Source organism: Somniosus microcephalus, chromosome 1, assembly GCF_052327205.1.
Source record: "Somniosus microcephalus isolate GS21.2 chromosome 1, FLI_Smic_1.0, whole genome shotgun sequence".
NCBI classification, from domain to species: domain Eukaryota; kingdom Metazoa; phylum Chordata; class Chondrichthyes; order Squaliformes; family Somniosidae; genus Somniosus; species Somniosus microcephalus.
This window is the reverse complement of record NC_140987.1, coordinates 129,094,690-129,166,778: the sequence shown is the minus strand read 5'-3', so window position 1 is coordinate 129,166,778 and position 72,089 is coordinate 129,094,690.

The window sequence follows — 72,089 nt, the reverse complement described above, 5'->3', positions numbered from 1 at the left end:
CCCTAGGAAAAGGGACCATCTCTGGAGTCTCTGTGCTGTCATCACCGAAACACCCTTCTTAGGGTTAAAAATGGATACCAACGGCTGGTGGTCTGTCAGAAGCGTAAACTTTTGGCCCTGCAGGTAATGATTAAACTTCTTTACTCCCCACACAAGGCTGAGAGCCTCCCTATCTATCTGAGCATAGTTGCGCTCAGCGGAGGTCAATGATCTGGATGCGAACGCAACTGGCCTCTCCAGGCCATTTGGCAGCTTGTGTGAGAGTACTGCCCCAATACCATATGGAGAAGCATCACAAGCCAAACGAATAGGCAGCGTTGGGTTGAAGTGAGCCAACACTTCCTCTGAGGTGATCAATGCCTTGCTTTTGCGAAAGGCCCTCTTACAGTCCTCGCTCCACTTCCATGGTACTCCCTTCTGCAAAAGAGCGTTCAGCGGGTGCAGCACTGTGGATAAATTTGGCAGAAACTTATGGTAATAGTTAATCAACCCTAGGAACGACCTCAACTGGGATACATTATCCGGAGCGGGAGCCTTCACAACAGCTTTGATCTTGTCAGGAGACTTATGAAGCCCCTCCTGGTCAATGACATGACCACAGTACGAGATCCGCTTCTGAAAGAACTCACATTTCTGGCGATTAACTTGAAGTCCATATTCTTTCAATCTGGTGAGCACCAGTTCCAAATTTGCAAGGTGTTCCTCGTCACCATCTCCTGTAATCAGAATATCGTCCAGGTAACATTGTGTGCCTGGAATTCCCTGTAATACCTGCTCCATGGCCCTCTGCCAAATTGCTGGAGCCGATGCCACTCCAAAAACCAGTCTATTATACCGGTACAAGCCTCTATGCGTGTTGATCGTGAGATACTGGCGTGACTCTTCCTCAACTTCCATCTGTAAGTACGCCTGCGCCAGGTCCATCTTGGTGAAGTGTTTCCCACCAGACAACGAAGCAAAGATATCCTCAATCCGCGGAAGCGGATACTGCACCGTGTGAAGCACCGGATTAACAGTGATCTTGAAATCTCCACAGATGAGAACCTTCCCCGGTTCCCCCGGCTTGTTGCTCGATGAACGCTTCATGACGGGGACAATGGGCGTGGCCCACTCACTCCAGTCTACCTTAGACAGTACTCCTGAACGTTCTAGCCCTTCCAACTCAGCTTCCACAGCAGGGCGTATCGCATAAGGTACTGGCTTTGAAAAATTTCGGGTTTGCATTTTCTTCAACCTTGATGTTTGCCGTAATTCCTCTCAGTGTTCCCAGTCCCTGTTGGAACACCTCTTTAGCATCATCCAATATTCTGGACAATCGTTTAGGTTTGACATCTTTTTTACCGGAATCTACCGTTAGTGCTTTTGAGGAATGCCAGTCCATATTTATTTTCCTAATCCACTCCCGTCCCAGTAGTGGTGGACCTCCCTCAGGTAGCACATATAAGTCCATTCCTCGGCTTTCTTTGCCCTTGTGGACCACCTTTACCTCTATCTTCCCGATGGGGTATACTCTTTGCCCCGTGTATGTTTTCAATACAATCTCCGTATCCCGTAGGGGAATATGTGGGAATAACCTTTTGTAATCTTGCTTATTCATGACCGTCAATGCCGATCCAGTGTCCAATTCCATCTTCACTTGGACTCCTGCTATCTGAAGTGTGACCCAGATTGTTTGGAGGTCTGCTTCATTACCAACATTGTGTACTCTTAGACTACCCAGTTCATTACTGCTGGAGTCTGAATTTGACTTCTGTTCGTTCGAACTGTTCTCTGTCACCTTGTGTACCTTTCTGTACTTTTCCTGCGGCGACTTTTTGTTGCTGGTCTTCTTTCCTGACCGGCATACTTTAGCTATGTGACCAAGCCTGCCACATTTTCTGCATTCCTGATTTTTGAACCAGCACTGGTTCTGATCGTGCGTTGTCTTTCCACAACAATAACATTTTACTGTACCCAAGACCATTTGATTGGTGCTGAGTTCCGGTGACCGTAGCTGCATTTCCGCAGTGCCTCTCACTGCGGCTTCGTGCGATGCTGCAATAGTGACAGCTTTATCAAGCATAAGATCATTCTCCTCAAGCAGTCGCTTTTGTGTTCCTTCTTTTAACAATCCACACACAAATTTATCTCTCAGCGCATCTGCTAGTCCTGTTCCAAACTGGCAGTACTTTGATAGCTTACGCAGTTCAATTAAAAATTCAGCGTTGCTTTCGTCTTTCAGCTGCGTTCTTCTGTAAAATTTAAATCGTTCCACTATCATCAGCGGTGTGGGGTTTAAATGATTTTTCAGGACAGTAACAATATTCGCGAAAGTCTGATCCGCCGGTTTATCTGGTGACAGAAGGTGCTTCAATAGCCCGTATGTCTTCGCACCCATTGAGCTTAATAAGGTTAGTGCTTTCTCATCATCTGGTACCTTATTTGCTTTACAATAAACTTCCATGCGTTCTACATACATGGTCCAATCTTCGATATCGCTATCAAAGGTATTAATGTTCCCATGTTTAGGCATCCTTGCAAGTTTTTAAATTTTTCTTTTTCTCAAAATGGTGGCTTCCCGCGCTTGCCTTCTTCCCCCGCTGGCTGCAATGGCAATTGCCGTGCTGCTGCCATTCTCGCCTCCCCAGCGGTTCTCAATTCCCCGACGCTGCTTTTACTCCCTCGCGGTTCCCGTGGGCATTCACGCTTCCCCTGCTGTTGCGCCTCTCAGCCCCGCATGCAGCCGGTCCTTTACACCGCCTGCGTTTGAGTTCTCCGTGGCTCTCGTGCCTTAAGCTGCCCCAGTCGCTGCGCCTCTTGGCCTCGATTGCAGCCCGGCCCTTTTCACCGGCCGTGGTCGAGTTCTCCGCCCTTTTTTTTTCTCCGTTCCCCTCCCCCACTCCACAGTCAACGCAGCCGACTTTCTGCTCGTGTCGCTGATCGGCTTACCCACCACCATGGTAGAAGGGATGATCACTGCCTGTCGCTGATGGAGGGCTTCGTGGTCAGAATTTTTTCTTTTTAACCCGGGTTCTCGATGCCTCCCATGCGATGGTGCTCAGCAGGATGATGAGGGCGGATGCCTCTTCTCGATGCCCGTTCTGAGGACGAAGCTGCCTTGGATGTAAAACTGCCGTAGGGTAAGATCGGACTCGTCGCCACTGTTAAGTCTGTGTGTCCCAGTTATGCTTATTATAAATCACTGGACACAGACCACAAGAATAACTTTAACAGGTCTTTACTATTCGGAGGTCAGGGCTGAACTGCCCAGCAAATCCCTACACAACACTTATATACCGGTGTGGTCACCACCGGTATTACAGTATACAGCAGCCAAGAGAAAGTAGTACATCTCTTAAGGTAGTTCTCTTAAGGTGGAACAGGTTACATGCACCACAGGAAGGATGACAAAAAGTAAAAAAAAAGAGAGCAGTCAACACAGCAAAAATAAACAGCAACCAAACCAAACCAAACCAAAAGGCCTAAAATAAACCTCACTATCACTTGCAAAACTCTGGGATGTACAGCATTAATACCTTATGTTCTCAAAGGCAGGAATGAGATTGCAATGTAGCTGTTTCATGCAGTTGAACAACAATGAAGCTACAGTACAGGAAACTTTTTTTTATCCGGCACCGACGGGACTGACGTGGTGCCGGTTCATCAAAAATTCCGGATAACCGAAAGCTATAGTAAAAGATACGGAGAGCTGACAGCTCCGTATAAAGCAACAAACCCTGTTGCTTAGCAACAAGTGCAGAACAATGGCCACAAGTTCCAAGCATCTCTGTAGCTTAGCAACAGCTGCAGCCACACCCTTGCACAGCAACAGATCGAGGAAGGCAAGTACAATATGAAGTAAAACTTACCTGAACCTACTCCTGAATTTTGCCAGTTAACCGAGATTTCCAGTTATTTAGGTGCCAGTAAATCATAAGTTTCCTGTACAACCTTCAGAAAACATAGGGAAGGAAAGTCCCACCTCCATTTCCATACTTTTATGATCTTTAATTGGGATTGCCCACTTCAGCAGTTGAGCCTCCTGAGCCCCCACATTGCCTGGTCAGAAAAAAACAGGCAATGTGCTCCTGGCACACATTCAGTGCTTGCATTCTGGTCCCCCCATCACATGGTGCCACATACATCATTGGCCTTATATCAGAGCAGGAAATTGTCTCTAGTGTCACCAAAGGGAAGCACCAGGCTGGTGAGTTCTTGCCACACATACATATATCATTTTTAAGGAATATATATTTGTTTTTACTACAATTTAATGGTGTTCAGGCAGTGTACTTGATACAATGTAGGACAACAGTTGACAGGAATATAATTTTTGCATCTTTTGGGCTGGTTCCACAATCAGGATTAAAAATGGTCTCCATTCTCAGCGCTCCCAGACGCACCCATATTGATCGCATGGCCGCCTGATCTGGCTGGGTTCCACGTTTCAGCTCATTTAAATATTTTGAATGAGCTCCCTGCATGGTTTCTATGTCCGCCAGGAACACAAGTCACCTGGAGAGGGGACAAGAAACCAGAAGAGCAGCAGCTCTTAAAGAGCCCTTACACTTGAAGAGCAAGACATGATATTTTCATTTGGAGGAGACTGACTGCTGATGCTGAAGATGGCTGGAAGAGCTCCAAGAACTGTCCCTTCATTGGACAGAACCTGTAGGTCCCAAGTAACAGTGAGGAAATGAGGTCATTTTGGGGGCTGAGGGGAACCTCCAATTATAGCAAACATGTAGCGTAGGGAGCCCCGAGCATCAGTGATGATAAACAAGTGGAGGTGGTAGCAGACAAGAAGCAAGCAGTGGAGTGGCGAGGGCCAGAAGAAGTAAATCTGGAACACCAATTTTTATTCTAACACTCACCTTGTGCTCCTACTCTCCACTGCTTTCACGGCTTGGATATTTTTCTTGTGACTTGGTAACCACAACTGAATACAGAATTCAAGGTGTGACCTGACTAAGACACTAAACAGTTTCATCATGACAGCCGTAGACATACAAGGGGTGATTCTGTGCTTCCAGTGAGGAACGGCACTTCCATAGAGTCCATCTCGGGAAATTGTGCATGTGCAGCCTATGAATTTCCATCCATTAATTTTAATTAAGAAAAAAATCATGGGCTGTTATTCCTGCAATTTCCCAAGATGTACTTTCTGCGAGCAGCTCTTCCCACTGAGAGTGCCAGATCATACAGTTACCCCTACACTCAACTGATTTGCCAATACAGGTCAACTATCCCTTATCCGCAATTCCGAAATTCGAAAAGTTCTGAAAACTGAAAGTTTTTTCGTGGAGCGTCTCTCGGTATTTCCAGCGTAAAAGCTTGAGCAGCTTGCACGGGAGTTTGCAGATTACTGCGTGGCCGTGTGCAACTTTGAGGAAACATTGCTGTTAACTATTTCTTTATAGTAATCTGGTTACCTAGCCAGGTTTGCTTCCATCACTAGTGGTGTAGTTGTAGGGTAAACCCGACGGCTGCCTCTTGTCCATTTATAAGCATTATTATCCGTTCTGAAATCTGAAAAATTCCGAATTCCAAAACACATCTGGCCCCAAGGGTTTCGGATAAGGGATAGTGCACCTGTATAGGGAACATTTTCCAAGGTTGCAGTACAGTATGGACCCCAGCCTCAATCCCGGTGGCACTTTAGTCAGTACATCTCACCAAACTGATGTCACCTATAAACAGTACCTGCTACATCCTCTCTTTCATCCAATCCCCACTTTTCCCAGGACACTCAAGAACATAAGAAATAGGAGCAGGAGCAGGCCATTTGGCCCTTCGAGCTTGCTCCGCCATTCAATAAGATCATGGCTGATCTACTTCATCACCACTTTCCTGCACTATCCCTAAATCCCTTGATTTCCTTAATATTCAAAAATCTATCAATCTCTGTCTTGAATATACTCAACGACTGAGCCTCCACAGCCCTCTGGGGTAGAGAATTCCAAAGATTCACCACCCACTGAGTGAAGAAATTTCTACTCATCTCAGTCCTAAATGGCCAATCTCTTATTCTGAGACTGTGACCCCTGGTTCTAGACTCCCCAGCCAGGGGAAACATCCTCCCACCATCCACACTGTCAAGCCCTGTAAGAATTTTGTATGTTTCAACAAGATCACCTTTCATTCTTCTAAACTCTAGAGAACATAGGCCTAGTCTACTCAATCTCTCCTCATAGGACAATCCCCCATCCCAGGAACCAGTCTGGTGAACATTCATTGCACTCCCTCTATGGCAAGTATATCCTTCCTTAGGTAAGAAGACCAAAACTGTACACAATACTCCAGTTGTGGTCTCACCAGGGTCCTACATAATTGCAGTGAGACGTCTTTACTCTTATACTCAAATCCTCTTGTAATAAAGGCCAACATACCATTTGCTTTCCTAATTGCTTGCTGTACCTGCATGTTAATTTTCAGTGATTCATGTACAAGGACACCCAGGTCCCTCTGAACACCAACATTTCCCAATCTCTCACCATTTAAAAAATACTCTGCTTTTCTATTTTTCCTACCAAAGTGGATAACTTCACATTTCTCCACATTATATTCCATTTGCCATGTTCTTGCCCACTCACTTAGCCTGTCTGTATCCCCTTGAAGCCTCCTTGCATTCTCCTCACAACTTATATTTCCACCCAGCTTTGTATCATCAGCAAACTTGGATATATTACATTTAGTCCCCTAATCCAAATCATTGATGTAGATTGTGAATAGCTGAGGCCCAAGCACTGATCCTTACGGTACCCCACTAGTTACAGCCTGCCAACCCGAAAATGACCCGTTTATTCCTACTCTCTGTTTTCTGTCTGTTAACCAATCCTCAATACCCCCAATCCCATGAGCCCTAATTTTATTTAGTAACTTCTTGTGTGGCACCTTAGCGAATGCCTTCTGAAAATCCAAATACACCACATCCACTGGTTCCCCCTTATTGATTCTGTTACATACAACCTCAAAAAACTCTAACAGATTCGTCAAACATGATTTCCCTTTCACAAATCCATGTTGACTCTGCCTAATCCTATTACAAGAAACTTTTGTTTAACCGGAGGTTAAATGTCCGGAAAGCTCTATCTACCGGCAAAATTCAGGAGCCGTTTCCTATAAGTTTTTTTACTTCTCATTGCTTTTTTTTTCCAGTCAGGCTCTGCAAGGTCTAGCTGAAGCTGTTGCTTAGCTACAGAGATGCTTTTAAGCTGCGGCCGACTGTTTTGAAGCTGTTGGGTTTGTTGCTCAAAAGCTCCGTATGTTTTAACATTAGCGCTGGTTTCTACGGCAGTTTTGATGGTACGCACCAGCTCGGTCCCGTCAGTGCCGGATACCAGAAAGTTTCCTGTATTATTTTCTCAGTGCCCTGTAACCACGTCCTTAATAATAATAGATTCTAGCATTTTCCCTACTATTGATGTCAGGCTAACTGGTCTGTAGTTCCCAGATTTCTCTCTCCCTCCTTTCTTAAATAGTGGGGTTACATTTGCTACCTTCCAATCTGCGGAAACCATTCTAGAACCTGTGGAATTTTGGAAAATGACAACCAATGCATCTACTATCTCTATAACCAACTCTTTCAAAACCCTAGGATGTAGGCCATCAGGTCCAGGGGATTTATCGACTTTCAGTCCCATTAATTTCTCCAGTACTATTTTTTTACTAATACTAATTTCTTTCAGTTCCTCATTCTCGCTAGACCCTTGGTTCTCCATTATTTCCAGGAAGCTTTTTGCGTCTTCCTCCATGAAGATAGACACAAAAGGGGGAAAAATTGGGTTGCTTTGCGCCTCCAGCAAGCACCCCCGGGGGGGTGCTAACAGGGCGCAAAGTGCCTAGTGCCGGGGCGCGGCACCGCTAATGCCTCCCGCGAAATTCAGTGGGAGGTTAGCAGCGGCGGTAGCCGGTAGCACCCCGTGGTGCAGCGCCTCCGCCGATGTTGTCATCGCCGTACACAGCGCCCCACTTGCGCCCCAGCCGCAGCCGCAAACTTCAGTCACGCCCCCTGACCTACCACTGGACGATATATCTGACAGGGTCAGGGTGGCATTTTTGCAGGGGAGGGAGGACTATAATACATGACATGCCGACGCACGTGGCGCTGTTGTACATAACGGCGTGATGTTCAATGGTAGTGCCCCAGGATGGAGGGGAACGCTTCCAGTAGTGCCCTGCCTACCACTGAATTTATGGTGCAGGGGTGCTAACCTTTTCAGACTCTGGCGAAGTTACGCCCCAAAGGTGGCGCGACCGAATTTTTCCCCCTTGTAAAGTATTTGTTTAATTTCTCTGCCATTTCCTTATTTCCCATTATAATTTCTCCTGTCTCAGCCTGGAAGGGACCCACATTTACTTTTGCTAATCTTTTCCTTTTTACATACCTATAGAAGCTTTTAGTTTTTTTTATGCCTCTCGCTAGTTTACTCTCATATTCTATTGTCCCCATCATTATCAATTTCTTGGCCCTCCTTTGCTGAATTCTAAAATCCTCCCAATCACGAGGCTTACTACACTTTTTTGCAACATTATAAGCCTTTTCCTTTGATCGAATACTCTCTTTAACTTCTCTTCTTAGCCACGGTTGGACCACTTTTCCTGTGGGGTTTTTGTGCCTTAAAGGGATGTATATTTGTTGTAATTTATGTATTAATTCTTTAAATGTTAGTCATTGCTTCGCTACCATCACACCTTTTAATGTAGTTTCCCAATCTACCTTAGCCAACTCGCCCTTCAGACCTACGTAGTTTGCTTTGTTTAGATTTAAGATCCTAGTTTTGGATTTAACTATATCACTTTCAAACTCAATATTAAATTCTATCATATTATGGTCACCCTTCCCTAAAGGCCCCTTTACTACAAGGTTATTAATTAATCCTTTCTTGTTGCACAATACTAGATCTAAAATAGCCTGTTCCCTAGTTGGTTCTTTAACATACTGATCTAGAAAACTATCTTGCATACACACCATGAATTCGTCCTCCACACTATTACTTCAAATTTGGTTTGCCCAATCTATTTGTAGATTAAAGTCCCCCATGATTACTGTATTACTCTTGTTACATGCGCCTTTAATTTCCTGATTTATACTTTGCCCTACATTACAACTACTGTTTGGGGGCCTATAAACAACTCCCACCAATGTTTTCGGCCCCTTTCTGTTTCTTAGCTTCACCCAAACTGATTCTACTTCTTGATTTTCGGAGCTAAGATCCTTTGGGGGAGAAATTCAGTATTGCCCCATTTGGGGTGCAATTATCGGCCGGGAGCAAAGATTAGCACCTGGTGCTAATTATCGCCTCCGACTCCAAACTTGGCTTTTATCGCCCCCTGGAGGTGAATGGAGCGCTAAATCAGACGCTACACACCTGTCTTAAGGCGCAAAGGCCGAGGAGCGAGGTGTTACCTCAGAGCGCTGGCGAAGCTCATGTGATGTCAGTCAGCAATGGAACACAGACACACTGGCGCCGACCAGTTCTTAAAGGGGAGGGTTGATCTTGCTCTCCATCCACACCCTGCTCATTGCAGCCTTGAATCTTGGCCCGGAAAGACCTGTACATCAAATCTGTTGGAAAGAACAAAGGAGAGGCCCAGGGAAAGAGCTCAGAGTGCAGCCCCCATAGTCTCTTTTAAATCGATGCAAGGAAGATCAAATCAGAAAGACCCTGCAAAGTGTTGCCCAGTACCCAAAACTCCTCAACAGAGCTTTGAAAATCTTCTGCAATCTCTCTCTCTCACTCAGAATGCGTGGTGCAGAACTTTCGCCCCCAAAAAAAGGCAGGAAGCGGTCGCCTTTAAATAGTACTCCCCCAGTCCCTTCCTGACTGTAAAACGCTCCCCTCAACATGTCATTGCTAGCGGCAGGCGTTAAGACAGGGGGCACCACTCAATATCCGGTCCGGGGTGCTACCGGGGTGTTGCACACTCGACTGACGTCACGAACTGCTGGCGCAGGAGATTGTGGCGGTAGTGTTTTGCGCCGCCGCAAAATGTCTAGTTAATTTTGTGTGCGGAGCAAACATCGCCGCGCACAGGTGCAAGTTGCTTTGCACTCCATTAACGCCCTCTTAAGGCGCTAACGGGTGGCGCAAACCAACCGAATTTTTCCCCCTTTCTCTCTACTGTCTTTATCCCATCCTTTATTATCAGGGCTACCTCTCCTCCTTTTCCATTTTGCCTATCCCTTCTAAAAGTTAGGTATCCTGGAATATTTAGTTCCCAAACTTGGCCATAATGCAACCATGTCTCTTGAATCCTCCCAACCCCAATTCATTATTTTAAAGCCCTGTCTACTGCCTTAGTTATTTGGTATGCCAGGACACGGCTCCCAGCCTGGTTTAAGTGGAGCATGTCCCAACGGAAACATAGAAACATAGAAACATAGAAGATAGGAGCAGGAGGAGGCCATTCGGCCCCTCGAGCCTGCTCCGCCATTCAATGAGATCATGGCTGATCATCCAAATTCAGTACCCTGCCCCTGCTTTCTCCCCATATCCCTTAATCCCCTTAGCCTTAAGAAATATATCTAACTCCTTCTTGAATATATTTAATGAATTGGCCTCAACTGGCTTCTGTGGTAGAGAATTCCACAGGTTCACCACTCTCTGGGTGAAGAAATTCCTCCTCATCTCAGTCCTAAATGGCTTACCCCTTATCCTTAGACTGTGAGCCCTGGTTCTGGACTCCCCCGCCATCGGGAACAGCCTTCCTGCATCTAGTCTGTCTAGTCCTGTTAGAATGTTATAAGTTTCAATGAGATCCCCTCTCATTCTTCTAAACTCTAGATAATATAAGCCTAATCGACCCAATCTCACTTCATACGTCATTCCTGCCATCCCAGGAACAGCTCCCTCTTTCCCCAGTACTAGTGCCAGTGCCCCATGAACTGAAACCCCTTCCTCCCACAGCACTCTTTGAGCCAAGTTTTTAAACCTTTAGGCCTAGAAATTCAGTATCGCCACGTTTGGGGCGCTACAGCCGGGCGTTCGCTAAATTTAGCGCCCGCGCAACTTAGCGCCACCTTCGCCAAAATTGAGTTGCATCGCCCCAAGAGGTTGCTGTTGCGCTAAAGCAGGCAATGCACGACTATCATAAGGCGCTAAGCCGGCGAGCCGAGGCGCTAACACCGAGGGCGGGCGCAGCGCAGGTGCGGCGAGTTGCTGATTGAAGGCAGACACGCTGGCGCCGGTCAGCTCTTAAAGGGGGAGGGTCGATTTGTTTGGCTGCCATGCCCTGCACACTGCAGCCCTGAAGCAAGGCCTGACCATTGCTGGTTTAACAGTTCAACGCCCAGGACAATGGAGAAGGCTAGGGAGCGAGCGGAGCACTTCAGCGAGGGTGCCCTGAGGCTATTGGTTGGCGAAGTGGAGCGCAGGCGACCTGTCCTCTTCCCTGACAGTGGGAGGAGGCCGCTTCCCAGTGAGTACCGAAAAGCCTGGAGGAAGGTGGCAAACAGGGTGACCACCAACAGCATGGTTGCCAGGACTCCAGTTCAATGCAGAAAAAAGTTCAACGACCTCACTCGGGTTGTCAGGGTGAGTACCCTTTCCACTTTCCTCTTCATCCCCGCATGTGCACCTAAGTTTCTGGCCAAAGGGACCTGAAAGCCCCAGTGCCCAGCCCTCATCGAAGAGCTATGGGACTCTCATGAAAAACACTTGCACATTTAGCACTTTACACACTGTCAGGGCTATTCCACCATGGGAGGCAGTGCAGGCAAGATCAGGGCTTGACACTGTCAGGGCTATTCCACCATGGGAGGCAGTGCAGGCAAGATGAGGGCTTGACACATCAGGGCTATTCCACCATGGGAGGCAGTGCAGTCAAGATCAGGGCTTGACACTGTCAGGGCTATTCCACCATGGGAGGCAGTGCAGGCAAGATCAGGGCTTGACACTGTACTTAGAGGCCGCCCTTTCTCTTGCAGGGCAAACTGGCCCACAATTGCAGGCAGCAGCTATGGACCGGGGGAGGCCGTCCTGACCTGAAAGAGCTCAGCGACCTGGAGCAGCGTGTGGAGTGCATTATGGCAGGCCGGCTGATTGGCCCCGTCACCAGTGGAGATGCCGACCCTGTTCTGGACAGCAATGGTAAGGTCATCACCTTTTTGACATCTCTCTTTCCACTTGTGCCTCACACCAACATCCTTTGCCACTATCGAACCAATGCAGTGCATAGCGAGACAGCCCATGGCCATGATGGGGACACATCTTCCCTGGAGGGGAGCAGGGGGGAAGGGTCTGAGGAGAGTGAAGCTCTGGGGCCCAGCGGGCTGCAGCAATGTGGGAGGGGTGGGGAAGCTCGGCGGCCTTCTCCCCAGAGGGTGAGTGCGGCCTCCAGTCCTACTACGGTGAGCGCAGAGGAGGTGCGGCTCCTTGGTGAAATGGGCGCCCAGGCTGAGCGCAGGCACACTGAGCTCATGGCTGCAGTGGCAAGGATGCCTGACTCCATAGAGTCACTGGCAAGGAGTGTTCAGGAATTCGGGGCAGCACAGGCCAGGAGTCTGCAGGAATTCAGTGCAGCACAGGCAAGGAGTCTGCAGGACTATGTGGCAGCACAGGCTAGGAGTCAGCAGGACTTCACTGCATCACAGGCGGCTTCCAACCAAGTGCTCAGTTGTGCCGTGCATTCACTGGCTGGTGTGATGCAGACACAGATCAGGGCCACACGGGCACTAACTGCTGCCACCCTCGCTGGATCGGCCAGGCATCGCCGGGGCCCTCGCCGCGCTGCAGCAGCCCAGCAGTCTGTGCTTCAGCAGATTGCTGCGCATGCTGCAGTGCTGGCACGTGCTCTGTCAGGTTGGCAGCATTCCTGCTGCCAACACTGTCACTCCTCCACTGCAGCTGCCACCACCCATAGGACAGACTGCTGCCGCCCAAGCAGAGTTGGAGCAGTCAGCAGCCAGGCCCTCCAGGCCCAGAGCTGGTCCAGGCCGTCCCCCAAGGGCATCTGCCGTCTCACAATCTGACCCTCAGCAGCCTTCCCCCAGCCTTGCTGCAGCCACTGGGGTCCCATTGAGGAGGAGCTGCAGGGCGGGAAGGGGCCACTCACAGAAGCGAGGCGGATCACCCTCGCAGGGGAAAAAGTAGAAGGTGTGGCCAAATGTTGTGTTTATATATGAAGGCCGAGAATTTTTTTTTATATATGAAGGCCGAGACTGTTGTGCTTGTTTTTTATATGAAGGCCGAGACTGTTGTGTTTGTTTTTTATATGAAGGCCGAGACTGTTGTGTTTGTTTTTTATATGAGGGCCAGGAATGTTATGATTGTTTTTTATATGAGGGCTGGGAATGTTGTGTTTGTTTTTTATATGAAGGCCGAGGATCATGGTCATTTTTGTTTAACTGTTTTTTTCATTTTCTGAAGGTTGTGAGAGCCATTTATGTCTCTGACTGTTTTTTGGGGGGTTTATCTGAATTAGTTTGTCATGCGGGAAGAGCACAGAGTTTGCACAATAAAAAAATTTCTTTATTCACATTGTCCATGTTTGCACTTTGAACTATTTGTTGCCTTGACCGGCTGAGGGATTGTGGAGCGGCTCCATTCATGTTCTTTCATTGGCACAAGCCATTCCCTAAGAGGGGGCCTAGAACCGAGTTGCAATAAGCCGCCGACGGACGACCCTTGCACTTTGTGCCTCCCTGCCATCTTGGTGCTCCTCCTCCTCCTCCTCCTCCTCTGGTGGTCCTCCAATGTCTGCTGGCAGTGGCTGAGTCCTGAGGATAGCCAGGTTGTGCAGCATGCAGCACACTACAATGAAATGGGAGACTCGTTCAGACGAGTACTGTAGGGCTCCTCCGGAATGGTCCAGACAGCGGAACCATTGCTTGAGCACGCCGATTGTGTGCTCAATGATGTTCCTGCTAGCTTGATGGCTGTCATTGTATCGCTCTTCAGCAGGGGTGCTGGGCGCACAGAGCGGGGTCATCAGCCAGGTGCACAAAGGATAGCCTTTGTCCCCGAGAAGCCAATCTCGTGGGTGAGCCTGGGCTTTGAAAATGTCTGCCACAGAAGTCTGGCGCAGGATGAAGGCATCGTGGCTGCTGCCTGGAAAGCGGGCATTGACAGCTAGTATGAGCTGCCTGTGGTCACACACCAACTGGACGTTGAGCGAATGGTAGCCCTTCCGGTTGTGGTAATCCTCGGCATTCTGTAGAGGTGCCCGCAAAGCCACATGTGTGCAATCAATGGTGCCCTGGACCATGGGGAAGCCCGCTATTCTTCCAAATCCCATTGCACGCTCTTGCTGGTTGTCCAGGGTCATGGGGAAGGAGATGAACTGACATCTCCTTCTGAAAAGGGCATTGGTCACCTGGCGGATGCAGCAATGTACCACGAACTGGGAGATGTTGGCAATGTCCCCAGTAGCGGATTGGAAGGAGCCGGTGGCATAGAAGTTGAGAGCCCCCGTCACCTTCACTGCTACCGACAGAGATGTCCTGCTCCTCAGCTGTGGCTGCAGATCTCTGCGAAGCAGGTGGCAGATCTCAGTGACCACCTCCCTTCTGAATCGCAGCCTCCAAACACACTGCTCCTCAGATATGTTCAGATATGAGAACTGCTGGCGGTATACCTTGGGTGGGTAAGGCCTCCTGTGCCGACGCCTATTGGCCCTTCTCCGTCTGGCCATGATTGGCACTATCTCATGGCGTCCCTGAGCCCTTTGAATGCAATGCAGAAAGCCAACATTTCCACCCATTGCAGCCCCCCTTATATGTGGCAACTCAAGGCTATGGCACTGAAAGTTAAATGCAAGTGCAAAGCTCTGGCCTGAAGCCAGAAGTACCCGTGCGAGCGCTGAGTCAAAGCAGAAAGCTCTCTCCCTTTGTCTCTCTCCAAATATCTGTCTCTCACACAGAAGGATTGGCACAAAATGGCTGCCACTTATAATGCAGGAGGAGTCCCCTTTAAATTGCATCCCCCACGCCCCGCAGTGACTGGGAACCGTTCCCCTCTACCAGTCGCTGGGGGCGCCAGGCGCACAGAAGGGGGACGCCACTGAAATTCCGGATCAGGGCGCACCAAGGTCGTTGCACCATGAAATGACGTCAGGATTTGCGCGCGCATCTGAGCAGGCGCTGCGGTTTTGCGCCACTGCTAAATCTTGACTGAAGTTCGCGAGAGGCGCAGATTGCGTCGCGCCTGGGCGCTAGCCGCTTAGCGCCTCACTTCTCCACCTCCTAAGGCGCTAGCGGCTGGCGCTAACTGTAATGATATCAGCAAATGGTGATGTTATTTGCCTGTTTGATTATGATGCCTTACCAGCATGTTTGCATGTATTGATTACTTATGCCTGACCAGCAGAGGTCATGTGACAGAGACAAGCAATTTGGTTTAGTTTCAGTTTCGTTCTAGATGGATCACTAGCATGATGTCTCCTGTAATGCTGTATAAAGAGTTGAACAGACTTTAGATTAAAACTCATTCTTTATGAGCTCCATTTTTGCATCTGCTATGGGCAGTGCACTTGTGATCATGTCCACGTAGGCGTTCACTTTTTCATCCATTGTGGTGTTTGCGGGCTCACTTGGGTCTACAGCTCTGGACAACGTGTCTGCTGTATACATCAGCTTACCCGGTGTGTACGCAACATTCAGTGTATAGCGTTGCAGCCTGATCATCATTCATTGTATTCTAAGCGGACAGCTATTTAGTGGCTTTTGGAACAATGCAATCAAGGGCTTATGGTCAGTCTCTACACTGATTGCTTGTCCTGCCACAAACTGGTGAAATCTTTCACAGGCGTATGTGATGCTGAGCAGCTCCTTTTCAATTTGAGCATATCGCGTCTCCGCGTCTGTCATTGAGCGCGATGCATATGCAATAGGTTGCCAGTAGTCATATTTTTGCAGAAGAACGGCACCAAGCCCACTCTGTGATGCATCTGATGATATCTTGATGGGTCTCACTGGGTCATAAAACCTCAGAACTGGTTCCTCTGTGAGCAGTTTCTTTAGATCGCTCCATGACTTCTCATGCTCATGATTCCATTCCCATTCTATGTTATTTTCAATTAGTCTTCTCAGTGGCGCCATCTTTTCTGAGAGGTTGGATATGAATTTACCCATGTAGTCGATCATTCCATTAAACCTCTGCATGTCCTTTTTGCATTGTGGCTTTGGCATATTCTCAATGGCGGACACCTTTCTGGGATCTGGTCTGATGCCCTCACTGCTAAGGATATCTCCCACGAATGTCAGTTCTGTCACCCCGAGCTGGCGTTTCTCTCTATTCAGCTTCAGGTTTGTTTTCCTTGTTGCTTCCAGCACTTTTTTCAGTCTCTTGTCATGCTCGGTTCTCGTGGTTCCCCATACTATGATGTCATCCATTGATGTATCAACTCCCTCCAGGTGCTCATAGATCATATGGATAGTTTTGTGATACACTTCAGGAGCTGAGGCAATGCCAAATGGTAACCTTAGGAATCTGTATCTGCCAAATGGACTGTTGAACGTGCACAGTCTTGAACTTGCCTCGTCCAATTTCATCTGCCAAAATCCTGATGATGCATCTAACTTGCTGAAATACTTTGCATTTGCAAACTGTGCCATGATTTCCCCACGTGTAGGAAGCTTGAAGTGCTCTCTCTTTATTGCTCTGTTTAGATCTCTTGGATCCAGGCAAATTCTGAGCTTTCCATTCTTTTTGTCCACAACGACGAGGGAACTCACCCACTCAGTTGGCTCATCTATCTTCTGAATCATGTCCAGGCTTTCCATCCTGTCCAACTCTGCCTTCAGTTGCTTTTGAAGAGCAAACGGAACTTTTCTGCATGGATGTATGACCGTTGGCATACTTTTATCTACTCTGATCGTGTGTTCTCCTGGAATGCAGCCTAGACCCTTAAGTAGGTCATTGTACTCTTTCATGAGTTCATCATAGACTGTCTCTCCTTCGCTTTCCACAACGAGGACTCTCTTTACCAGGTTCAGTCTCTCACAGGCTTTTAAACCTAGTATGGCTTGCACATCCTTTGGCACCACGATTAATGCTAGCGTGTGCTCTCTGTCCTTGTGTGTTACTTTGACAATGCATCTTCCTTTCACTGGTATATCAGTACCTGAGTATCCTGTCACTTTCACTTGTATTCCATGTATCTTTGGTCTGGGTCTAATTTTCTTAAAATCAGTCTCTGATATCACATTAACTTGTGCTCCAGTATCCAATTTAAATGGAATGTGTATGTCATTCACTTTTAGTGTCAACATCCAGTCTCTTTTTTCTTTTTTGTTTTCAGACACAACATCTACATAGAACTCCTCTATCTCGCTTTCATCTACTGCATGGACCTTGCTTTGTTGTGCTTGGTTCTTGCAGCAATGGGCATAATGGTTGTTTTTGTTGCAACTATTGCATTTTTTACCATATGCTCGACACTTTCTTGGTGGATGCTGTTTACTGCATCAACTACATGACTTTCGATTGTCCCTTTCATTTTTGTTCGCTGGCCACGCCTCTTTTTTCACATTGGCGCTCTTTTTGTTAACCGGTTGTTGAACAACCTGATCACACAGCTGAGAACACGTCATCTGAGGCAACAACTCAGATTCAAGGACAATCAATCAGAAAATCCTCAAGACACGTGAAGCCTCCTGAGAGACTCATTGAGCAAATTTAAGGACTATTGTTATAGAAGGAAGTAATGTTATCTTATTCTTTCTTCAAGTTCTAGTGTAGTTACATATTTCATGTGAACACACAAAGCAAGGTTAAAAAACCTTGATCATGATAATGATAATGTAAGTTCATTAAGTGTTACAGTTAAAATGCAGATTAATACAAAGAAAACATGTTGTTAGTTAAAAGTAAAATACTTTTGTTTTAAGAAAGGGAGATGTAATGATATCAGCAAATAGTGATGTTATTTGCCTGTTTGATTATGATGCCTTACCAGCATGTTTGCATGTATTGATTACTTATGCCTGACCAGCAGAGGTCATGTGACAGAGACAAGCAGTTTGGTTTAGTTTCAGTTTCGTTCTAGATGGATCACTAGCATGATGTCTCCTGTAATGCTGTATAAAGAGTTGAACAGACTTTAGATTAAAACTCATTCTCTTTCATGAATGTGTCGTCATTGAACCCACATAGAAGTCAATACACTAACAACTGAATTTCTAGGCCTTAACCTGTTTGTCCCTATGCCAATTTGCGCATGGTTCAGGTAACAATCCAGAGATTATTACCTTTGAGGTTCTGCTTTTTAATTTCGATCCTAGCTCCTCAAGTGCCCTCAGCAGAACCTCATTCCTAGTTCTACCTATGTCATTGGTTCCTACGTTGACCACGACAACTGGATTCTCCTCCTCCTGTGACGGAATAAGCCATATTCCAAGAGATACACCATCATATGAATAGATTTCTGACATTAATACATGAGAAACTGGGTTTAAAATCTAAAAAACCTCAGAGACACAAGCTGTAAACAGAAATACAGGCTTCTGAGATAAAGATCAGTTGTTAACAAAGTTGTAAACACCACAAGCTTTTGAAATGGGAATTGGTTAAATATGCTAATACAATGGCCCTATTGAAATAGCATTTTGTTGCTTCCAGAGAGTCTGGAGTTTGGAGGGAACACAATGAAATGCCCAGTTTAAAGTGTTAAAAACGAACATGTTGAACAGGAACACAGAAACATTAAAAGAGGCATGTGCCTTTGAAAAGATGACATCAAGTAAAAGAAACACCTGCTGGTCAAATAGTTTTTATGTTAAACTTGGAAGACAGGAAACACAAGACTGTAATATAACCAACTAAGATGGCTAGGAAAACAACCACCCTAGTTGAAGTGTCTTTAATTTACATGGAGTAAATATGATACCAACAGAACACTTTGAAGATATGACTTCAATAGATGACACCAAGCAATCACATGGTTTTTGTATTGAACTTGGAACACCACAGAGTCACAACGTCTGCTAATAAACAGATAAGCCAATATTAAGAATTGAATGAAAGTTCTTCGATAAGAATGACATCAAATGAATACTACTGTCATATTGTTTTTATGATAACTATTGAACACCTAAAGGTAGAGACAGAAGTCTGAGAGTTGGCAGCTGAAATGGCAGTAAGAATAGAAAGAAGTCAACACAAAGAATGACTAGAGGTAATTAGCTTACATCAGCAGAAAACTTCAAAGAATATACCATTCAAAAAATGGTATAAAAATAAGAGCATTTCAAACAGAAAGTCAGAAGTTGCTGGAAGGGCAAGTATTTCTCAACTTCACAGGCATGCTCTGTAAGGTTTTAACTTTGAGTCTCGGGTAATCAAGGTATTTGATTTTGGTGGATATTCTGAATTAAGAATAAGTGGAAGTTAAGATTTGAGAATAAGGATCTCTGAGAATAAGATTGTGTGAGCTAATTGTATCTTGAACTGTAAAAGTTGCGATTGAATCAACAGCTGTTAACTGTAGGTCGGCTCTTAAATAAAACTATATATTTTTAGAATTGTCTCACAGAGTATTTCTCTATCAACCTCATGAACTCAATTTCTGTACACTCTTTTGTAAGGAGTTGCAGAATTCTGGGGGGTATTCTGGACCCTCATAATATCCGGAAGGTTACAGTCTAGTTAAACTTATTAAAAGTGCTATCTGGAGGATGGTAACATCTTCAGGACATTCCTTTCCTTTAGGGAGAGATAGTCTGAACCTTTAGACCCAATTAAGCATCTTATAGAATTCAGCTATCTTTAACTTTAGTTGAAGGTGAATGTCTGGGGAATACGTCTGACCTGGGGTAGCCTGACTTGTAATTATCCCTTCACTCCCACTTCAAGTTCTCCTCCAGCCATGAGGAGATGTCTTTAACCCTGGCACCAAGCAGGCAACACAACCTTCGGAACTTGCGGTCACGGCTGCAGAGAACAGTATCTATCGCCCTGATTATACTGTCCCCTACCACAACTACATTCCCATTCACTCCCCCCACTTGAATGGCCATGATCAATACTAGAATCTGCATCATGGACACCAAGCTCCCTGAATCTGTATTAAAACTGTGTGAGAACAAAAACAGGTAATCTGACAAATGCATCTCGTTTTCATCCTGTTGGACCGAAGCCTTAGGGCTCGACTTTCCTAGCCCCGTGGAGGCGGGTTTGGAGGCGGGAGTGGTGGGAAAATTGCAGAATCGGGGGCACAAACCCATCCCGCCCCCAAGCCGCCTCCATGCCAATGGCAAATGCAGTATAAGCATGGCAAATGCAGTATAATGCGGATAAATGCGAGGTTATCCACTTCAGTGGCAAAAACAGGAAGGCAGATTATTATCTGAACAGCAATAGATTGGGAAAAGGGGAAGTGCAACGAGACCTGGATGTCCTTGTTCACCAGTCGCTGAAGGTAAGCATGCAGGTGCAGCAGGCAGTTAAGAAGGCAAATGGTATGTTGGCCTTCATAGTGAGAGGATTTGAGTACAGGAGCAAGGATGTCTTGCTGCAGTTGTACAGGGCCTTGGTGAGACCATACCTTGAGTATTGTGTGCAGTTTTGGTCGACTTATCTGAGGAAGGATGTTCTTGCCATGGAGAGAGTGCAGTGAAGATTCACCAGACTGATACCTGGGATGGCAGGAATGATGTATGAGGAGAGATTGGGTCAATTAGGCTTATATTCGCTAGAGTTTAAGAGAATGAGAGGGGATCTCATTGAAACTTATAAAATTCTAACAGGACTAGACAGACTAGCTGCAGGAAGGAAGTTCCCGATGGTGGGGGAGTCCAGAACCAGGGGTCACAGTCTAAGGATAAGGGGTAAGCCATTTAGGATTGAGATGAGGAGGAATTTCTTCACCCAGAGAGTGGTAAACCTGTGGAATTCTCTGCCACACAGGGCAGTTGAGGCCAATTCATTAAATATATTCAAGAAGGAGTTGGATATATTTCTTGAGGCTAAAGGGATCAAGGGATATGGGGAGAAAGCAGGGATAGGGTACTGAATTTGGATGATCAGCCATAATCTCATTAAATGGCGGAGCGGGCTCGAGGGGCCAAATGGCCTACTCCTGTTCCTATCTTCTATGTTTCTATGTTTCTAATGTCCCAGGAGGCGGGTATCCAACCTGTGCTGGGAGCCGCCTCCCTGAGGCAGGAAGGGGATTAGTGCCAATTAACTGCCTGTTAACAGGTAGTTAACCGGCAGTTTTTTGCCTAATCCCTATTTTTAGCCTTGAAGTGTGGGTTTCCCGACAGCTCCGAACCACGCCAAGTTAGCGAGGCGGAACGTCGGTCTGAAGGGTTTGGAGGGGTCCAGATGTCCGTTGTGCAGGTGAGTGATGGGTGCATGTGTGCAGAGGTAAGTGTGTGAGATAAGTGTAAAGTGTTTTATTAAGTTTTACTTACCTTTACTTTCTCCTGCAGGCTTCCTCCCTTCAGTTCTCGGGAGTCCCTCAGTTCACCGGCACAGAAAGCAGAATGGCCACTGAAATGTCAAAATCTGCAGCATTCTGCTTTCTGGTCTGGAGAGATCTCTAACTAAGCCTGAGTAGAAGGACTCAAGTTAGAAGACAGATTATCAGTGTTTGACAGCTTCACAGAGCTGTCAAATGCTGATTTTTCATCTGTCAAATGCTCTTGACAGATGAAATGTCAATCACTGATGTCACCAGTAACCAGGTGTCCCTTAATTGGCCTGCTGAGCCCACTGGGTAGGCATAACAAGGTCAATCAAGGGAAAATAGCGTGGGTTGGCTACAAGTCGATGGAGGCGGGACTACAACCCAAAAAGTGGGAGTCCCGCCTCCATCATGTCCCCATTAACAAAATCCAGCCCTAAGTCTTGTCCAGCAGGAGGTGAATCAGCATGAACCTACACTGATGCTCATTTTCACTGTTCCCAAGCAGTTGAAAAATTTCCTAATCAAAAGTACTTCCATAACGGCCATTTTCTATGGTTGGCTCGCCGGGTATCTGATGTATGGAAACCCATCATAATGTTTAAAAGTTTCCAAACCAATCTACTGAGAAATCTACCCCTAGAGGTCTGAATTTTCCTGATCCCACTCTTGCGGGATCGGGGCAGGACTTCTGCCCAGCACCCCAACCCTGCCATCCCCAGGTCTAGTTTCTTGGTTTGGGGGGTTATTAGATATTAATGCGGGGTCCTGGAGGGATTCCTAGCCGCAATGACTCCCAGGAAAATCAATGTGGTGCTGTAGTGGGACTACCACTGCAGCACCCAAAGAGATGGAAGACAGCATTAAAGGTGCCCTAAAAACTGCACCAGGACATTGACTAAAGACCTCACCTGAAACCAAATCCTTTAGCAGGTGAGTGATGGGAGGGACAGGAGGCTTCTACTAGCCCCACTCGCTCCATTTGCCTCATTTAGGGCCATTTTTTCCATTACCATGGTTCACTTGCCAGTCTTGGGAAGCAGTGGGAAAAGGTGTTGGATGGGAAGGAAATATGCTGGAAATTCCCCATCCGTCCATATTTTCAGACAGTGGGCGGGGAAGGAGTGGCCAGTGGTGGTGCTGGCAGAGGGAGGGAGGGAAATTCAGGCGTGTTGTGCAACATTCACTACACTGAAATGATTTTTCCAACATTCACAGGGGAATATGGCAACCTCCCACCTGAGCAGTCCAAGTATCGGAAGCTTTGCTTGAGCACCCAAAATTCTGCTTTCTTTATATCTTTGCTTCAGCTGAGTATGGTGGTTATCCAGCTAAAGGTACACAGCATAACCTTTGTCTCCCTGAAGCTAGCCTTTGATAGCCATCCTTCACACAAATCGATCACATTGGCCTGCCTCAATATGAATGAATCATGTATACTCCCTGGATAGAATGCATTGACACTCATGATTTAGAGCTGCTGATCACAAAACTTCTGCATTTTGAGGGAATGGAAACCTTTCTTATTCACATTTGATGCTGAATTATGAAGAGCTGCCAAAATGTCAACATAACTTACATTTTTGGGGAAGTGGGTCAGTTGGTAGGAGTTCAATGATGAAGTCGATGAACCAACGCGTCTTCTGATAGTCAGCTTCAGTCACATCATAAATGCAATAGTTTGCTGTGTAGCAGCTGATTCTTGTCAGTCTTTTGAGTTCCCGAAAGGTGCCGTTGGCATCAGAATTCAGAGCAGCAGTTGTCTTGATCTCCACTGACAATGTTGTTGCTCTTGTTGACCTCTGCTACAGATCGTCCTACACCAAGCAGCACAATTCAGAGACAGCTTCTTTGCTCAGCTTAAACCTCATCTGACACTGCTCTTCAATGAGCTCCAGGTAGCTGTGCATTGCACAGAAGTGTATCAGCCTGGGGTAGCAGTTAGGAACAGTTCTGAACCTTTAATCCCCTTGATACTCCTTTTCTGAAATCTCTATCATCTCCACATTCATTATACCATTGCTCACAATAAGTCATTAATTCTGTTGCTACAGAGCATGTACAGTGGCACATAAATCTTCAGCTTGAGCTGGTAAATATGGTTTCATATAACGAGAAAGAATGCACCAAACTAAATATGGCCTAGAAATTCCCTGTTGTAGCGCAGCCGTTATGGCTGGTTTTGTTGAAAAGATGGTGGCTGCCCGCTTCTGGCGCAGGACACGATTGTTGCCATTTTGGTGAGGGCCACAGCACTGCTGTTGCCAGCGCTGGCCTGTCAAATTCAAATGAGTAGATCGTGACGTCAATAGGCATGCAATGCCTGATTTGACGCCACAATATCTGCGCTCCTCTAATTCTGCCCTCTTGAGCATCCCTGATTATAATCGGTCAACCATTGGTAGCCGTGCCTTTTGTTGTCTAGGCCCTAAGCTTTGGAATTCCCTCCCTAAACCTCTCCTCCTCTCTACCTCCCTTTCCTCCTTTAAGACGTTCCTTAAAACCTACTTCTTTGACCAAGCTTTGAACACCTGCTCTAATTTTTCCTTATGTGGCTCGGTGTCAAATGTTTTGTCTAATACTCCTATGAAGCATCTTGGGACATTTTACTAAGTTAAAGGTGCTATATAAATACACGTTGTTGTTGTTGTTGTTGTTGACTCCTATTTTTCGACGTTGCCGCATGCCATAATGCCCTCTCCTAACTAGGCATGGAAAAACGTGCATGGAGCAAACCTGCAGAGACACTGTCAGTGCTTCATAAAGGGATATGCACATCTTTCAGGTGAGTATGGATTTCAGCTTTTGGAGTATTTTTTACATTTTATTGAAGTAGTGGCTTAGTGTAATACATTTAAAAAGTTGTTAAAGTGTGCAGGGAGTGCTGCTGGATGCTTGCAAGGCTTTGGATGGTAAAGGAAAGTCTGAGAAGAGAGAAACTGCTGGAAATACTCAGTAGGTCACGCAGCATCTGTACCTGAAACGTTAACTCTGTTTCTCTCTCCACAGATGCGGCCTGACCTACTGAGTATTTCCAGCATTTTCTGCTTTTATTTCAGATTTCCAGCATCCACAGTATTTTGCCTCTGAGAAGACCACTTGCTCACAGTCCTGGGGGGCACATGGAGATGAAGCAGAGGCAACAATGGGGACAAGCTGTTTGCAGTGAAAAGAGGAAGAAGCAAATGAGGAAGACACAAAAGAGGAGGAAGCAGAAGGAATGATGCAACCCAGACAGCCCCTTTTTGGCCGGGATATCTGAGATGGAATCATCTGCCTGCAGTACCAGTGAACACAACCCCAATTCCCCTTTCAACATTTGTCGCACACCTTACCTTCCCTCTGTTACTGACCATCACAGTGTCCTCTTGGTCGCAATACTGAAATAAAAGCCACCACAAAACAAATATTCCAATCCAACTTTATCCATATATGCATCCAATATGACATCAAGAAATTAACTAATCACCCTTGTGCATTCTCTTAGTAAATGTCTTGTGTGTGCCTTTGCCTATCCTACTGATGTCACGCAGTGCTACCCTAGTGGCTGCAGCATGGCTGGTAGAAGGCTGCTAACTTTCAGTGTGGGACACTGCAGATTGCCTTGCAGGACGACCTCAAGGAGCTGGTGACTGGGAGTGTGAAATCGAGTGACGGTATTTCTACTTCTTCTTCTACTTCACTTCCTCTCTCTCCTTGGCCAACCACTGGCTGGGCAGGCTGGATTTCTTGGGTGTCTGATATGAGGAAGGCACAAGGGTAGGGTTGTGGTGAAGCGAGGATGGAAAGCAAGAGATACGTGCTTACACCATGCGCAGCTTGTACATCAGAAGAGATGGTAGGATGAGGGGGAAGTGGGATATGAGAAGGAGGATAATGTCTGAGGATACCAGCATCTTGTACTCTTTCAGCCCCACCACTGACCAAGGGCTCAGCCATGCCTCTGCCAAGAATGGCCAGCACCATCTCCTCAAAGGTGGTGAGGTGAAGCTAGGAATGCGAGGTATGCCTTGAGTTAGGTAGAGAATGTTGGTAGGTGAATGATAGTGGAGGGCGGTGGGGAAGGTGGGTGTCGAGTATTGAGCAGTGTGTGAGGCTAGTGGTGCAGTTGGTAGGAGACGGCTTTTGAAGATGCATTCACTGACCTTGACCACTGGTCTGAGGTCATGAAACTTATTTGAACACTGGAACCAGGTTCTTGGGGAGGTTACACTGCTGGCAGTGATGGCCTCGGTGATGTGGTCCCACATCCTTCTTTCTGGAGGGCCTCCTGGCCCCCTGTGGGTAGAGGACCTCTTTTCCCTGCACAAAGCTGGAGTGCTGCTTTCAAGACCCTGGCTTGTTGAGCCATTTGTGTTAGTGCTAAAGCACTTTTACTATTTTTTTACATGCAGAAGGCAGTTGAGCTCTAAGGGCTAAAGACTGCCTATTTTAAAATGATTTTTATTTTTTTTTATTTTAGAAGGCAGTTCCCCTTTAGGGGCTCGAGACTGCTTTCTAAAATGACAGCCTAGCTTTAAGAAAACACTGCCTCACCCCAGGGACGCTATGGTCACGCTACATTGTGCCTCCTGCTGAGCGCACCGCCTGAAGCAGCTCATTGCACGGTAGGTTCTGCGCTGCAATCATATAAATCAGCAGGCGGCACCAAAATAACGTTGCTGCCTGCGCTCTTTTTACGGGTGTGAGTTAACCTCACCCCCATGGTGGCACCGTCCGTTTTCGGGCGTTATTGGATTTCTAGGCCCATGTGCCAAATATGGTTATGCTACACAAAAGAGAGAGTGATTATTATTTTTAAGGATCTGCTGTGTGAAACAAATGTACGTATACTGAAGCTTCATTCAATTGAACATGTGAGGTCTTGGATATCACAAATTTGCTTCTTTACAGCTCAAGTATCCCGCGTGTTATTTGGGCAGGGAAGCTATATTTGACACATTGGTACATTTCTTCTGATTGTAGGTAGTGTGGACTGCTATAATTGGACAGTAACACCTCCGCTCACAGATAGCAGGTCTGATTAGAGGAGAATATCATCCTTCTGAATTGTTTCTCTATTGAAGAAAATATCAACTATCTCCATTAAAAGAGTACCACAGCACACTCCTGACAATAACAAGTGTTTAAGTTTCCTTTCTCCGCTTTCATTATTTGCATACAGTATAAGCACTTTATAAACTTCACAAATTGGAAGAGAATTACCTTTAGCTGATATCTTCAGTTTGAAGAGACTTTACCAAATTAGGTTATGCCCTGTGCCTTTCTTACAACAGTTTAAAACACAAGGGGCTAGAAATTCATTACAGCCTAGGATTGGGTGGTATCTTTAGAAAAGTTTGAGAATTAGCGCCAGGCGTGAATGCTTTAGACTGCACCCAAAATTCATTCTCACTGCTCAAAGAAATGATTGGGGCACTAAATCAAGTCTTAAAGGCCTAGCTCAGTGGTGTTACACTGAAAGGGCGGACCAATATCGGGTGCAGTCTAATCGCAACTCATCATTGCCACAAGCATTTCCCAGTACTTAAAGGGGAGGTTCATTGATAGTGCAGCACTTAATTCTCAGCATTTCTGGCTGTGCAGCTGCCTCACCAAGGAGAAGCACAACAAGGAGAAGGAGCCAAAGGATTGAAGCAGGTGTGCTCATGGCAGATCCACCTCAGTCAGGTGGTCAGGGTGATTGAATGCTTCAACAAATGCTACATACCACCATCTGTACCACAAGCTTCACACGCGGCCCCAAATCACCACACTCCCAGCGCTCACCCACCAACAATCTCTACCTACCAACACTCACACCCACATCTCATGCCTTGCACACAATGACAGCTATTCAACTATGGCAGACATAAAGGTCATTAGTTATTAAAATAAAGGTGGTATGTGTGATATATTTATGCATACATTTATTAATGGAGTTTGCAATATTTTGTGGTCTCTCTCATTTCACCTTTGTGCCCAGGAGGACGCTGTGATATGGCATGACACATTCGATGTTATGATGGGCATATGATGAGCAAAAGGGATCTGGGGTTTAAGTCATCCTGGTGTGAGGCTGGAGGTTTGTTTGGAGGAGGTGGCAGATTTCTGTGACCACCACCTCTAATACGCTGCTCCTTGCTTAATTGAAGGTAGGAGAGGTGCTGTCATATTACCCTCAGTGTTTTGCTTTTTTTATGGCCTTATTAACCTGTGCCGCTACATTTAGTGATATTTGTATTTTTACTCAGATCCCTTTGCTCTTCTACCCCATTTAGATTCTTATTTTCCAAGTAATATGTGACCTCCTTATTTTTCTCACCAAAATATAATACCTCACATTTACCTGTGTTGAAATTCATTTGCCAATTATATGCCCATTCTGCAAGTTCATTTCTTCTTGTAATTTGGCTCCAAGAGACCAGGTAGGCCTTAGAGCGGCGCGAGCGACGGCGGGAATCTCGGAACGGTGGAGCGAGTATAAAAGAGGCTCCAAGAGACCAGGTAGGCCTCAGAGCGGCGCGAGCGGCGGCAGGAATCTCGGAGCGGCGGAGTGAGTATAAAAGAGGCTCCAAGAGACCAGGTAGGCCTCAGAGCGGCGCGAGCAGCAGCGGGAATCTCGGATCGGCGGAGTGAGTATAAAAGAGTCTCCAAGAGACCAGGTAGGCCTCAGAGCAGCGCGAGCGGCGGCAGGAATCTCGGAGCGGCGGAGTGAGTATAAAAGAGGCTCCAAGAGACCAGGTAGGTTTACCAATCTCCAATCTCCGAACTCAGAGGGAAGGAGAGAAGTAAAAAGTAATCGAAGTTTGACGTCACCAGAAAGCAGGTAAGTGATTGGTTGGTGAGTATTTCACTCTTTTTAAACTTTAACTCTGTGGTTTATAGGCCTAGAAATTCATTATAGCCACTTTTGGGGCGGTAAAGTCGGGCGGCCGCTAAAGTTTGCGCCCGGCGCAAATTCGAGGCCACTTCGCCGATATTCATTAGCTTCGCCTTAAGAGTTTGCTCGAGCGCTAAAACTGGCGATGCACGGCTCTCTTTAGGCGCTAAGCTGCAGGTGCTGAGCGATACCGCCGAGGCCGGGCGCAGCGCAGGTGCGGCCATTTCTTGATTGACAGCAGACACCCTGGCGCCGGCCAGCTCTTAAGGGGGAAGGGTTGACTTGGTCTGCTGCCACGCCCTGCACACTGGAGCCCTCCAGCTAGGCCTGAACACTGCTGCTGGACCCATATAGCGCCTCAAAGTATGGAGAAGGCCCGTGAACGAGCGCAGCGCTTCTCAGAGCTTGATCTGAGGGTGCTGGTTAGCGCTGTGGAGAAGAGACGCCATAGTTTGTTCCCAGACAATGGGAGGAAGCCGCCGACCCGCGTCTACCGGAGAGCCTGGAGGCATGTCGCCACCAGGGTGACATCGAACAGTGAGGTCCCCAGGAGCGCGGTACAATGCCGCAAGAAACTAAATGACCTCGCCAGGATTGTCAGGGTGAGTACCCTTTCCAGTGTCCTCCTCATCCTTGCATGTGCACCTCACATTATGGGCAAAGGGACCTGAAAGCCCTAATGGCCAGCCCTCATGCAGCAGCTATGGGTCAGTCATGAACATCAATTGGACATTGTACACTTAACACACTGGCCAGGCTATTCGACCATGGGAGGCAGTGCACACAAGATCAGGGCTATACACTGGCCAGGCTATTCGACCATGGGAGGCAGTGCACACAAGATCAGGGCTACACACTGTACTTAGAGGCCGTCCTTTCTCTTGCAGGCCAAGCTGGCCAATAATAAGAGGAGCCGGACTGTGACCGGGGGAGGCGGACCCCAGATCCAGCCGCTCACTGAGCTGCAACAGCGCGTGGAGCGCATCATGGGTGCCCGGGTGATTGGCCCCATTGCATCTGGAGATGCCGACCCTGTTCTGGGCACCAATGGTAAGGACATCACCTTTTGGACCTCTCTCGTCCCACTAGCGCCTCAGATCTACATCCTTTGCCACTGTCTGACCAATGCGCTGAATGCCACCACTCATGCATCCCTCACTGACGCCCTCTCCTCACTCTAAAGCTACTCTTGTGCCTTCCTGCTTTCAGATGGTGAGGAGGAGGTCCCTGAAGTTGCCAGTGACAGCCCCTCAGAAGAGGAGGAGGAGGAGGAGCAAGAGGAAGGCGGCCCATCAGGGGAACCCTCAGCCGCGGCAAGCCATGCCACTGTAGGGGAGACGTCTTCCCTGGAGGGGAGCGTGGGGGAAGGGTTGGAGGGGAGTGTAGCTCCTGGGACCAGCGGCCTGCAGAAACGCGGGAGGGGGGTGGAAGCTCAGCGGCCTTCTCCCCAGAGGGGGGAAGGGTCGGAGGGGAGTCCAATTGCTGGGCCCAGCGGCGTCCAGCAACGCAGGAAGGGTCGGCCAGCTCAGCGGCCTTCTCCCCAGAGGGAGAGTCCGGCCTCCAGTCCGGAGACGGTCAACGCCGAGGAGATGCGCCGCCTCGAGGACATGTCCGCGGACTCGGAGCGCCGGCACACGGAGCTCATGGGAGTAGTGGCACGGATACCTGAGGCCATCGAGTCCCTGTCTCGGAGTGTCACCGAATTCGGGGCCTCACAGGCCACCAGTTTGGCGGAATTCGGGGCAGGTCAGGCAGCGACTGGCCAGGTGATCAGTGGTGCCGTGCAGTCACTGGCTGCTCTGATGCGGTCACAGAACAGGGCAACACGGGCACTCACTGCTGCCACACTCACTGTGTCAGCCAGGCATCACCAGGGCACCCGGCGCGCTGCAGCAGCACAGCGGTCTGTCCCTCGGCAGATTGCTGCGCATGCTGCAGTGCTGGCCCGGCCGAGTGCCAGTGTCTCAGGCGACCAGCGAGCGCCTGCCATCCGCCAGCTTGCCCCCATTGCTCCAGCCGCCACTGCCACTCCCCCAGTGGAGCTGCCACGAGCTGCTGCAGCGACTGATGCTGGCCAGCCACAGCTGCAGCATTCACCAGCCAGCCCCTCGAGGGCCAGACCTCGTCTCGGCCGACCCCCAAGGGCATCTGCCGTCACGACATGTGCCCCTCAGGAGCCTTCCCCCAGCCTTGCAGCAGCCACTGGCCTCACTTTGAGGAGGAGCAGCAGGGCGTCCAGGGGCCGGCAAAGTTTGCAGAGGGCATCGCCCTCGCGGGACACAAAGTAGAGGGTGTGTCCAAATGTTGTGTTTTGTGGAATGGTTGTTTTTTGAAGGCCAAGGATGAGGCCATTTTTATTTGCATCTTTTGTTAATCCTCCCCAGGTTGTGGGAGTGACTCATGTGTGTGAGTGTTTTTTGGGGGTTTCGTGTGTTCTTGGTTTTCATGTGGGAAGGGCCCTGAGTTTGTACAATAAACCATTTTATTTATTCACATTGTCCATGTTTGATCTTTGAAGTGTTTGTTGCCTTAACCGGCTGAGGGCTTGCGCAGCGGCTGCAATCATGTTCTTTCATTGGCACAAGCCATTCCCTGACAGGGGGCCTAGAAGTGACGTTCAATAAGCCGCCGACGGGCGGCCCTTGGACCTTCTGCCTCCCTCCTGGGCTGGTACTCCTCGTCCTCCTCCTCCTCATGCTCCTCCTGCTCCTCCTCCTGAGGTGGTGGTCCAACGTGAGGTGGCAGTGCCTGAGTCCTGCGGATAGCCAGGTTGTGCAGCATGCAGCAAACGACGATGAATTGGGAGACTCGCTCCTGCGAATACTGGAGGGCTCCCCCGGAGCGAACCAGACAGCGGAACCGTTGCTTCAGGACGCCGATTGTTTGTTCGATGAGGTTCCTGGTCGCTTGATGGCTCTCGTTGTATGCCTCTTCAGCAGGGGTCGTGGGCGCGCGGAGCGGGGTCATGAGCCAGGTACACAAAGGATAGCCTTTGTCCCCGATAAGCCATCCTCTTGGGTGAGGCTGTGCCTGGAACATGTCAGCCACAGTTGTCTGTCGCAGGATAAAGGCATCGTGGCTGCTGCCTGGAAAGCGGGCATTGACAGCTAGGATGCGCTGCCTGTGGTCACACACCAGCTGTACGTTGAGGGAATGGTAGCCCTTCCGGTTGCGGTAATCCTCGGCATGCTCCAGAGGTGCCCGCAAAGCCACATGCATGCAGTCAATGGTGCCCTGCACCAGGGGGAAGCCCGCTATTCTTGCAAATCCCATTGCACGCTGCTGCTGCTTGTCCAGGGTCATGGGGAAGGAGATGAATTGACGTCTCCTTCTGAAAAGGGTATTGGTCACCTGGCGGATGCAGCAATGCACGGCGAACTGGGAGATGTTAGTGATGTCCCCAGTAGCGGATTGGAAGGAGCCGGTGGCATAGAAGTTGAGAGCCACCGTCACCTTCACTGCCACCGACAGAGACGTCCTGCGCATCAGCTGTGGACGCAGATCTCTGTGAAGCAGCTGGCAGATGTCTGCAACCACCTCCCTTCTGAATCGCAGCCTCCTAACACACTGTGCGGCAGACATGTTGAGATAGGAGAACTGCTGGCGGTATACCCTGGGTGGGTAAGGCCTCACTTGGCGACGCCTGTTGCCCCCTCTGCATCTAGCCAGGGCTGCCACTCTCTCACGGCGTCTGTAAGCCCTTCCGACATAAGGCTGAAACTCAGCGTTGGCACCCAATGCAGCCCCCATAATATGCTGGCAAACACTGAGATCTCAATGAAGGCAAAGAGAATTGCACAGCTCTGGCCTGAAGCCAAAAAGACCTGTCCTAGGGTTGGGCCAAAGCAGTAAGCTCTCTTCCTTGGTCTCTCTCCAAAAATCCGTTGCACAAGAGTGAATGCTGCAAAATGGCTGCCCTTTATAGTGCAGGGTAAGTGCCCTTTAATTTGCGCTCCCCGCGGCCCGCCTCGGCTGTGTACCATTCCACTTCACAGTCGTTAGGGCCGCCCGGCGCACAATGGGGCGGCGCGAGTGAAGTTCCGGTTCCGGGCGCACAAAGGGCGTTGCACGACGAAATGACGTCATGATCTGCACGCGCAGCTGAGCGCACGCAAAGACTTTGCGCCGGCGCTAAATGTCTACTGAAGTTGGGGCAAGGCGCAGATCGCGCAGCGCCCTGGCGCTAAGCGCCTAGCGCTCGAGATCTGCTCCTCCTAAGGCGCTAACGCCTGGCGCAGCCAACTGAATTTCTAGGCCAGAGTTTCTAAAGTGTCTGTGGTGTAGTGGGGACTGTTTGTAAACCAGGGCCCTTAATATACCATTGAACTGTACTGTAATTGGTGGGATTGATTTGATTTAATTTAATTGCAATTAATTAAAGGGTAAGTCATGGTAGGACAGCCCGGTGCCGTGGTATGCTCCTCCTGCGCTATGTGGGAACTCAGGGACACTTCCTGTGTCCCTGACAACTACGTGTGCAGGAAGTGTGTCCAGCTACAGCTACTGGCAGACAACATTGCAGTGCTGGAGCTGTGATTGGATATATACTGGACCATTCGCGAGGCTGAGGATGTCATGGATATCATGTTTGATCAGTTGGTCACACCGCAGGCAAAGGTTGGACAGGCAGAAAGGGAAAGGGTGAGCAAAAGACAGAGTACAAGGCACAGGCAGGTAGTGCAGGGGTCCCCTGTGAACATCCCACTCTCAAACAGATACACCACTTTGAGTACTGTTGGGGGGGATGGCTTATCAGAGGAAGGCTGCAGCAGCCAACTTCCTGGCACCAGGGGTGGCTCTGCTGCACAGAACGGGAGGAAAAAGAGGGGTAGAGCTATAGTAATAGGGGATTCTATTGTAAGGGGAATAGGTAGGCGTTTCTGCGGCCGCAAACGAGACTCCAGGATGGTGTGTTGCCTCCCTGGTGCAAGGGTCAAGGATGTCTCAGAGCGGCTGCAGAACATCTTGGAAGGGGAGGGTGAACAGCCAGTTGTCGTGGTGCACATAGGTACCAACGATATAGGTAAAAAACGGGATGAGGTCCTAAAAGCTGAATATAGGGAGTTAGGAGTTAAATTAAAAAATAGGACCTCAAAGGTAGTAATCTCAGGATTGCTACCAGTGCCACGTGCTAGTCAGAGTAGAAATAGAAGGATATTTCAGATGAATACGTGGCTAGAGGAATGGTGCCAGGAGGAGGGATTCAAATTCCTGGGACATTGGAACTGGTTCTGGGGGAGGTGGGACCAGTTCAAACCGGACGGTTGGGGATGGCATTAAAAGGGAAATTAGAGAAGCGTGCAATAAGGGCACAGCAGTCATCATGGGTGACTTTAATCTACATATAGATTGGGCTAATCAAATTGGTAACAATACTGCGGAGGAGGAATTCCTGGAGTGTTTACGGGATGGTTTCCTGGACCGATATGTCGAGGAACCAACCAGAGATCAGGCCATCTTAGACTGGGTATTATATAATGAGAAAGGATTAAAAGCAATCTTGTTGTACGAGTCCTCTTGGGTCGGAGCGGTCATAATATGATCGAATTCTTCATTAAGATGGAGAATGAAGTAGTTGACTCAGAGACTAGGGTCCTGAATTTAAATAAAGGAAGCTACGATGGTCTGAGGCACGAGTTGGGTAGGATTGATTGGGGAATGTCACTCAAAGGGTTAACGGTAGATAGGCAATGGCAAACATTCAAAGACCGCATGGACTACAGAATTTGTTCATCCCAGTTTGGCATAAAAATAAAACAAAAAAGGTGACTCAACTGTGGCTACCGAGGGAAATTAGGGATAGCATAAGATCCAAGGAGAGGACATATAAATTGGCCAGAAAATGCATTGGTCCAAAGGATTGGGAGCAGTTTAGGATTCAACAAAGGAGGACAAAGGGATTAGTTAAGAAAGGAAAAATAGAATATGAGAGTAAGCTTGCAGGGAACATAAAAACTGACTGTAAAAGCTTTTATAGATATGTGAAGAGAAAAAGATTGGTGAAGTCAAGCGTAGGTCCCTTGCAGTCAGAATCAGGGGAATTTATAATGGGGAACAAAGAAATGGCAGACCAATTAAATACATATTTTGGTTCTGTCTTCACAAAGGAGGACACAAATAACCTCCCAGAGATGTCGGGGAACATAGGGTCTGATGAAAGGGAGGAACTGAAAGAAATCAGTATTTGTAGGGAAATGGTGTTAGGGAAATTGACTGGATTGAAGGCCGATAAATCCCCAGGGCCTGATAATCTACATCCTAGGGTACTTAAGGAAGTGGCCCTAGAAATAGTAGATGCATTGCTGATCATCTTCCAACATTCGATGGAATCTGGACCAGTACCCATGGGTTGGGGGGTAGCTAATGTTACCCCACTTTTCAAAAAAGGTGGTAGAGAGAAAATGGGGAATTACAGACTGGTAAGCCTGACATCGGTAGTGGGGAAAATGCTAGAGTCCATTATAAAAGATGTAATAGCAGAGCACTTGGAAAACAGTTACAGGATCGGACAAAGTCAACATGGATTTACAAAAGGTAAATCGTGCTTGACTAATCTACTGGAATTTTTTGAGGATGTAACTAGTGAAATAGATAAGGGAGAACCAGTGAGTGTGGTGTATTTGGACTTTCAGAAGGCTTTCGGTAAGGTCCCACATAAGAGATTAGTGTGTAAACTTAAGGCACATGGGATTGGGGGCAAGGTATTGACTTGGATAGCGACCTGGTTGGCAGATAGAAAGCAAAGAGTTGGCAAAACGGGTCTTTTTCCGAGTGGCGGGCAGTGACTGGTGGGGTACCGCAGGGATCGGTCCTTGGACCCCAGCTATTCACAATATATACTAATGATCTAGACAAGGGAACTAGATGTAATATCTCCAAATTTGCAGACGACACAAAGCTGGGTGGGCATGTGTGCTGTGAGGAGGATGCCGAGAAACTCCAGGATGATTTGGACAGGTTGGGTGATTGGGCAGAAGCATGGCAGATGCAGTATAATGTGGATAAATGTGAGGTTATCCACTTTTGTGGCAAAAACAGGAAGGCAGATTATTATCTGAATGGCAATAGATTGGGAGAAGGGGAAGTGCAACGAGACCTGGGTGTCCTTGTGCACCAGTCGCTGAAGGTAAGCATGCAGGTGCAGCAGGCGGTTAAGAAGGCAAATAGTATGTTGGCCTTCGTAGCGAGAGGGTTTGAGTACAGGAACAAGGATGTCTTGCTGCAGTTGTACAGGGCCTTGGTGAGGCCACATCTTGAGTATTGTGTGCAGTTTTGGTCGCCTTATCTGAGGAAGGATATTCTTGCCATGGAAGGAGTTCAGCGAATATTTACCAGGCTGATACCTGGGATGGCAGGAATGACGTATGAGGAGAGATTGGGACGATTGGGCTTGTACTCACTGGAGTTTAGAAGAATGAGAGGGGATCTCATTGAAACTTATAAAATTCTGGCAGGACTGGACAGACTAGATGCAGGGAGGATGTTCCTGATGGTCGGGGAGTCCAGAACCAGGGGTTCACAGTCTAAGGATAAGGGGTAGACCTTTAGGACAGAAATGAGGAGGAATTTCTTCACCCAGAGAATGGTGAACCTGTGAAATTCTCTACCACAGAAGGCAGTAGAGGCCAATACATTGAATATATTCAAGAAGGAGTTGGATATATTTCTTAAGGATAAAGGGATCAAGGGGTATGGGGAGAAAGCAGGGATCGGGTACTGAACTTGGATGATCAGCCTACTCCTTCTCCTATCTTCTATGTTTCTATGTTGCAGTCCTCCTCAGTATTGATTAACCCCCTAATTTGGTGTCGCCCACAAATTAAAAAATTGGGTTTTTAATTCCAAATTCTAAATCGTTAATATAAATTGTGAACAACATTGATCCCAGCACCTTCTGCCACTCTGAATAGCTACGCTTTACCCAATTTCCAATTTCCAATTTCCAATTCAAATGCTTTATTGGCATGAAAGTTTACAGAGAACCATATTGCCAAAGCTTACATAGCAAAAAGGTACAGTTTTCCAACATTCTGTAGGTGTCAATCGATTTGACATTTGTTGGGTACATACAATATTACTTTTAAACAATATTAATTTTAAACAGTCTTTCTACTTCATTTGGTACGTTCAATATTAATTTTAAACAGTCTTAATTTTAAACAGTCCTCAGGTTGTGACATGTTGTTACATATTTGGCCCCAAGGTATGGTCTGTCTCCTTCTCCCAGGACTAATCTCAATTTTGACAGGTCATCCAATTCCTTGAAATCTGGGGTTGTTTGGCTTAGCTTGTTGAATAATATGTTTCTTGATGTGTTGAATTTTTCGCATTTTAGGAGGAAATGCATTTCTGTTTTCTGCTTTCACTCTTGAAGCCAGCTAGCTATCCATTCCCCCTTGGCCTTGTGGTACAGAAGCTTCTGGTGCTCCAAACAAGACCAGTGCTTAGCAGGCCATTGATTGGTGGTCATTGGGCCCCAACAGAGGTTCCAGGCCTAGATCATGGCTGGACCCCCGATAATTTTAAAAATGTTGTTTTAGACACATTGGCTGAAATTTTCATGGGGAGGTGGGTTGGGAGCTGCGCTGGCTCAGAAGCAGTCGGGAAACCTGGGAAAACGGGGTTTCCCGCAGGCCCTGCCAAATTAAACGGCAGGGCCTGATTTACATTTGAAACCTCTGTTTCCCACCTGCAGCCAGCCAGATGGAGAGGCTGGCTGGCTACAAGTGCATAGGCCTGTGGCAATAGGCCGCAGAGAGGAGGGAGGGAATGGGTGAGGGCCGGGGGTTAGTCGGGGGTGGGTGGTGGGAGGGAGGGAACATCAGGGGCCAGAGGGTGATTTTGGTTGCGGGGGGAGCAGGGAGGGAGAGAATGGGGACAGCTGGTGAATGATCAGGGTGTGGTGGGACGGAGGGAGAGACGAGGCCGGGCTGGTGAACGACTGGGGAGAGGGAGAGAACGGGGCCAGCCTAGGGAATGATTGGGTGGGGAGGAGGGTGCCAGGAAGGCGGTCAGAGGCCTGCGGGGGCAGGATTCGTAGGCCTGTGGGGGCCGGGGGGGGGTGCAGGAATCGGAGGCCTGCGGGGGCGGGATTCGGAGGACTCGTGGAGGAGTCGCTGATCGCGGGGGGCGGGTTAGGCAGGGACACTGGATCCAGTAGTTCTCATCTTCCATTAGCTGTCAGGTTTGCCGAGGCCTGTGAAACCCGACCAGCCACAGTTAAATTTAAAATGCAGGTTAAATCTGAGGCACGCTAGCCTCATTATAATATTTGGGATTGGCTGTCCACCACCACTCCCCGCCCCCGTCCCGCCTCCGCTAAAATCGGAAGTGGGCGGGTTCTGGTCAGGATTCTGATTTTTAATACTGTGGGGGAGAAATTCAGTTGGCAGCGCCTCCAATTAGCGCCTAAAGAGGCCGAGAAGAGGGGCGTTAGCCAATTTTCGGCCGGGCGCAGTGAACCCAGCACCTCCTCCCATATTGAATGGGCATTTTGCGCCAGCGCTAAACCTTAGCGCCCGCTCGCGCGCGCAGGCAGATCATGACGTCATTTCAGTGTGCAACGCCTTTTGGGCGCCCTGGACCGGAAATTCAGTGTTGCGCCCCTCCGTTCCGCCTGGCACTAATAAGGACTGCTTACCTGGAACGTTCCCCAGTCGCTCTCGGGCTAGGGGGGCGCTCTTTAAAGGGGACTGCACTGGTATAAAAGTGGCAGCCATTTTGGGAGCACAACTTCCTCGAGACTTTCACAGAGTTGCTGAGCTGAACTCTAAGAGCCATTGCACCAGTGAGCCAGCGCTGGCCAGAGGAACTTCAGCCTTCTGGCCATCACCTTGCTGCTGGTGAGCATTTACAACATTTACAATTTCTTGTGCGCTATTATTATGGGGGCTGCATTGGAGGGGAACGTCCTGCTGCTGAACCATCTGGAAAGGGCACAGAGACGCAGGGAGAGAGGGGCAGGAATGGCCAGACGGAGGAGGGCCAACAGACGTCGCCACACCAGACCTTACGCTGCCAGGGTTTTCCGACAGCAGTTCTCTTACTTGAACATGTCAGAGGAGCAGTGTCTTAGAAGGCTGCGTTTCAGAAAGGAGGTGGTGACTGAGCTGTGCCACCTGCTTCAGCCAGATCTGCAGCCTCAGATAAGGTGCAGGACCTCTCTGTCGGTGGCTGTCAAGATGACTGTTGCCCTGAATTTCTATGCGAGCGGCTCCTTCCAGGCTGCAACTGGGGACATCGCTAACATATCGCAGTTTGCGGTGCATAGCTGCATCCGTCAAGTAACAGATGCCCTATTTAAAAGGAGGCGGCAGTACATCTCCTTCCCTGTGACACTGGAGAAGCAGCGGGAGCACGCAGAGGGCTTAGCAGCAATAGCAGACTTCCCCATGGTGCAGGGCGCCATTGACTGCATGCACGTGGCTTTGCGGGCGCCTGTTTTGAATCCGGAGGAGTTCCGCAACCGCAAGGGGTTCCATTCCTTGAATGTTCAGCTGGTCTGTGACCACTGACAGCTGATCCTCGCAGTCAATGCGCAGTTCCCTGGCAGCAGCCACGATGCCTTCATCCTGCATCAGACTTCAGTTGCAAACCTCTTCGAGGCCCCGGCTCACCCAAGAGGCTGGCTTCTCGGTGACAAGGGCTATCATCTGTGCCCATGGCTGATGACGCCGCTCCGTTCGCCCAGCACTCCTGCTGAAGAGCACTTCAATGCGAGCCATCAGGCGACGAGGAACATTGTGGAGCACACAATCGGTGTGCTGAAGCAGCGGTTCTGCTGTCTGGACCATTCCGGAGGCGCCTTGCAGTACTCACCAGAGCGAGTCTCCCACTTCATCGTAGTCTGTTGCATGCTGCATAACCTCGCCATCCTACGCACCCAGCCAATGCCACCAGCCATTGAAGCACCAGCGGAGGAGGAGGAGGAGGAGGAGGACCAAGATGGGAGGGAGGTACAAGCTGGAAGGGCCGTCCGTCAGAGGCTGATAACAAGCCGCTTCTAGGCCCCTCTGACGGAATGCTTGGTGCCATTCGATGAGGAGGAATGGAACCGTCTGGATAACCCAAAGCCTGTGAAGGGCAGTGAATGTAAATATCAGACATGGCCAATGTAAATTTAAAAAGTTGTTTATTTTGCTAAATGTGCTTCCTTCCAACATGACAAAGCAATGGCAACAGAAAGCAAAACTAACACAGTAACACATAAGTGCCTCGCACACCCGGGAGACTATCCAAAACATTACTAACATTCAGACCAGCATCCACGGCCTTGATTTCTACAAATAAGACGTCTCAGCTGCACCTTCTGCTCTTTCCCCCTTGATGGTGATCTACTTCTCTTGCGAGATCAGCCCCTTCCCTCCCTGCAGCTCCTCCGTAATGGGACCCCAGTGGCTGCATCAAGGCTGGGGGAGGCCTGCTGGCTGTCCGAAAGCGCAGATGCCCCTGAGGTACGTCCTGGACGACCTCTGGCCTTGGAGGGCCCGGATGCTGACTGCTCCAACTGTGCATGGGTGGAAGCAGTCTGTCCTGCAGGTGGTGGCAACTACAGTGGAGACGTTCCAGCGGTGGCATCAGGAATGCTGACATCCTGAGAGCGGACAGCAGCTCCCTGGGCGACTGACACACTGGCACTCTGACGGGGTAGCACCGCAGCATGCGCACCAATCGGCTGGTCCACAGATTGATGCCCTGCTGTGGTGCTGCAAGGGCCCCGGGTAATCCCGCCTGATCCAGCGAGGGTGGCAGCAGTCATTGGTCGCGTGGCCTCAATATGCGTCTACATGAGACCAGCGAGTGACTGCGTGGCAGCACTCAGCACTTGCGTGGCAGGTGCCAGTGCTTCGGTGAAGCCCTGGACAGTCCTTTCCAGTGCTTCGCTGAAGGCCGGGACAGTCCTTTCTGTTGAGTCTGTGTGTCCCAGTTATGCTTATGATCAATCACTGGACACAGACAACAAGAATAACTTTTAACAGGTCTTTACTATTCGGAGGTCAGGGCTGAACTGCCCAGCAAATCCCTACACAACACTTATATACCGGTGTGGTCACCACCGGTATTACAGTATACAGCAGCCAAGAGAAAGTAGTACATCTCTTAAGGTAGTTCTCTTAAGGTGGAACAGGTTATATACACCACAATCCTCCCTTTATAGCTTAACAGTTATATCCCCATTTAACATAACATAATAACATATATATATACAACTTCATGCAAAACAGTTCAAAGATTCAGTCTCTGAGGAGGCCTCCTGATTCGAGTTGGATAACGCCTTTCAGGGGTCTCTGATTCTCGTTGCTGGGGTGACTCATCCAGTTGGTCTCTTATGGATTGGACATCATCATCAGGTACATTCACTTCTGAGGTAGATGCTTCAGGTTCACTAACTTCTTCCACGGTTGTCTCTGCCGTAACCATGGGTTCGACCCTTGTTCTCGATTCTACCAGTTGGTCAGCATGACGCCGTATTACATTTTCACCAATATCTACCGTGTACATCAGGGGTCCTTGTCTGGCCCGAATTGTTCCAGATTGCCATTTCTCGTTTTTATAGTCCCGGGCTAACACTGGTTGTCCTAATTCGAAACTCCGAGTGGTCTTGTTATTTATATGCTGGAACTGTTTGTTTTCAACTTCCCTCCGCACATTTGGTTTTAACAAGTCCAACCTGGACCGCAACCTCCTGTTATAGAACATCATGGCAGGACTTTGGTTTGTCACTGCATGAGTGGTGTTTCGATATGCCAGTAGGAATTTGTCCACCTTGTGTTGTAGTGGAATCTGACCTTCGCTCATGGCCTTTATTGCTTTTTTGAACGTTTGTACAAATCTCTCGGCCAACCCGTTTGTAGCCGGATGATATGGGGCAGAGGTATAATGTTTCACCCCATTCTTCTTCATGAATTTCTGGAATTCTTCTGACACGAACTGCGGTCCGTTGTCTGAATATATTTGTTCTGGCAATCCATTTCTTGCAAATATCGTTCTTAGCACCGCGATCGTCTTTTCCGAGGTAGTGGTAGTCATCTTAATCACTTCTGGCCATTTAGAATGTGCGTCCACCGCAATTAAAAACATGGAGTCCATGAATGGACCAGCAAAGTCAATATGTACACGTTGCCATGGGGTTGAAGGCCATTCCCATGGATGCAGCGGTGCAATCGGAGGTGCATTTTGCACTTTTTGGCACCCTGAGCAGCTTTCGTCAGATCCTCTATCTGTTGGTCGATACCCGGCCACCACACATAAGCCCTAGCAAAGCTTTTCATCTTGACTCCCCCCAGATGACCTTCATGCAGTTCCTTTAGAACTCTCTCTCTTAACTTAGGAGGAATAATCACCCTTGTTCCATACATCAATGTTCCTTGACAGACGGACAGCTGTTCTCGTCTTGCTGAGAATGCCGGTAACAGTGGATCACCATGTGCTGGCCATCCCTTCACTGTCACTTCGTAGACCCGGGACAGTGTCGGGTCATAGAGTCATAGAGTCATAGAGTTTTACAGCACAGAAAGAGGCCCTTCGGCCCATCGTGTCTGCGCCGCCCATCCATCCCTGTCCAGTCTAATCCCATTTTCCAGCATTTGGTCCATAGCCTTGTATGCAATGGCATTTCAAGTGCTCATCCAAATGCTTCTTGAATGTTGTGAGGGTTCCTGCCTCCACCACCCTTTCAGGCATTGAGTTCCACATTCCAACCACCCTCTGGGTGAAAAAGTTCCTCCTCAAATCCCCTCTAAATCTCCTGCCCCTTACCCTGAATCTATGCCCCCTTGTTATTGACCCCCCCACTAAGGGGAAAAGTTCCTCTTTATCTACCCTATCTATGCCCCTCATTATTTTGTACACCTCAATCAGGTCCCCCCTCAGCCTTCTCTGCTCCAAGGAAAACAACTCCAGCCTGTCCAGCCTCTCTTCATAGCTGAGGCGCTCCATCCCAGGTAACATCCTGGTGAATCTTCTCTGCACCCTCTCCAAAGCAATCACATCCTTCCTATAGTGAGGTGACCAGAACTGCACACAGTACTCCAGCTGTGGCCTCACCAGCGTTTTGTACAGCTCCATCATAACCTCCCTGCTCTTATATTCTATGCCTCGGCTAATGAAGGCAAGTATCCCATATGCCTTTTTAACCACCTTATCTACCTGCTCCGCTGCCTTCAGGGATCTATGTACATGTACACCAAGGTCCCTCTGACCCTCTGTACTTCCTAGGGTCCTACCACTCATTGTGTATTCCCTTGCCTTATTTGTCCGTCCAAAATGCATCACCTCGCACTTTTCAGGGTTAAATTCCATTTGCCACTTTTCCGCCCATCTGACCAACCCGTTTATATCGTCCTGTAGCCGGAGGCTTTCCTCCTCGCAATTTACCACCCCACCAATTTTCGTGTCATCTGCGAACTTACTGATCATACCTTTTACATTCTCATCCAAATCATTTATTTAGATCACAAACAATAAGGGACCCAGCACCGATCCCTGAGGTACCCCACTGGACACAGGCTTCCAGTCACAAAAGCAACCTTCGACCATCACCCTCTGCCTCCTGCCACTCAGCCAGTTTAGGATCCAACGCGCCAAGGTACCCTGGATCCCATGGGCTCTTACCTTCTTGACCAGTCTCCTATGCGGGGCTTTGTCAAAAGCTTTACTGAAGTCCATGTAAACCACATCCACAGCATTTCCCTCATCCACCCCACTAGTCACCCCCTCGAAAAATTCGATCAGATTTGTTAGACATGATTTACCCTTGACAAAGCCATGCTGACTATCCCCGATTAATCCTTGCCTCTCCAAGTGGAGATTAATTTTGTCCCTCAGAATTTTTTCCAATAATTTCCCCTCCACAGATGTTAGACTCACTGGCCTGTAATTCCCTGGTTTATCCCTGCTACCCTTCTTGAATAATGGTACTACGTTAGCTGTTCTCCAGTCCTCTGGTACATCCCCTGTGGCCAGAGAGGTTCTGAAAATTAGTGTCAGAGCCCCTGCAATCTCCTCCCTTGCCTCCCACAGCAGCCTGGGATACATCTCGTCCGGGCCTGGGGATTTATCCACTTTTTGGCCCGCTAAAACCGCGAGCACCTCCTCCCTCTCGATGCTAATATGTTCAAGTATGTCACAGTCCCCTTGCCCGATTTCTATGTCTGCATCGTCTTTCTCCATAGTGAACACAGATGCAAAAAATTCATTTAAAACCCCGCCTACATCCTCTGGCTCTACACACAGATTGCCACTTTGGTCCCTAATGGGCCCTACCCTTTCCCTGGTTATCCTCTTGCCCTTAATATACTTATAAAACATCTTAGGATTTTCCTTTATTTTGCTCGCCAGTGTTATTTCATGGCCCCTCCTCGCCCTCCTAATTTCTTTTTTAAGTATGCCCCTGCACTTTTTATACTCCTCTAGGGCTTCTTCTGTCTTTAGTCTTTTGTAACTGCCAAAAGCCCCCCTTTTATTTCTAATGCATTTTTGTATATCCCTTGTCATCCAAGGTTCCCTTTGCTTGTTGGTCCCACCCTTGACCTTTACAGGAACATGTTGGCATTGTACTCTCTCTATTTCCCTTCTGAAAGTCTCCCACTGTTTTGATGTGGATTTTCCTATAAGCAGCTGCTCCCAGTGCACTTTGGCCAGATCCTGCCTTATCATATTAAAATCGGCCTTCCCCCAATTTAGAACCCTTATTTCCGGGCCGTCTTTGTCTTTTTCCATGACCACCTTAAATCTCACCGAATTATGGTCACTGTCGCCAAAATGCTCTCCTACTGACACTTCCACCACTTGCCCGGCTACATTCCCCAGAATTAGGTCCAGTACCGCCCCCTCTCTTGTAGGACTTTCTACATGTTGGCTCAAAAAGCTCTCCTGGATGCACTTTAAGAATTCTGCACCCTCTAAGCCTTTCACACTCTGACTATCCCAATTTATATTGGGGAAGTTGAAATCCCCCACTATTATTACCCTATTATTTTCACACTTCTCTGAGATTTGCCTACATATCTGTTCCTCTATCTCCCCCTGACTGGGGGCCTATAGTACACTCCCAGCAAAGTGCTTGCCCCCTTTTTGTTTTTAAGTTCTACCCATATGGCCTCATTAGAGGAACCCGCTAATATATCATCCCTCCTTACAGCAGTAATTGACTCCTTAATTAATATTGCAACACCCCCTCCCCTTTTACACCCCCCTCTGTCTCGCCTGAAGATTCTATACCCCGGAATATTGAGCTGCCAGTCCTGACCCTCCCTCAACCATGTCTCCGTGATAGCAACAATATCGTACTCCCATGTGTTCAACAACAACTTCAGTTCATCCACCTTATTTGCAAGACTCCTTGCATTAAAATAAATGCCTTCCAGCCCTGCCATATTCTCTTTTGCCTTCACATATTTGCTCTGCCTTCCCAGCTGACTTGATTTTCCCTCTGTATTTGGCCGTAAATCACCCCCTACTATAGCTCCACTCTGTACCCCAACCCCCTGCCAAGTTAGTTTAAACCCTCCCCAGCAGTGCTAGCAAACCTCCCCGCAAGGATATTGGTTCCCCCCTGGTTCAGGTGTAAACCGTCCGACTTGTACAAGTCCCACCTTTCCCAGAAGCAGACCCAGTGATCCAGGAAACTAAAGCCCTCCCCCCTGCACCATCCCTTTAGCCACGCATTCATCTGTTCTATCTTCCTATTCCTATACTTACTAGCACGTGGCACCGGGAGTAATCCAGAGATTACAACCTTTGAGGTCCTGCTCCTTAATCCTTCACCTAGCTCCCTAAATTCTTGCTGCAGGACCTCATCCCTCTTTTTACCTATGTCGTTGGTACCAATGTGGACCACGACCACTGGCTGTTCTCCCTCCCCCTCCAGAATGCCCTGCAGCCGCTCAGTGACATCCGAGACCCTGGCACCAGGGAGGCAACAAACCATCCTGGATTCACGTCTACGGCCACAGAAATGCCTATCTGTTCCCCTTACTATAGAATCCCCTACCACTATTGCTCTCCCACTCTTTTTCCCCCCTTCCTGGGCAGCAGGAGCACCCCCAGTGCCAGGAAGTTGGCCGCTGCTGCCTTCCCCTGGTGAGTCATCCCCCTCAACAGTATCCAAAGCGGTATACTTGTTTGAAAGGGGGATGTCCGCAGGGGTTCCCTGCACTACCTGCCTGCCTTTGTTGCTCCGCCTGATGGTCACCCCCTGTGCTGCCCTACCCTGAGGCGTGCACAACTCGCTAAACGTGTTATCCACGAGCCTTTCAGCATCGCGCATGCTCCAAAATTCATCCACCCGCAGCTCGAGCGCCGCAATGCGGTCTACAAGTAGCTGCAGCTGGATGCATTTCCCGCACACATGGTCATCAGGGACACTGGCAGCATCCCTGACTTCCCACATAGAGCAGGAGGAGCAGAGCACGGGTCTGAACTCTCCTGCCATGACTTACCCCTTTAATGACTTTAAAAATTTATTCAATACCCCAGTTACAGGTATGCTCTAGGGCACTTTATTTACCAACTATCCCCACTACACCACAGAAATTTAACACCACAGAATTCAAGCTTGTATTGAAAAAAGAGAAATACTCACCAACCAATCACCTACCTGCTCCCTGGTGACGTCACACACTGCTTACTTTTTACCTCTCTCCCCGCTGCTGAGTTGGTATGCCTCGCCTCTCTCCGGTTTTTATACCGGTCTCACCACACTGCTCCCGACTGGTCTCGGGCCTCGCTGGTCGCCGGGTTTTCTCCCGAGCTCCTCCTCGCTGGTCCCGACTGGTCTCGGGCCTCGCCTCTCTCCGGTTTTTATACCGGTCTCACCACACTGCTCCCGACTGGTCTCGGGCCTCGCTGGTCGCCGGGTTTTCTCCCGAGCTCCTCCTCGCTGCTCCCGCTGGTCCCGACTGGTCTCGGGCCTCGCCTCTCTCCGGTTTTTATACCGGTCTCACCACACTGCTCCCGACTGGTCTCGGGCCTCGCTGGTCGCCGGGTTTTCTCCCGAGCTCCTCCTCGCTGCTCCCGCTGGTCCCGACTGGTCTCGGGCCTCGCCTCTCTCCGGTTTTTATACCGGTCTCACCACACTGCTCCCGACTGGTCTCGGGCCTCGCTGGTCGCCGGGTTTTCTCCCGAGCTCCTCCTCGCTGCTCCCGCTGGTCCCGACTGGTCTCGGGCCTCGCCTCTCTCCGGTTTTTATACCGGTCTCACCACACTGCTCCCGACTGGTCTCGGGCCTCGCTGGTCGCCGGGTATTCTCCCGAGCTCCTCCTCGCTGCTCCCGCTGGTCCCGACTGGTCTCGGGCCTCGCCTCTCTCCGGTTTTTATACCGGTCTCACCACACTGCTCCCGACTGGTCTCGGGCCTCGCTGGTCGCCGGGTTTTCTCCCGAGCTCCTCCTCGCTGCTCCCGCTGGTCCCGACTGGTCTCGGGCCTCGCCTCTCTTCGGTTTTTATACCGGTCTCACCACACTGCTCCCGACTGGTCTCGGGCCTCGCTGGTCGCTGGGTTTTCTCCCGAGCTCCTGGTTTCTCTTTCAATACTTGCATTGGTGACTGGTAAACATTCGATGATGGTCGAGTGAAATAACTCAACAGGGTCAACCGTCGGTGCCTCCTCCTCTGTAGGTAGTGGCAGGCGCGACAGCCCATCAGCATTACCATGCTGCTTTGTACCTTTGAATTCAATCTGATATTGATGTGCCCCTAGGAAAAGGGACCATCTCTGGAGTCTCTGTGCTGTCATCACCGAAACACCCTTCTTAGGGTTAAAAATGGATACCAACGGCTGGTGGTCTGTCAGAAGCGTAAACCTTTGGCCCTGCAGGTAATGATTAAACTTCTTTACTCCCCACACAAGGCTGAGAGCCTCCCTATCTATCTGAGCATAGTTGCGCTCCGCGGAGGTCAATGATCTGGATGCGAACGCGACTGGCCTCTCCAGGCCATTTGGCAACTTGTGTGAGAGTACTGCCCCAATACCATATGGAGAAGCATTACAAGCCAAACGAATAGGCAGTGTTGGGTTGAAGTGAGCCAACACTTCCTCTGAGGTGATCAATGCCTTGCTTTTGCGAAAGGCCCTCTTACAGTCCTCGCTCCACTTCCATGGTACTCCCTTCTGCAAAAGAGCGTTCAGCGGGTGCAGCACCGTGGATAAATTTGGCAGAAACTTATGGTAATAGTTAATCAACCCTAGGAATGACCTCAACTGGGATATATTATCTGGAGCGGGAGTCTTCACAACAGCTTCGATCTTGTCAGGAGACTTATGAAGCCCCTCCTGGTCAATGACATGGCCACAGTACGAGATCCGCTTCTGAAAGAACTCACATTTCTGGCGATTAACTCGAAGTCCATATTCTTTCAATCTGGTGAGCACCAGTTCCAAATTTGCAAGGTGTTCCTCGTCATCATCTCCTGTAATCAGAATATCGTCCAGGTAACATTGTGTGCCTGGAATTCCCTGTAATACCTGCTCCATGGCCCTCTGCCAAATTGCTGGAGCCGATGCCACTCCAAAAACCAGTCTATTATACCGGTACAAGCCTCTATGCGTGTTGATCGTGAGATACTGGCGTGACTCTTCCTCAACTTCCATCTGTAAGTACGCCTGCGCCAGGTCTATCTTGGTGAAGTGTTTCCCGCCAGACAACGAAGCGAAGATATCCTCAATCCGCGGAAGCGGATACTGCACCGTGTGAAGCACCGGATTAACAGTGATCTTGAAATCTCCACAGATGCGAACCTTCCCCGGTTCCCCCGGCTGGTTGCTCGATGAACGCTTCATGACGGGAACAATGGGCGTGGCCCACTCACTCCAGTCTACCTTAGACAGTACTCCTGAACGTTCTAGCCCTTCCAGCTCAGCTTCCACAGCAGGTCGTATCGCATAAGGTACCGGTCTGGCTTTGAAAAATTTCGGGTTTGCATGTTCTTCAACCTTGATGTTTGCCGTAATTCCTCTCAGTGTTCCCAGTCCCTGTTGGAACACCTCTTTAGCATCGTCCAATATTCTGGACAATCGTTTAGGTTTGACATCTTTTTTACCGGAATCTACCGTTAGTGCTTTTAAGGAATGCCAGTCCATATTTATTTTCCTAATCTACTCCCGTCCCAGTAGTGGTGGACCTCCCTCAGGTAGCACATATAAGTCCATTCCTCGGCTTTCTTTGCCCTGGTGGACCACCTTTACCTCTATCTTCCCGATGGGGTATACTCTTTGCCCCGTGTATGTTTTCAATACAATCTCCGTATCCCGTAGGGGAATATGTGGGAATAACCTCTTGTAATCTTGCTTATTCATGACCGTCAATGCCGATCCAGTGTCCAATTCCATCTTCACTTGGACTCCTGCTATCTGAAGTGTGACCCAAATTGTTTGGAGGTCTGCTTCCTTACCAACATTGTGTACTCTTAGACTACCCAGTTCATTACTGCTGGAGTCTGAATCTGACTTTTGTTCGTTCGAACTGTTCTCTGTCACCTTGTGTACCTTTCTGTACTTTTCCTGCGGTGACTTTTTGTTGCTGGTCTTCTTTCCTGACCGGCATACATTAGCTATGTGACCAAGCCTGCCACATTTTCTGCATTCCTGATTTTTGAACCAGCACTGGTTCTGATCGTGCGTTGTCTTTCCACAACAATAACATTTTACTGTACCCAAGACCATTTGATTGTTGCTGAGTTCCGGTGACCGTAGCTGCATTTCTGCCGTGCCTCTCGCTGCGGCTTCTTGCGATGCTGCAATAGTGACAGCTTTATCAAGCGTAAGATCATTCTCCTCAAGCAGTCGCTTTTGTGTTCCTTCTTTTAACAATCCACACACAAATTTATCTCTCAGCGCATCTGCTAGTCCTGTTCCAAACTGACAGTACTTTGATAGCTTACGCAGTTCAATTAAAAATTCAGCGTTGCTTTCGTCTTTCAGCTGCGTTCTTCTGTAAAATTTAAATTGTTCCGCTATCATCAGCGGCGTGGGGTTTAAATGATTTTTCAGGACAGTAACAATATTCGTGAAAGTCTGATCCGCCGGTTTATTTGGTGATAGAAGGTGCTTCAATAGCCCGTATGTCTTCGCACCCATTGAGCTTAATAAGGTTAGTGCTTTCTCATCATCTGGTACCTTATTTGCTTTACAATAAACTTCCATACGTTCTACATACGTGGTCCAATCTTCGATATCGCTATCAAAGGTATTAATGTTCCCATGTTTAGGCATCCTTGCAAGTTTTTAAATTTTTCTTTTTCTCAAAATGGCGGCTTCCTGCGCTTGTCTTCTTCCCCCACCTACTAAAATGGCGGCTTCCCGTGCTTGGCGGTCTTTCCCGCGCTCGTCTTCTTCCCCCGCCGACTACAATGGCGGATTCCCGCATTTGCCTTCTTCCCCCGCTGGCTGCAATGGCGATTGCCGTGCTGCTGCCGTTCTCGCCTCCCCAGCGGTTCTCAATTCCCCGACGCTGCTTTGCCTCGTAGCCCCGCTTGCAGCCCGGTCCTTTACACCGGCTGCGTTTGAGTTCTTTGCGGCTCTCGTGCCTTAAGCTGCCCCAGTCGCTGCGCCTCTCGGCCTCGATTGCAGCCCGGCCCTTTTTACCGGCCGCGGTCAAGTTCTCCGCCCTTACTCCTCCCCTACTCCACAGCCAACGCGGCCGACTTTCTGCTCGTGTCGCTGATCGGCTTACCCACCACCGTGGTAGAAGGGATGATCACTGCCTGTCGCTGATGGAGGGCTTCGTGGTCAGAATTTTTCTTTTTAACCCGGGTTCTCGATGCCTCCCGTGCGATGGTGCTCAGCAGGATGATGAGGGCGGATGCCTCTTCTCGACGCCCGTTCTGAGGACGAAGCTGCCTTGGATGTAAAACTGCCGCAGGGTAAGATCGGACTCGTCGCCACTATTGAGTCTGTGTGTCCCAGTTATGCTTATGATCAATCACTGGACACAGACAACAAGAATAACTTTTAACAGGTCTTTACTATTCGGAGGTCAGGGCTGAACTGCCCAGCAAATCCCTACACAACACTTATATACCGGTGTGGTCACCACCGGTATTACAGTATACAGCAGCCAAGAGAAAGTAGTACATCTCTTAAGGTAGTTCTCTTAAGGTGGAACAGGTTACATACACCACACTTTCCACTGATTCGGTCAAGCCCTGGACAGTCCTTTCCAGTGCTGCCCCGAAGCCGTGGACAGTCCTTTCCAGTGATACCCCGAAGTCCTGGACAGTCCTTTCCAGTGCTGCCCCAAAGTCCTGCGCACTCCTTGCCTGTGCTGCCCCGAAGTCCTGCGCACTCCTTGCCTGTGCTGCCCCGAAGTCTTGGACACTCCTTGCCAGTGTCTCGATGGATTCATTCATCCTTGCCACTGCAGCCATGAGCTCAGTGTGCCTGAGCCGAGCCTGGGCGCTCATTTCTGCGAGGGAACGCACCTCTTCTGCGCTCTGTGCAGCAGTACTCGCGGCCTGACTCGCCCTCCGGGGAGACGGCCCCTGAGCTTCCCTACCCCCCTTGCGTTGCTGCAGCCCGCTGGTTCCTGGAACTGCTTCCTCCTCAGAGCATTCCCCCCTACTCCCCTCCAGGGAAGTAGTCTCCCCAGTCTGCAGAGGGGCTGGCTCGCCTGAGGGTGGCAGGGATGGTCCAGCTTCCTCCTGTTCGTCGCCTCCGGAGTCAGTGGCAGTGGCAGCTTGAGGGCCCGGCTCCCGAGCTGGTGATGCAGCATCTGAAAGCAGGGAGGTTGAAGAGTGGCTTTAGCGAAAGGACAGGGTGGCAGCAAGGGATGCATAAGTGCTGCAATGCTCTGACATGGGTCCAGAGTGAAAAAGCATGTTGGTGGGGGGAAGAAGTGGAAGGAGAGAGTTCAAAAAGGTGATGACCTTACCATCGCTGTGCACAATGGGGTCGGAAGCTCCAGTGGTGACAGGACCAGTCATCCGGCCTCCAACAATCTGGTGGACTCATTCCTCCAGGTCCATCAGTGTCTGCAGCTGAGGAGGGCCTCCTCCAGTGCGAAGCTGCTCCCTCCGGTTCCTGGCCAGCTTGGCCTGCAGGAGAAAGGACGGGAAGTGATGAAACATGCTGGCCTGAGCTGACATCACATGCCCCCATGGTAGATTAGCCCTTCCATTATGCATTGAGCTGACATCACATGCCCCCATGGTAGAATAGCCCTTCCATTATGCATTGAGCTGACATCACATGCCCCCCATGGTAGAATAGCCCTTCCATTATGCATTGAGCTGACATCACATGCCCCCCATGGTAGAATAGCCCTTCCATTATGCATTGAGCTGAATGTGCGTGTGTGTTTCCAGAAAGGGCCATGGGTGCTGGCTGACAGATGGCCATTGGGGCTTCGCGCACCCTCTGGCCATAATGTCAGGTGCAGATGGAGGGATGAAGAAGATGGCGAAAAAGGCACTCACCCTAATGACCCGAGTGAGGTCATTGAACTTCTTCCTGCATTGCACAGGAGTCCTGGCCACCACGCTGGTTGAGGTGACTCTTTGACAAACTTCCCTCCAAGCCCTGCGGTACTCGCTCTGATGAGGCCTCCTGCCATTGTCGGGGTACAGCAGAGCTCGCCGGCGCTCCGCTTCGCCAACCAAAGCATCCAATGCCCCATCGGTAAAGCGCTCCGCTCTCTGCCTCACCCTCTCCATATGTTCAAAGTTTGTAACGCCACAGAAAGCACAGCGCCGATTTTGAGGCCTACAAGGCGCAGAGTGTGTCTGCTGCTCCTAATTGACCCGCCCCTTTAAGAGCTGGCCAGCGCCAGCATGTCTCGAGGTAATCGATTATTGACAGCACCTGCGCTGTGCCCGGCCGCCGACATATTGAGTAGCGCCACCGGGTTAGCGCCTTAAGACTCCCGTGCAGAGACTGAATCAATGCCGCAATCACCTTTAGGGGCGCAGCAACCCAATATCGCTCGAGGTGGCGATAAGTTGCGCCTGGCGATAAAATTTGCGCAGCACCAATTCTAACGCCCCAAACGGGGCTATACCCAATTTCTCCCCCTTTGACTTCCCACCCAACCCCAGACCACCTGTTTTTTGGGGTTAAAATTCCCCCCAGTGGGTTAGAAATTTACCTTGCACGGAAGTGCAAAACAGGTGGTGTTGCATCGGTTGCTTATCCACCACCTTAAACATTCACTCCCTCCACCACTGGCGTATAGTGGCTGCAGTATGTACCATCTACAAGATGCATTGCAGCAACTCACCAAGGCTTCTTCAGCAGCACCTCCCAAACCCGCGACCTCTTCCACCTAGAAGGACAAGGGCAGCAGGCGCATGGGAACACCATCACCTGCAAGTTTGTCTCCAATTCACAGACCATCCTGACTTGGAAATATATTGCCATTCCTTCATCGTTACCGGGTCAAAATCCTGGAAATCCCTACTTTACAGCAATGTGGAAGTACCTTCACCACACGGACTGCAGTGGTTCAAGGAGGCAGCTCACCATCACCTTCTCAAGGGAAACTACAGATGGGCAATAAATGGCGGCCTTGCCAGCAACGCCCACATCCCAGGAATGATTAAAAAAAACACCCCTCCCGATATTCAGTACCATTGACTTCAACAGGCAGACGATGTGATACCACCCGTTTTGTTCTAGCACCCAAGACAAATTTCTGCCACACAAAGGGGCCCAAGGGACACCTGCCATTAGCCTGATAATTACCAGACCTCCCTATACCATGTTAGTTTTTTGCAGGGTCAGCAGCAGAGGTCCTGGGCAGAGAGCCTAGCATTTGCTCCAGCATATATCCTACAGAGGATCTGCAGATTTTCTGGCCAGAAATTTCCCCAGGTAGGTGGGTGGGGGGCAGGGGGTGCAGGGGGGGGCCTCCGAGATGGGCGAAACCCGGGAGGCCAGGTTTCCCACAGGCCCTGGTGACTTTAACTTGATTTGAATGTGAGGCCTTAGATTCCCGCCCGCAGCCATCCAGCTTGAGAGGCTGGCTGGCTGTGGGCGAGTAGTCCTCAGAAGTGAGGGACTGGTCCAGGGGAGGGGTCGCGGGAGGAGGATCGGCAATCGGCAGTGGTCGGGGATCGTAGGGGGTGAGAGGGCATCGGCAGGGGTTGGGGATCATGGGAGGGTGAGAGAGCAGCTGCACGGGTTGGGGATCGCGGGGGTGGGAGAGCATCGGCAGGGGTCGGGGATCGTAGGGGGTGAGAGAGCAGCCACAGGGGTTGGAGATCGTAGGGGGTGAGAGAGTAGCCGCAGGGGTCGGGGATCACGGGAGGGTGAGAGAGCATCGGCAGCGGTCGGGGATCGTAGGGGTGAGGGTGCATCCGCACAGGTCGGGGATCGCGGGAGTGAGGGTGCATCCGCACAGGTCGGGGATCGCGGGAGTGAGAGAGCATTTGCACAGGCTGGGGATCGCGGGAGGGTGAGAGAGCATCTGCACAGGTCGGGGATCGCGGGAGGGTGAGAGAGCATCCGCACAGGTCGGGGGTCACGGGGGGTGAGAGAGCATCCGCACAGGCCGGGGATCACGGGGGGTGAGAGAGCATCCGCACAGGTCGGGGATCGTAACGGGTGAGAGAGCAACCACACGGGTCGGGGATCGCGGGGGGTAAGAGAGCATTCACACGGGTCGGAGATCACAGGGGTGGGGAGAGCACCCGCAGGGGTTGGACATCGCGGGGGTAGGCAGAGCATCCGCAGGGGATGGAGATCGTGGGGGGTGAGAGAGCATCGGCAGGGGTCGGGGATCGCGGGGGGTGAGAGAGCATCGGCAGGGGTCGGGGGTCGCGGGGGGTGAGAGAGCATCGGCAGGGGTTGGGGATCGCGGGGTTGAGAGAGCATCGGCAGGGGTCGGGGGTCGCGGGGGGTGAGAGAGCATCGGCAGGGGTTACATAAGAACATAAGAAATAGGAGCAGGAGTAGGCCAATCGGCCCCTCGAGCCTGCTCCACCATTCAATAAGATCATGGCTGATCTGATCCTAACCTCAAATCTTCTATCACTCTCCATCCCACCCAAACCCATGTGATCTCCCGGGAGAGGCGAAAAACCAGATAAAAAACCCAATGGCCAATTTGGGAGAAAAAATCTGGGAAATTCCTCTCCGACCCATCTAGGCGATCGAAACTCTTCCAGGAGATCACTCTGTCCCTATATTTTCCCCAGCCAGGAACAGGAATAAAACCATCTCCTGAAATTTAACACAGAATTAGAACACAAGAAGTAGGAGCAGAACCAGGCTACACGGCCCCTGGGCCCGCTCCACTACCCACAGGGCCATGACCATTCCGAACCTAGACTCATGTCCAATTTCCTGCCCGCTCCCCGTAACCCCTAATTCCCTTTACTTCCAGGAAACTATCTATTTCTGTTTTAAATTTCTTTAATAATGTAGCTTCTACAGCTTTCTGGGGCAGCAAATTCCACAAACCTACCACCCTCTGAGTGAAGAAGTTTCTCCTCATCTCAGTTTTGAAAGAGCAGCCCCTTATTTTAAGATTATGCCCCCTAGTTCTAGTTTCACCCATCATTGGGAACATCCTCACCGCATCCACCCGATCAAGCCCCTTCACAATCTTATATGTTTCAATAAGATCGCCTCTCATTCTTCTGAACTCCAGTGAGTAGAATCCCAATCTACTCAACCTCTCCTCATATGACCACCCCCTCATCCCTGGGATTAACCGAGTGAACCTTCTTTGTACTGACTCGAGAGCAAGTATGTCTTTTCTTAAGTATGGACACCAAAACTGTATGCAGTATTCCAGGTGCGGTCTCACCAATACCTTGTATAACTGCAGCAATACCTCCCTGTTTTATATTCTATCCCCCTAGCAATAAAAGCCAACATTCCATTGGCCTTCTTGATCGCTTGCTGCACCTGCATACTAAATTATTGAGTTTCGTGCACCAGGACCCCCAGATCCCTTTGTACTACAGTACCTTCCAGTTTCTTGCCATTAAGATAATAACTTGCTCTATGATTTTTCCTGCCAAAGTGCATAACCTCACACTTTCCAGTATTGTATTCCATCTGCCAAATCTCTGCCCACTTACTTAGCCTGTCTGTGTCACTTTGCAGGTTTTTTATGTCCTCCTCACTCACTACTTTCCCTCCCATCTTTGTATTATCTGCAAACTTTGATATGTTACACTCGGTCCCCTCCTCCAAATCGTTAATATAGATTGTAAAGAGTTGGGGACCCAGCACTGACCCCTGCGGAACACCACTAGTTACTGATTGCCAGTCTGAGAATGAACCATTTATCCCAACTCTCTGCTTTCTGTTAGAGAGCCAATCCTCCACCCACGCCAGAATATTACCCCCAATCCCGTGATTTTTTATCTTGAGCAATAATCTTTTGTGTGGCACCTTGTCAAATGCCTTTTGGAAGTCTAAATACACTACATCCACTGGTTCTCCTTTATCCACCCTGTATGTTACTTCCTCAAAGAACTCAAGCAAATTTCTCAAACATGACTTCCCCTTCATGAAACCATGCTGAGTTTGTCATGTTAAATTATGTTTATCCAAATGTCCCATTACTGTCTCCTTAATAATGGATTCTAACATTTTACCAACCACAGATGTTAGGCTAACAGGTCTATAGTTTCCAGCCTTCTGCCTACTACCCTTTTTAAATAAGGGTGTTACATTAGCAGTTTTTCAATCTGCCGGGACCTTTGCTGAGTTCAGGGAGTTTTGGAAAATTATTATCAATGCATCCACAATCCCTACCGTCACTTCCCTCAAGACCCTAGGATATAAGCCATCAGGTCCAGGGGATTTATTCGGCTTAAGTCCCATTATTTTACCAAGTACCACTTCCTTAGTGATTTTAATCGTATTTAGCTCCTCTCCCCCTAGAGCCCCCTGTTTGTCCAGTGTTGGGATATTCTTAGTGTCCTCTACTGTAAAGACTGATACAAAATATTTGTTCAGCGTTTTTGCCATCTCCATGTTTCCCATCATTAATTTCCCAGTCTCATCCTCTAAGGGACCAACATTTACTTTAGCCACCCTTTTTCTTTTTATATAACTATAGAAACTTTTGCTATCTGTTTTTATATTTTTTGCTAATTTACTTTCATAATCTATCTTCCCTTTCTTAATCAATCTTATAGTTATTTTTTGCTGTCTTTTAAAGACTTCCCAATCTTCTATCCTCCCACTAGATTTGGCTACCTTATATGCCCTTGTTTTTAGTCAGATACTATCCTTAATTACTTTACTTAGCCATGGATGACTATCTTTTCTTTTACACCCTTTTTTCCTCAGTGGAATATATATTTTTTGGAAGTTGTAAAATAACTCCTTAAATGTACACCACTGATCATGTACCGTCTTAGCCTTTAATCTATTTTCCCAGTCCACTCTAATCAATTCCGCTCTCATACCTTCATAGTCTCCTTTATTCAAGCTCAGCACGCTTGTTTGAGATCCAACCTTCTCACCCTCTACTTGAATGTGGAATTCAACCATGTTATGGTCACTCATTCCAAGGGGATCCTTTACTAGGACATTTTTAATTAATCCTGTCTCATTACACAGGACCAAATCTAAGGTTGTTTGCCCCCAGGTCGGTTCAGTTACATACTGCTCAAGAAACCCATCCCTAATACACTCAATGAACTCATCCTCAAGGCTGCTCTGCCCAATTTGATTTGTCCAGTTAATATGACGGGTCGGAGATCGCGGGGGGTGAGAGAGCATTGACGGGTCCGGGATCGCGGGGGTGAGAGAGCAGTGGCAGGGGTCGGGGATCACGGGAGGGTGAGAGAGCAGCCGCACGGGTCAGGGATCAAGGGGGTGAGAGAGCATTGGCAGGGGTTGGGGATCGCGGCGGTGGGGAGAGCATCCGCACGGGTCGGGGATCGTAGGGGGTGAGAGAGCATTGACAGGGGTCGGGGATCACGGGGAGTGAGAGATCACTGGCAGGGGTCGGGGATCACGGAGGGGGGAAGAGCATTGGCAGGGGTTGGGGAGCGCGGGGAGTGAGAGAGCATCCTCACAGGTTGGGGATCGCAGGGGTGAGAGAGCATTAGCAGGGGTTGGGGATCGCGGGGGTGAGGAGAGCATTGGCAGGGGTTGTGGAGCACGGGGAGTGAGAGATCACTGGCAGGGGTCGGGGATCACGGCGGGGGAAGAGCATTAGCAGGGGTCGGGAATCACGGGTGCCGAGAGAGCACCGGCAGTGGTCGGCGATCACGGGGGTTGGGAGAGCATTAACAGGGGTCGGGGAGCGCAGGGGTTGGGAGAGCATTGGCAGGGCTCGGGGAGCACGGGGGGTGAGAGAGCATTGACGGGTCGGAGATCGCGGGGGTGAGAGAGCATTGACAGGGGTCGGGGATCGCGGGGGGTGAGAGAGCATTGACGGGTCAGGGATTATGGGGGGTGAGAGAGCATTGACGGGTCGGGATCGCGGGGGGTGAGAGAGCATTGATGGGTCGGGATCGCAGGGGGTGAGAGATCATTGACAGGGGTCGGGGATCGCGGGGGGTGAGAGATCATTGATGGGTCGGGATCGCGGGGGGTGAGAGAGCATTGATGGGTCGGGATCGCGGGGGGTGAGAGAGCATTGATGGGTCGGGATCGCGGGGGGTGAGAGAGCATTGATGGGTCGGGATCGCGGGGGGTGAGAGATCATTGACAGGGGTCGGGGATCGCGGGGGGTGAGAGATCATTGACAGGGGTCGGGGATCGCGGGGGGTGAGAGATCATTGATGGGTCGGGATCGCGGGGGGTGAGAGAGCATTGATGGGTCGGAGATCGCGGGGGGTGAGAGATCATTGACGGGTCGGGATCGCGGGGGGTGAGAGATCATTGACAGTGGTCGGGGATCGCGGGGGGTGAGAGAGCATTGACGGGTCAGGGATTATGGGGGGTGAGAGAGCATTGACGGGTTGGGGATCGCGGGGCTGAGAGATCATTGACAGGGGTCGGGGATCGCGGGGGTGGGGAGATCATTGACGGGTCGTGAATCACGGGGGTGAGAGAGCATTGACAGGGGTTGGGGATTAAAGGGGTGGGGAGATCATTGACGGGTCGGGGATCATGGGGGTGGGGGGAGATCATTGACGGGTCGTGGATCGCGGGGGGTGAGAGAGCATTGACAGGGGTCGGGGATCGCGGGGGTGGGGAGATCATTGACGGGTCGTGAATCACGGGGGTGAGAGAGCATTGACAGGGGTTGGGGATTAAAGGGGTGGGGAGATCATTGACGGGTCGGGGATCATGGGGGTGGGGGGAGATCATTGACGGGTCGTGGATCGCGGGGGGTGAGAGAGCATTGACAGGGGTCGGGGATCGCGGGGGTGGGGAGATCATTGACGGATCGGAGATAGCAGGGGGGAGAGCATTGACTGGGGTTGCGGATCGCGGGAGGTGGGGGGAGATCATTGATGGGTCGTGGATCGCGGGGTGTGAGAGAGCATTGACAGGGGTCGGGGATCGCGGGGGTGGGGAGATCATTGACGGATCGGAGATAGCAGGGGGGAGAGCATTGACTGGGGTTGCGGATCGCGGGAGGTGGGGGGAGATCATTGATGGGTCGTGGATCGCGGGGTGTGAGAGAGCATTGACGGGTCGGAGATCGCGGGGGGTGAGAGAGCATTGACGGGTCCGGGATCGCGGGGGGTGGGAGAGCATTGATGGGTCAGGGATCGCGGGGGGTGAGAGATCATTGATAGGGGTCGGGGATCGTGGGGGGTGAGAGAGCAATGATGGGTCGGGGATCGCGGGGGGTGAGAGATCATTGACAGGGGTCGGGGATCGCGGGGGGTGAGAGAGCATTGATGGGTCAGGGATCGCGGGGGGTGAGAGATCATTGACAGGGGTCGGGGATCACGGGGGGTGAGAGAGCATTGACAGGTCGGGGACCACGGGAAGTGAGAGATCATTGACAGGTCGGGGATCGCAGGGGGTGAGAGAGCATTGGCGGGTTGGGGATTGCGGGGGTTTTTAGAGATCATTGATGGGTCAGGGATCGTGGGGGGTGAGATAGCATTGACGGGTCAGGGATTATCGGGGGTGAGAGAGCATTGGCGGGTTGGGGATCGCGGGGGCTGGGAGATCATTGACAGGGGTCGGGGATCGCGGGGGTGGGGAGATCATTGACGGGTCGTGAATCACAGGGGGTGAGAGAGCATTGACAGGGGTTGGGGATTGCAGGGGTGGGGAGATCATTGACGGATCAGAGATTGCAGGGGGGAGAGCATTGACTGGGGTTGGGGATTGCGGGAGATGGGGGGAGACCATTGATGGGTCGTGGATCGCGGGGTGTGAGAGAGCATTGACAGGGGTCGGGGATCGCGGGGGTGGGGGGAGATCATTGACGGGTCGTGGATCGCGGGGGGTGAGAGAGCATTGACAGGGGTCGGGGATCGCGGGGGTGGGGGGAGATCATTGACGGGTCGTGGATCGCGGGGGGTGAGAGAGCATTGACAGGGGTCGGGGATCGCGGGGGTGGGGTGATCATTGACGGATCGGAGATCGCAGGGGGGAGAGCATTGACTGGGGTCGGGGATCACGGGAGGTGGGGGGAGATCATTGATGGGTCGTGGATCGCGGGGTGTGAGAGAGCATTGACAGGGGTCGGGGATCGCGGGGGTGGGGGGAGATCATTGACGGGTCGTGGATCGCGGGGGGTGAGAGAGCATTGACAGGGGTCGGGGATCGCGGGGGTGGGGGGAGATCATTGACGGATCGGAGATCGCAGGGGGGAGAGCATTGACTGGGGTCGGGGATCGCGGGAGGTGGGGGGAGATCATTGATGGGTCGTGGATCGCGGGGTGTGAGAGAGCATTGACAGGGATCGGGGATCGCGGGGGTGTGGAGATCATTGACGGATCGGAGATCGCGGCGGGGGGGAGAGCATTGACGGGGTCTGGAATCATGGGGGGGAGATCATTAATGGGTCGGGGATCGCGGGGGGGGTGGGAGAGCATAGACAGGGGTCCGGAATCATGGGGGGGAGATCATTAATAGGTCGGGGATCGCGGGGGTAAGGAGAGCTTTGACGGGTATGGGATCATGGTGGGGGAGATCATTGACAGAACGGAGATCGCGGGTGTGGGGAGATCGTTGATGGGTCGGGGGTCGCGGGGGTAGGGAGTGTATTGACAGGTCGTGGATCGCGGGGGGTGAGAGAGCATTGACAGGGGTCGGGGATCGCGGGGGTGGGGAGATTATTGATGGATCGGAGAACGCGGTTGGGGGGAGAGCATTGACAAAACGGAGATTGCGGATGTGGGGAGATCATTGATGGGTCGGGTGTCGCGGGGGTAGGGAGGGCTTTGACGGGTCGGGAATTGCGGGGGTGGGGAGAGCATTGACGGGTCGGGGATCGCGGGAGTGGGGAGAGCATTGATGGGTCGGAGATTGCGGGTGTGGGGTGTATTGGACGGGTCGGGGATCGTGGGGGTGGGGAGGGCTTTGACGGGTCGGGGGTCGCGGGGGTGGGGAGAGAGCATCGGCAGGGGTCGGGGATCACTGGGGTGGGGAGAGAGCATCGGCATGGGTCGGGGATCACGGGGGTAGTGTCGGCCAGGGATCGGGGGCTGGGGAACCGGGTGGGGGGGGAGGGGTCGGCTGGGGATCGGCGGGGGGGAGAGAGGGTCGGGGCTGGCCTCATCATCATAGTTTGGGGCGGTGCCGGGGTTGGGGTGGGGGGCCTGAGAAAGTGATCAGCAGCCTTGTTGGGGAGTCTCCGCTCGCAGGGGCTGGGTATGAGAACCCTGGATCCAGGAGGTAGGTATAAAGCCACTTACCTCCTGGATGCAGCAATCCCCACCTCTGTTTAACTGCCGGGTTTCATGAATTGTGTGAAACCCATGTAGCAATTAAACACAAAATGGAGGAGAAAAATATTTAAATTGAGGGAATGCCCCCTGGGAGCAGGTTGGTCACCCACCCCCTGTCCCGCCTCCGGTAAATCGTAAAGTGGATGGGTTGGAGGCGGGATCAGGTCAGGAATCCCATTTTTAACACTGCCCCCATGCTCCAAACCCACCCATTTTTTTTAGGGGAAAATTCCGCCCTTTTGTGCAAATTGACTGCTGTGTTTTCTTATATTGCAACAGTGACTAGGCTGTAAAAGTACTTAATTGGCTGTAAAGTGCTTTGGGAATTCCTGAGGTCGGGAAAGGTGCGATATAAATGCAAGTTTGCTCTTTATCAGTGTGAAGCTACACCAGCTGCTTTACCCTCTCTCTCTCCGTTTTGTTTTTCCTCGACGCCGCTCGATTTTCAATCCCCGGCTGCGCCCTGTGCGCTTCACCCTCTGTCTTACCCCGTCGACGCTGCTTGGCTTTTTCTCTGCCGTCGGTCGGCTCCAGCCGCTGCTGTCCAGGAAGGGTCTGCGCTGTACCTATCGTCAGTCTGTTGCTGATCGTCGTGGCTGGGGAACCAAGCCCAGCTCTCCACAGCCTCCCTTGCGATGTTCACTCTCTGCCGGACGACTGGGCGGTTGCTCATGGTCGACGCCCGTGTTTCTGGCCTCGACTTTCTTCCACCGCCCTCCCGGAGCGAACCCTCGAAGGGAAATGCAGTGTTGCAGGTAGATACGAATCGCCACTCGTCGCCACTGTTAGATCTGTGATTCTGAGAGTATGATGTTTTTCAATAACCACACGGATGCTGTAACTTAACAATCAACAGGTATTTACTGGAGTAGGGTAGTCTCAAGACTGGGGGTACAGAGGCATGCTCAAGGCTTATATACAGGTGTGGTCACTGCCGGTACTACAGTATACAGGAGCTGTAAAAGTAGTTCTCTCTTAAAGGTACATACACTACAAAGAGGAAGACACAGAAGAGGAAGGCGCAGAAGAGGAGGAAGCAGAGGGAAGGATGCAACCCAGACAGCTCCTTTCTGGCTGGGATATCCGGAATGGAATCATCTGCCTGTGGTACCAGTGACCACAACCCCAATTCCCCTTTCAACATTTGTCCCACGCCTTACCTTCCCTCTTTAACCAACCATCACAGCATCCTCTTGGTCACAATGCTGAAATAAAAGCTGCCACAAAGCAAACTTTGCATTCCAACTTTATACATCTATCATATACAGGCAACATCCGTGGAGAGAGAAACAGAGTTCACGTCTCAGGTTGAGATGCTGCCGGACCTGCTGAGTATTTCCAGCATTTTATGCTGTCATTTCAGATTTACAGCATCCGCTCGCAGAGGGAAGAGGAAGGCGCAGAAGAGGAGGAAGACGCAGAAGACATCAAGAAATCAACTCATCACCCTTATGCATTCCCTTAGTGACTGTCTTGTGTGTGCCTTTGCCTATCCTAGTGATGTCATGCAACACTAACCCAGTGGCTGCAGCATGACCTGTGGAAGGCTGCTGACTTTCAGTGGGGGAAACTGCCAATGGCCTTGCTGGTCGACCTTGAGGAGCTGGTGGCTGGGAGTGTGAAATCGAGTGGCGGTGTTTCTTCTTTCTTCTTCTTCTTCACTTTTCTCACCCTATTCTTGGTCATCCATTGGCTGGGCAGGCTGGCCAAGAGACCAGCCATGCCCCTGCCAAGAATGACCAGCATTGTCTCCTCCAAGGGGGTGAGGTGAAGTTAGAAATGGAAGGTGTGCCTCATTTTTGCTACAGATTGTTGGTAGGTGAGTGATTGGGTGCGGGGTGGGGGGGAGTCGTGCATTGAGCAGTGTGTTAGACTAGTGGTGCAGTTGGTAGGAGATGGATTTTGAAGATGCATTCACTGATCTTGACAACTGGTCTGATGTCATGAAGCTTCTTTGGGCACCAGAACAAGGTCGTGGGGGCGACTCTACTGGCAGTAACAGTCTCGGTGATGTGGTCCCACATCGTTCTTTCTGGGGGGGCCTCCTGGCCCCCTGTGGGTAGAGAACCTCTCTTGCAGTTTTGACCCCCTGTACAAAGCTGAAGTGCTGCCTGCGAGACCCTGGGTGCCCCCTCCCTGGCTTGCTGAGCCATTTGTTTTAGTGCTGAAGCACTTTTCCCATTTTTTTAGGTGTGGAAGGGAATTCAGCTTTAAGAGCTGAAGACTCCCATTTGGGAATTCTTTTTAATTTTTACATCATTTTTATTTCTTTCATTTTAAGAAAACGACAATGCATTGCCCTTTTAAGAATCCCACAATGCTTTGTGAAATCACAACCTCGCTTTCAGAGACTGGTCTAGTAACAATGTCACTTGGGCATGCCACATTGGAGCCTCCTGCCAGGACCAACGCCACCAGGGCGGCGTTCCACGGTGAATTAAGCGCTGGGCTAATGATAATTATTCTCCAGCACCAATTTTTCGGTCCTGCTCGCGCCACCATTTTCGGCGGCCATTAAAACCCAGCTGTGGTGGCACCAGCAGCTTTTGTGGCAGCCACGAATATCTAGGCCAGTGTTCTTGAAAAAAGCATTTTTTTCATATCTAAAATTGGGTGAGAATAAACAGAATATCCCATTCGTATTTTGTGTTCTTCTTGCATCAGCTTTGATAGAATGCAAAGGAGCTGATAAATATTATGCAATGACCTATAGAATGACCTAAACCTCTAATCTAATCTACCTCTCCTATTTTTATTGATTTTAAACCGTAGTGTTCATCCTTAAGATATAAAGGAAATTCTTCCCTGTATAAAAACTGAGAAAGCTCCTTTCACGATACTTTCCATAGAACATCTACCAGCTTTCTTGCCTGCAGAGACAGAGGCCCAGAAATTCCAGAACGGGGCTTGCAGCGCGTGCAAGCCCCGTATTTACACTTACCCCGCGCTACTGCCGATCAGCTCCAGGGACGCCTGGAATTGGTGTTTCCAGAAGAAGAATCCCGGGCAGCGTATGACGTCACGCCGCCCAGGAGTGCAGCCAGCGCGAAGTCAGGAGCGTGCAGTGCAAGTGAGACACGCCCCCTGAGGTCTCAGTTTCACTGGACACGCCCCCAATGTTTCTGTCAAGCTGCTAACCATTTTTACATGCAAAGCAGCAGTTTAAATAGGTTTTTGGAAGTTTTTTGAAGATTTTGGTAACTTTCATAAACTTTTTTAAATGTTTACATTATTTTGAGTAATCTGAAGTAGTTTTAAAGAGAATTAAAGCAATTTAAAGACTTTTAAAAGCCCTAAAAGAATTTTTTTAATTCCATTTATTTATTTAGCAATGTCGTCGTCATACGTGTCTTCACACTGTTCCCTTTGGGGAACTGTATGAAGTGGTGGAAGGATTTATGGCCATGATTAACGCTCATTCCGTGACCGTAACCATCTTTGAACCAGCCATTAGGGCGGTTAGTCCTATGGCGGGAGGGTTTTATGGGCTCCCACAAGCTATACAAGGAGGGGGGGCCACCCACACCCACGGACGCAAATATCCCACTGGATGTCAACCCAGAATTTAGAGCCGGAGCTCCGACTCCACTTGCCGGGACTGTCTGGAGCGGGGTTCGAAACCCTACCCTGATCTGGCCCAGCGGCGGGGATCCTACCGCTATGACAAAGGCCCAATCCAATTAGCAACGTGAAATGGCAGCATAGGGCTCCAGTCACGGGGAGGGAAAAGGCGCAGGAAACGTATGGGTGTCACCTTTTGTGCGGAGTGGGCCTTTTGCGTAGCAGTAAGCATCCCCGCCGCTGGGCCAGAAGGAGTAGGGTTTTGAACCCCACTCCAGACAGTCCCGGCAAGTGGAGTCAGAGCTCCAACTTTAAATTCTGGGTGGACATCCAGCGGGATGCTTGCGTCCGTGGGTGTTGGTGGCACCCCCCCCTCAGATGGGTTGTGGGAGCCCGTAAAACCCGCCCGCCATAGGACTAACCACCCTAATGGCTGGTTCAAAGATGGTTACGGTCACGGAATGAGCGTTAATCACGGCCATAAATCCTTCCACCACTTCATACAGTTCCCCAAAGGGAACAGTGTGAGGATACGTACGATGATGACCTCTTGCGCAATGCACCTCCTTGGACCCTCAGTCGCAGATGCGAGGGGGCAAGTTGTGCAATTGTTAAATTTTTTATTTTATTGACGTAAAATGTTGGCCCAGTAATTCCCTTCCAAATGCGCTAGTACGGTCGGGGTACTTACGCATCTGGCCGGATGAAATGCCGGTTTTCAGCATGCACAGTGCATGTGGGGAAAACCGGCATTTCCTGTCCTCTGAACGAAGGGGTTCAGAGGCAGAACGCGTGCGACTGCACAGGCAGCGCGTGCGCAGTATAATTCGCCGCTTTCATTAATGCTTTCAGTGAGGTCCAGTCATTACAACTTACACATGAAAAAAGCATGGGTACAGTTGCTCCAGAGGCTGCGGAGGAAGATATTTCTTATCGTGGAGCTTCTGAAAGTATGTATGTCTGTATATATTCCTTTGCGTGTTATGTATATATTCCTTTACTTATGTGTATGAATGTATTATTTAATTATGACTTTCAGAGAAAGTAACTTATTGGAAAATCATAATTAAAAATATACATTCATACACATTAGTAAAGGAATATAAAACATACATACATATACGTAAAGGAATATATGTGGACATACATACATAACTCATTCTCACATTCCATTCACACAGCCACAATTGCTCCTTCTACCTACCGTTCTGAAAACCCGTTTAAAAAAAAAAAATTAAAGTTTAAAACTTAGTTAAAATTTCTTAAAATAACTTCCCTCCCTTTCCCAAACCTAAATATTGCATTTCATAAGCTCCTCCATAAAATATATCTCCTTCCCCAGCCAATGAACAACTTTACACTTGCTTTTTTTAAGTGCAAGTTCTAGGGACTTACCCTCACTGAATCCATCAGTGAAATCTACAAAGTTCACTGCGCAAGCGCTGCCTGTGCAGTCGCACGCGCTGTGAATAGACCTCGGGTCTGGAAATGCCGGCGTTCCCCGCATGCGCTGTTCCTGCTGAACGCCGGCATTTCCAACGGCCAGATGCGTGAGTAACCCGACCATACTCACGCTTCTGGCCTGGAATTTCTGGCCCAGAATAATGTCAAAACATTTTTTATATAAAAAAGGGTCAGAATAAATAGATCGTGTCACTAGTGTTTGTGTTTTTTTTTTGCTGCAGCCTTGGTGGAATGCAAAGGAATTAGGAAACCTTGTGTAAGACTTATTGAACAATTTAAATCACCAATCTAATCTATTCACTGACTTTAGAACATTGCGTTATTCCACGTGACATAATGGTGTGTGCATGATCTCATCAACATGACTAATAAAAACATACCAGTAAACTATCTAATAGCCAGATTAGAAGCACTCATCTGATTGCCTGGGTACCAGCTAAAATCCCTTGATAAATATCAAGACTATATTTTCTCCTATTTACTAACTTTAGTGTAAAGTAACTTTAGTAAACAGTAATGGTGCGTCAATAGACAATGCTGACAGACTATTCAAACTTGCATATCACAGTTCCAGGTATTCTTAACATTTCAAACATGGATTAATGCACATTATGACAAAAAGTTCAGGAAAGAGCGAATGTATGCTTATTAAGGCTTTGTTAGAGGCTAATTACAGGAAATGTGAGTTAAATTATGCAGAAATATAATGGAATAATTGAAAATACAGCATCTGACTCCAGTTTGGATCTCAATGCGTGAATGATATGCAACCCCCCCAGAAAGTAATGTATCCCATACACAGAGCCTGGTGGGGAGACATGGCGCTTTTGTTCTGAGGCAATCAAACATGACACAATTCTTAAATAGAGCAGGAAAGATGGATACCTGGCTCCTTGGAGATTTGGACTACGCAGAGAAATCATGGATGATGACACCGAGTGGCCTACTCCTGCTCCTAATTCGTATGGTCTTAATTTAGGTTTTATTTGGAATACTAAAACCATACTTCCCATGCTTGGACCAGTTGGGGAGGGGAGCCTTATTTACAATGTGACCTGTAAAGGACTGCATGGGCTTCATGCCGCTCAATATTGCTCTGGACAGAGGCCTCACTGTGGAGCAGCTGCAATCTATGAAAGACAGGAGAACAATGGCGTGCATCTCTCACCAGCTGCCAACCAGCCACTTTAGGCAGGAGGATAGATGCATGAGATTGCCCATTTGTTCCAAGGAACTCAGAAATTGGGTACGATTGGGCATGTTTAGAATGACAGATCTGTTTGCTTTACCTCTAATTTTTTGCAGACAGCTGCAAATATTCTGTAAGTTTACTTTTAATCAGAATCAAAGAACAATTGCAGGATATAAGAAAGTGAACTAATTTAGCAATGTCTATAACGGTTATGTCTTTAATGTGTTTTTCTATTGCATTTGTCTCTTGTGTGACATGAACATCTTCTTGTTTGTTGTGTATGTATCTTACCGTTCGGTGCTTCCCTAGTTAAAGGGGTAACACTGGGCTCACATATTCAACAGGAAAGGTGCAGGGGCCTCACTACTTATACTGGAGACTATTCCTGATACACCTGTGCCAGGGATCTGCTTTAATGGAATTTCTTTCAAAAGTAGTATCTACTGTCACTTATCGAGGACTATATGACGGCACATTAATTGCTACTGTTTCTGTGCTACGTCATGCATGCCGCTAGGCATCTGCTCACAAGGCCCACCAATTTGTCTAAGTGTACAACAGTGGGCATCTCAAAATCTCTTCCTCTTGATTGCTATAATCGTGACAGTATCTTGCAGGTTGGATATCATACACAGAACATATACATTCCAATAAGAAAGAAAAACTCCAAGGGGAGGACCCACCATCCGTGGTTAACTAAAAAAGTTAAAGATAGTATTAAACTTAAAGAAAAAGCACAAAGATGGGTGGCAGGTCAGAAGATTGGACAGAATATAAAAAACAGCAAAGAACGACTAAAAGATTAATAAGGAAAGAAAAATTAGAGTATGAGAGAAAGCTAGCTAGAAATATAAAAACAGAGTTTCTACAGATATTTAAAAAAGAAAAGAGTTAACAAAGTGAGCATTGGTCCTATAAAAAGTGAGTCTGGGGAATTAATAATGGAAAATAAGGAGATGGCAGTTGAATTGAACAGGTATTTTGCATCGGTCTTCTCTATAGAGGATATAAGTAACATCCCAGAAATAGCTGTAAATCAGGAAATGGAAGGGAGGGAGGAACACAAGAAAATTATAATCACCAGGGAAGTGGAACGGAGAAAATTGTTGGAACTGTGGGCTGACAAGTCCCCGGGTCCTGATGGACTTCATCCTAGGGCCTTAAAAGAAGTGGCTAGTGAGATAGTTGATGCGTTGGTTTTAATTTTCCAAAATTTCCTAGATTCGGGGAAGGTTCCATTAGATTGGAAAATAGCGACTGTAACTCCTTTATTCAAAAAGGGAGGGAGACAGAAAGCAGGAAACTACAGGCCAGTTAGCTTAACATCTGTCATAGGGAAGATGTTAGAAGCTATTATTAAAGGAATTATAGCAGGGCATTTAGAAAAGTTCAAAGTAATCAGGCAGAGTCAACATGGTTTTGTGCAAGGGAAATCATGTTTAACTAATTTATTGGAGTTCTTTGAGGAAGTAACATGTGCTGTGGATAAAGGGGATCTGGTGGATGTACTGTACTCAGATTTCCAGAAGGCATTTGATAAGGTGCCACATCAAAGGTTATTGCAGAAAATAAAAGCTCATGGTGTAGGGGGTAACGTATTGGCATGGATAGAAGATTGGATAGCTAACAGGAAACAGAGAGTAGGCATAAATGGGTTATTTTCTGGTTGGCAAGATGTAACGAGGGATCAATGCTGGGGCCTCAACTTTTTACAGTTTATATAAATGACTTGGATGAAGGGACCGAAGGTATGGTTGCTAAATTTGCTGATGACACAAAGATAGGTAGGAAAGTAAATTGTGAAGAGGACATAAGGAGGCTATAAAGGGATATAGATAAGTTAAGTGAGTGGGCAAAGATCTGGCAAATGGAGTATAATGTAGGAAAAAGTGAAGTTGTCCATTTTGGCAGGAAAAATAAAAAAGAAGCATATTATCTAAATGGTGAGAGATTGCAGAGCTCTGAGATGCAGAGGGATCTGGGTGTCCTAGTGCATGAATCACAAAAGGTTACTATGCAGGTATAGCAAGTAATTGGGAAAGCTAATAGAATGTTATTGTTTATTGCGAGGGGAATTGAATACAAAAGTAGGGAGGTTATGCTTCACTTATACAGGGCATTGGTGAGACCACATCTGGAGTACTGTGTACAGTATTGGTCTCCTTATTTAAGGAAGGATGTAAATGCATGGAAGCAGTTCAGAGAAGGTTTACTAGACTAATACCTGGAATGGGCGGGTTGTCTTATGAGGAAAGGTTGGACAGGCTAGGCTTGTATCCGCTGGAGTTTAGAAGAATAAGAGGTGACTTGATTGAAACATATAAGATCCTGAGGGGTCTTGACAGGGTGGATGTGGAGAGGATGTTTCCTCTTGTGGGAGAATCTAGAACTAGGGGTCACTGTTTAAAAATAAGGGGTCGCCCATTTAAGACAGAGATGAGGAAAAACATTTTCTCACAGAGGGCCATGAGTCTTTGGAACTCTCTTCCTCAGAGGGCAGTGGAAGCAGAGTCTTTGAATATTTTTAAGGCAGAGGTATATAGATTCTTGGTAAGCAAGGGGGTGAAAAGTTATCGGGGGTAGGTGGGAATGTAGAGTAATCGGATCAGCCATGATCTTATAGAATGGCGGCGCAGGCTCGAAGGGCTGAGTGGCCTACTCCTGCTCCTAATTCATATGTTCGTATGTTCATTTATGAGGTGCGTCTATGGTGCCAATAGCCTCCATTGCAGATGCCAATGGTGTGCCATGTGCTCAAAGGCGGACTGCAATGGAGACAAATGTTGTTCCGTGACAGTGCATTTATTGGTACTGAACCCCTCCACATGACCCAGATTACCTTCTAATGTTGTGTTGAAGAAGTCAAGTGACAGCTCAATGAAAGTCTGGTGCTTTATCAGTCTCCATGTGAAAGCAAGCCCAGTAAGGTCTATCCCCATGCAATTCAGGAAAAGTCACAGCATGCTGGACCTCTGCCATGTACCTTGGCACTTCATCAACTACCATCACTGCTACCCCTTGCTCATCATTACTCAGTGAGTTGATCTGTGTTTTACCTCAGAATTAATATCAAAATCTCTTGCAGAATGTGCACCTGCACTAATATCTGTTTCAAGTGTGGATGATGATTCTTAATGCTCTGCTGACTACTGCTCTTAATGTTTAGATCAGGGTGACTGGGATCTTCTTGCTTTGTCAAGCAAGTAGATGTATCAGGATAGCTTTCTTGGTATATATCTTAACAATTCCTGCTTTCTTTCTTGACTATATATGTATTACACTTCTAGTTTACAGTGATATCTGTAGTGTATGTACCTTTAAGAGGAACTATGTTTTTGAAGCCCCTGTATACTGTAGTACCAGTAGTGACCACTCGGGTATATAAGCCTGTGTAGCGTCTTGTGTAGTTAGTTCACCTCCAGACTTTGTTCAGTAAACACTTGTTAAATCAACTCCTGCATTTCGTGTCTCCATTAACACACGGATCTAACAGTGGCGACGAGTTAGAAACGAACTTACCTGCAATTCGGCAACACCTTAAGGGGATCAATTCCTCAGATGAAGGTCGAAGCCAGAAGCAAGAAGAAAAAAAGAAAAAAACTGTGGTTTCACCAGCTAAACGGGCTGGTGGCAGGTCATGCACTGATCCTTCCTGGGCTGCGGCGGGCTAGAGCTCGATCGGGTGGCTCTGCAACGGGGCCGGGCAGCGAGTCGGGAAGCAGAAGCAAGGAGAGAGAGAGGGTGGAGCACTCAGGGCGCGGCTGGTGCTGCAAAGCAGGTCAGCGTTCGGACCGAGCAGAGGGAGGGGAAAGTCCCAGAGGGTCCGCTCCACAACGGGAACGGTTCTCCAAGTAACGGAGAAACTATTGAAGCGATATATTAAAAAAAAATAGAAATACCGCGAAAAGCTGCAGGTCGCAACGGGAACCGCGGAGAACAGCGTTGGCAGCAGCGGCAGCGGCGGGAAAGCGCGGGAGGCGCCATCTTAACTCGGCGGGGAAGAAAGAAAAGTGCGGGAGGCGCCATTTTGATCCATCGGGGACGGAGGAAAAGCGCGGGAAGCGCCATTTTAGATTTTCAAGATGCCGAAGACTGGCAATATTACTGCTTTCGATAGTGATATAGAAGATTGGACCACATATGTGGAAAGAGTGGTGGTTTATTGCAAGGCGAATGAAGTAGCGGATGATAAAAAGGCATCGGTACTTCTAAATCTGATGGGCGCAAGGAAATACGGGCTGTTACGAAACTTGATCACTCCAGTCAAACCGATAGACAAGAATTTTAAGGAGATTGTTGATACCTTACAGGAATACTTAAACCCAACACCGCTGCTGATAGCGGAATGATTCAAATTCTTCAGAAGGAATCAGCACAAGAATGAAAGTAACGCTGATTACCTCACCGAATTACGAAAGCTGTCAAAGCACTGCCAATTCAGGGCAGGACTGGCAGATTCTCTACGAGACAAATTCGTCTGCGGTCTCCTAAGCAAAGGAACACAGAAAAGATTACTTTCTGAGAAAGATTTGACACTGGACAAGGCTTTCAGTGTGGCTGTATCATACGAAGCAGCAGCAAGAGGAGCTGCAGAGATACAGCAAAAGCCACAGGACTTCGGCATCCATGAAATGACACGGGGTTTCGAGAGATGTTATCGCTGCGGCAGATCCACCCATGACCAGAAGGACTGCTGGTTCAAGGACAAAGCATGCAGGCAATGCAGAAAGATGGGACACATTGCACGTGTATGCAGATCTGGAAAGAAATCCGCTGACAGTAAAAAGGTCAATAAGGAAAAGTACAGAAAGGTACAAATGATGACGGACAGTAGCTCCGAAGACCAGAAGAGCGATAGCGACTCCGGAAACAAGAGACTAAGCTGTCTCAAATTACATAATGTAATTGCCAAAGAAGA